This window comes from Pogoniulus pusillus, chromosome 22, assembly GCF_015220805.1.
Source record: "Pogoniulus pusillus isolate bPogPus1 chromosome 22, bPogPus1.pri, whole genome shotgun sequence".
Taxonomy (NCBI): Eukaryota; Metazoa; Chordata; class Aves; order Piciformes; family Lybiidae; genus Pogoniulus; species Pogoniulus pusillus.
Genome location: NC_087285.1, coordinates 21841501 through 21911167, shown reverse-complemented (window position 1 = coordinate 21911167; position 69667 = coordinate 21841501). Strand labels below are relative to the sequence as shown.

The 69667-nt window shown below is 48.2% G+C and overlaps 2 protein-coding genes across 2 annotated transcripts; one reads left to right on the top strand and one right to left on the bottom strand.

Annotated features, from left to right (window-relative positions):
• Nucleotides 1-28342: 28342 nt before the first annotated feature.
• Nucleotides 28343-49245, top strand: SMAD5 (SMAD family member 5). Its single transcript, XM_064162177.1, has 7 exons — nt 28343-28485; nt 38938-39532; nt 40647-40898; nt 42344-42463; nt 42915-43136; nt 46069-46325; nt 47229-49245. The coding sequence occupies exons 2-7, from the start codon at nt 39130-39132 to the stop codon at nt 47370-47372; spliced, it is 1398 nt and encodes a 465-aa protein (XP_064018247.1). The 5' UTR covers nt 28343-28485; nt 38938-39129; the 3' UTR covers nt 47373-49245.
• Nucleotides 49246-58727: 9482 nt separating this feature from the next.
• Nucleotides 58728-61009, bottom strand: SMIM32 (small integral membrane protein 32). Its single transcript, XM_064162168.1, has one exon. It carries the CDS (start codon nt 59647-59649, stop codon nt 59263-59265), a length of 387 nt encoding a protein of 128 aa, XP_064018238.1. The 5' UTR covers nt 59650-61009; the 3' UTR covers nt 58728-59262.
• Between the last annotated feature and the right edge of the window lie 8658 nt (nt 61010-69667).

Below are 69667 nucleotides of genomic sequence, written 5' to 3'. Positions count from 1 at the left end.
GTGCAGCTGCAGTGGGCAGTGATCCCTCCACGGGCGTGGGCTTGAGGAGGAACCGGAGGTTCTTGCAGGCTCCTGTGGCTGTGGCTTTGCTCCGTGCACAGCAGTAGGACGCTCAGGAATGAATGCAGGGCTCCTGTTTGCTTCAGGTGCTTCTGAAAGTTGTTCTTTGTGTGCTCATGCATTGCCCTTTCATTTCACTGTGCTTTGGGGGGGTTCTCTCTTGAGTCTCAACGTCTGAGCGTTTCTTTTTGCTCGTGTTTCTAATGCCAGCGTGGAGTTGAGACCCTGCTTGCGACTGCCAGCAGTGCTCCCTTCCACACGAGTTCTCCAGAGATCAGGTTCTAGGTGATGCCTTTTTTCACCGTGCTTAGATGGGCAGGCACAGACTCGGTCTGCTGAGGACACTGGGCTGGTTACAGGGAGCTGCTTTTGGGGAAGTGATGCCCCTCTCCTCCCACCCACCAGAGGATCTCCATCTCTGTCAGTGAGGCTGCATGAGAAAATCCCTGGCGGTCAGATGACAGAGATCTAGCTGATGGCAGCTGAGCTCTAGCAACAGGAGCCAGAAATGCTATCAGGCTACCAGAAATGCCGAGGTACTTGGCTAAAACCTTTGTCGGAGCCCGATAGGAATCTCCAGGGTGCTGTTCTCCGAGCAAACTGCTGCTTGGGGTGGCTGGAGGCAGCCCCCGGGCAACAGCTTCAATGCCGTTTGTGGAGACCTCCCCAGGTCCCACCTACCCCTTCCAATTCCTCTGCAGCTCTCCCAAAGCAGACTCTCGCCCCCAGCTCTCAGGGCTGCCTGAACTTTGTCGTGCTCTCTGACAACCTTCCTGTGTATCTCGGAGCCAAACACGCTGCGGAGTGCGAGTCTGTTCAGGAGTTAGCTCAAAGGGGCTGGAAGGAATTCCTGGTATTGCAAAACAGGCAGAGCTGGAGGCCAGCCCCCCCTGCCCCTGCCAGCCCCCCCTGCCCCTGCCAGCCCCCCCGTCCCTGCCAGCCCCCCCTGCCCTGCCAGTCCCCCTGCGCACGGTCCCGGCCAGAGCCCCGAGCTGGCAGAGGGGGGACTCAAAGCCCTGCCTTAGTCACTGCTTGACAGGCACTTCAGTAAGACGTCTTAGAGGGCTGTGCTGGATAGGATGTTCTCCAAAGATGGCAAGGAAAGAGCAGCCCAAACAACTGAGAATTCAATGCATGCCTTCATTGAGGCATGCCTTAATCTTCCTAGCAATGTATTGCCATGACAACCCCATCCCTATTTCGAGAGCAACCACTTCCAGCCATTAAACTCTCAACCATGCACTCAGCATAGCAAAATAATTCATAAACCAACGGCCTGAGTGCCAGGAAAAGATGTGAGCAGGCAGCCTGATGATACTCCAGAGAAACACTGCACTGCTCCAGCCTGAGCCCCGCTTTATTTCCTGTTAAAAATAGATGGGAGTCGAACATGAGCTGAGCACAGAGACTGCTCCAGAGGCCTTACAACAAATGCTGGGGGTGTCGAAAGTGCAGCACTGAAGGCAAAACATTGCAGCATCTCGGAGGGCTTGGTGATGAGATGCTCCTTGGCTCGGGCATTGCTGAGGTCATGCAGGTCAAACTCCAGTGTTACCTGCTGCCCCCAGCACAAGAAACCCACGGGGGCAGGCTGGGGGAGTTGGGGGTGTTCAGCCTGGAGAACAGGTAGGTCTGAGGGGACCTTACAGCAGTCTTCCAATACCTACAAGGAAACTGTGGAGGGACTTTCCAGAAGGGATTGAGGTGACAGGATGAAGGACAAAGGCCTTGAGGTGGGAGTGGGGCAGATTGAGATGAGATGAGGAAGAGATTCTTAACAGTGAGGGTAGTGAGACCCTGGCACAGGTGATCACATTGGCTGGTTCTGTGCTCCACAACCTCCCTGGAGATGTTCAAGGCCAGGCTGGATGAGACCTTGAGGAACCTGTGCTAGTGGGATGTGTCCCTGCCTATGGCAGGGGCTGGAACTGGATGACCTTTAAGGTCCCTTCCAGCCCAAGCCATTCTGTGATCCTAGGCCTTAGGAAAATGCAGGCTCCCTTGTCCATGTCAGTGGCTTGTGGCCAAAAGCTGACCCTGTGAGCTCTCCATCCCATTGCTCCCACGGGAGGACTCTGCCTGGGTTTGGTTCTTACTGGCAATGGTTTTGTGCCACTGGAGCGGATTAAAGCAGCAGGATCTGGAGGTGGTGAGGTGCAGCTGGCTCCTCAAGGACTATCTGGCAGGCCCTGCCTAGGAAGTCTGGAGCAAGAGGCAGAGGCCCTGTGATGTCTGTTTGTTGTGCTTTTACCATGACTAACCAGGATGAACCTGGATTCTTTTGGAAGGATGTAAAATGCATTCCATTGGTGTGCTCTACCCCAGCTTCATCCCCAAAACTTTTTCAGGCTGCATTTCTCTCCTTCTTGTTCATACCCTGGCATTTGGGCTGTGCAGAACAGCCCCACTCTGCACCCCAGAACAGAAGAGGTCTCCTTCAGATGGGAGGCATGCTGGGGCACCCCAAAGTCCTGTTGGCCATGATCAGCCTTGCTCCCATGGCCAGCAGAGCCCCACCTCTGTGCCTATGCATTCCTGCCTGTAATCCAGGGTGAGACTAACCAGCAGATGTCTGACCTCCTCACCCTGCTGGCAAGGTTAAATGTCCTTTCCTGTAAAGTTCTGTGGGGTTTTATTTTCCTTTCTTTTCCCCAGTCTCCAGCTGCTGGCTAGTATCATTCTGAAGCATAAATGGCCTCTTGCACACTCTGCAGGGTGAGTGTTGCCCTGCATGAAGCCTAGCCAGTGTGCAAGGGTCTGCAGGGGGACGCTGTAAGTGCTCCAGAGAGTGTCTTGTGACTCAGCTAGGCAGAGAAAAGCACATTATGAACCCACCTGGCTCTAGGCAAGGGGATATTTCCATCTGCTTGGGTCAAGAATCCTATCTCTTACCACAGGGTTGCCTGGAACATAAACCCTATGAGGAGAGGCTGAGGGAGCTGAGGTTGTTTAGCCTAGAGAAGAGGAGGCTCAGGGGTGACCTCATTGCTGTTTACAACTACCTGAAAGGACACTGTAGCCAGGTGGGAGCTGGCCTCTTCACCCAGACAACCAGCAATAGAACAAGGGGACACAGTCTCAAGTTGTGCCAAGGGAGGTCTAGGCTGGATGTTAGGAGGAAGTTGTTGGCAGAGAGAGTGATTGGCATTGGAATGGGCTGCCCAGGGAGGTGCTGGAGGCACCGTCCCTGGAGGTGCTGAAGCCAAGCCTGGCTAGGGCACTTAGTGCCATGGTCTGGTTGATTGGCCAGGGCTGGGGGATAGGTTGGACTGAATGATCTTGGAGGTCTCTTCCAACCTGGTTGATTCTATGATTCTTGGTTAGAAAAGACCTTGTAGATCACCCACTTGAACCTTTCTCTAACTCTACCAAGGCTGGGGCTAAACCATGGCCCTCAGCACTCTAAAGAGTGCCTCTTTAGACACTTCCAGGGATGGGGATTCAGCAACCTCCCTGGCCAGCCTGTGCCAAGCTTTGAGAACCCTTTCAGCAAAGAAGTTTCTTCTAATATACAACCTAAAAGTCCCCTGGTGGAACTGGAGGCCATTTCCTCTTGTCCTATCACTTGTTCCCTGGGAGAAAAGGACACGGGAAGAAAAGACTGAGAAGACCTTTCCCTGGGGCAAGGAAGCTATCAGAAGGACAGCTAGGAAGGAGATCTCCAGGCTTGAGCTGTGGGGAAGCATTAAGATCATTGTTTGGCTCAGTTCAAAGGAGCAGTTGTTTTTCCACTGGTAAGTGCAACTGCCTCAAACCTGCCAAAGAGCATCCACAGAACCCAGGGAGGGGAAAACCAACATCTACCTGAGGTGGAACAGATGGGTGCTGCCCTGACCCCCTGTCTGCATTTATCACCCAGCACATCTAGGCACTAAGGGCAATCTGAATGCAAATGTTGCTTCTGTTTGCATGAAGGGCTGAAAATAGCTGAATGCAGGTTCTGGTTACCGGCATGTAGACATCAAAAAGCCTCTGGCCTCATTCTCTTACCATTAATGGTCTGTGCTTGTGCCCTGAGTGCCCTCGAATATCACCGACTAAGCAGGGCTGATCAGGATCGTTAGGAGGAAAGCAGAGCTCTGAAGAACCCTCCTGTGTGGGCAGCACTGGTAGCTCTGAGCAAAACAGAAAATGCTCATCCTGAGCCTGAAATTCAGCACTCTGGGAGCAGGAGTTCTTAAAAATCATCATTCTTATTCTCATTATTTCTGAAGGGGGGAAAGGATTTTTGTCTATTGCCTTGAAGCTTGGGCAGCCAGTTCCTGCACCCCCTGAAGGCCAGGCTGATAGGTTGCTACACCAAAGTTGTGTGTTCCTGCTGAGGAAGAGCCAGCTGATGGCTGAAATACAACCACCTCTTTCTCCTGCAGAGAATCACAGAATGCTTTGGGTTGCTAAAGACCTCCAAGGTCATCAAGTCCAACCATTCTCTGACTCTGCCACGCCCGGTGCTAAAGCACATCCCTCAGCACCTCCTGAGGAAGTGGCTCCGTGGCACTCTGGGGTGAAGGGCACACACCATGGCAGAAGGGTGAGAGCAATGATGCCCAACCCTTTTTCCAAGAGGAACTGGGAGCAGAAGCCTGTTTCACAAACTGCATCTCACAGAAATGGCAAATCAAGCATTCGGTAACCGGCAAGAGGTTGAGCTCAGCCCAGCCTCGCAGATCTGTGACTGTGCAACATGCAGACCCCCAAAGGTAAGCAGTGTGCATGCCCCCAGCCTGGGCAGCTGTGTGCTGTGAACTGCAGTGATTTCCTTACCACAGTCCCAGCGTGGTGGGGTCGGAAGGGATCTCTGCAGATCACCTGGTCCAGCCCCTCTGCTAAAGCAGGGCACCCACAGCAGCTTGCCCGGGGTCACAATGGCCGGGGGGGTTTGAAAGCTCTCCAGAGAAGGAGACTCCAAACCTCTCCAGCACCCTCATACCCAAAGGCTTTCCCTTGAGTTGAAGGGTCCTAACTTGGACCTGCTGCCCCTTGTGCTGTTGCTGACTGCCATCAAGAAGAGCCCAGCCTCCCAACCCTAATCCTCATGGCCCTCACCCCTCAGCTCTTGCTGCCCATTGGTCTGATCTCTGGGGCTGCTCTTCTCCAGGCTGGGTAGCCCTGGGTCTCTCAGCCCTCCCTCCTCACTGAGATGCTCCAGGCCACTCACCATCCTCTCGGCCTTCTGTTGGACTCTTTCCAATAGTTTTCTGTCTCTCTTGTACTGGGGAGCCCAGAACTGGACTCAGTGCTCCAGATGTGGCCTCACCAGTGCAGCATAGAGCAGGAGAAGAACCTCCCTTGGCCTTATGGCTGCAAAAGCCTCAGTTTCCAAGTGTGTCTCTTCCCCAAAGCCATTTTGCAGAGGTATCAGGACCCCCCAACGCTTTGGAGTTAAAAAGAAGTGAGCATCGTGGTCATTTAGAAGGTTTCCCAACCCCCCTCCACCTTCCCCTTCCTTTTGTTGGGGCTGGATGGACTCTTGTTTACAGTCCCTTGCAGTGGGCTCTCCCTGCAGCTGCCACCAGTGATGTTATTTGTTTAGCGGGAGGCTGAGGGTTCCAAATGCAATTAGGATCTCTGTTCCCAACTGTGCTTCCCAAGCACTGCTGATGAGAAATGGCTCCTACCTTTTGAACTTTCAGGCTCGGGTGGCAGCCTTCCCCTCAAAAAGGGCTGTTGGCAAAGGTTTCCTCCCAGGGTGAGAAGAGATCTCACAGGGTTCGGAAGCTCATAAGCTTCCATCCAGGAGGTGGTGATGTCACCGAACACTGCTCCTCTCCCGGGTGACAAAACCCTATCGTTAACCCCTGGAGACTGCAAAGCCTGCTTCAGGTCCTTCAAGTCTGGGAGAAATGGGGCTGAGCCTGGCCAGATGCTGCCAGCTGGTTTGGAGCCAGCATACTGGGATCCTACTCCACCCATGACACTTAGAGAGAAACAAAGGGTGTAAAGGGTGTGTTAGGGACAGGAAGAGGCGTGATGCTTGTGACTGTACTCCAGCTATTCTCCACTGTCAGAAGCCCCCTGAGGGAGGAGGTGGGAGGAGGCGAGGGGAGGAAGGCCAGTAGCAGATGGCATTAATTTAGCACAGCCCAAGGCGGCTGCACAATATGCTGAGGCTTGGTCCTTGTTCAGAACCAGCCTTCAAGCTTGCACTCCTGTGCTTGCAGGCTGCCCTTTTGCCCATGGTATGAAGAGAGGCAACCTGGTCCCCCAGGCTGGTCCTGAAAGTGACCCAGTGGAGCTCCAGCTGCCAGCAGATGTAGTTAGCACGCAGCAAAGCTCTGGGGGCCCATCCCAGTGCCTGCTGACGTCAATGGAAACCTTTCTGTCAACTTCAATAGACTCTGGATCAGGCCCCTGGTTTATAATTGCAAGCATGCATGGTTTGATTCCTTCCTCCTTCTGACCAGGGGTGGCAAAAAAGTGTGTGAGACATCTGCTCTTCAGCACGAAGAACAGCATTCGTCATGGCAGCTGGCACTGCTGGGCACTCTGGTATCCACTCCTCCCCCCCTTCCTCCCCCCCTTCCTCCCCCCCTTCCTTCCTTCCTTCCTTCCTTCCTTCCTTCCTTCCTTCCTTCCTTCCTTCCTTCCTTCCTTCCTTCCTTCCTTTCCTTCCTTCCTTCCTTCCTTCGGGTCTTCTTCTCAACCTTCTGTTGCATTATCAGCTGTAAAACCCATGGCCAAGCAAACCCAAAGAGTGCCTTTTCTTTATCCTCAAGCCATCAGAACCATCACACATGAAACTCACAGGTCCTACCTGCTGTTCAGAAGGAAAAAAACCTCAACCACCAGAAAGCCCAGCCCATGCCCTGGCAGCTTTGCACTGATGTGAAGAACCATGGAGTGCCAGGTTGGAGGGGACCTTAAGGATATCTGGTCCAACCTTTCTAGGTAGCAGTAGATTTGAAATGAGCTGGCCCAGCACTCTGTTAGGCTGAGTCTTAAAACTGTCCAGTGGTGAGGAATCCACCACTTGCCCTGGGAGATGATTCTGGTGGCTGACTGCACTCACAGGGAAGCATTTTTGTCTGGAGAAGTTTAACCCTCCTGGTGTCTCTGATCCTTCAGTGCCAGATGTACCCTCCTCAGACACCTTCACCCTCCAGAGTCGTCTCACTGCCTCTTCCAAGGATTTTTGTGCAGGTTGGTTGAGGATACAGAGACCTGAGTGAAGATATGACGATGAAGCACCTGTGTGTGGCTGCACTCTCTTTTGCTGCTGCTTTCAATGCTCTGCACATTCCCAGGTGATTGCTTTTTCTCTGCTGCCTCTCATCCACAAAGCAGTGCTGGGATGTTATTAATTTGCTTCCAGCTGACAAATGCCTGTGGAGCAGGAGGGAGCACAAAATCTGGTCTGTGTCCTTTGAGCACAAGCTGCATGCAGACAGCAATTTGACCCTGCAGTTTGTGCTTGTTGCCATCAGAGGTGGAGCAGCAAAATAGTTGCTGATTTTATTTGCAAGAAGTGAAGGAAAACCAAAGAAAACTTTCTCAGAAGTCTCAGCAAACGGAAAGACAGGAGCTGGGTTTGTCCCCAGAGGCCCACAGAACTGATGAAAGGAGAGGCAACTGTTCCCTTCCTGCTGCTGTGGATTCACCGCCTGGCTTCTGCCAGCCCCTCCAGTCATGCCTTGGCATTCCTTAAAAGATCCACAGAGCTTCCCAAAAATTTGTCCTTCTTTTCTGTCAGTTTGCCACCACCTGTGTAGAAATCTTGTTGCTCACTGCAGGCTTTGAGGCTAAAGCTTCCTTTCTTCTCTTCCTCCATGTGCTAAGCAATCAAAGAGGAGTCAGCCTGAGGAGAGATCCCAAATGTTTTCCTGCCTTTTAAAGCTTCTGGGGTATGATTTTGATGCTAGCACTTCAGTTCGCACGACTATGCCACTGAATCCACCTCTTTTAATCAGCCCTGAACCTTTTGCTGCTGGCTCAATAGGAAAATATTGTCAGGACTGATTCCTAGCCAAGGCTGAAAGCAAATTTTCCCAGGTCATGCCATAAGGGGAATATTGTTAATGAACTCTGTCTTTAGGGCTGGCAAATCAGCAGAGAACTACAGAGAGCAGAGAGAGGGTTCTCATGTTCACTGCTAGTGTGCAGGCTGCCTATGTCCAGTTCACAGGCATCTGTTAGAAGAGCAGTGGGTCAGTTTTAACACTTGTCTGCTTTCTATTTCAGGGGCAGAAGCCAGAGTGTGAAGCTTGCCCTGGCAGGTAGGTACCGGGCAGCAGCAGCTGACAGCACTGGCTGGGAGCAGAGCATTGGGCTCAGCATGGGGGCATAAGCCCATTGATTTTTGGAGGTGCAGCGTGCCATGAGCACAGCCTGGGACCCCTGGCATGTTGATGGCATCTCTGTACTTCATGGTCTTGCTTTTTATGGCTGCTGCCTACCAGCATCTTGCTCCTGTGGATGCTGAGGGAAACGAGGGACCTTAGGCAGAGTCCTCCGGCTGGGGCACGTCTGAGTTTCCCAAACAGACCCCGGGCAGGCTCCACGGTCTGATCCTCTGAAAGCACTACCAGGAGAGGCATCAAAGCGAGTGGTCTCAGCAGGGCAGCTCTGTCCCTCCCCTGGATGTCAGCAGGAACTGACGGGGCTGTGTGCTCAGTGAACTCCTTTCCTTTGCAGGAGGTTTGCCCGAGATGCCGCGGTGGGGCCACCCTTTGTTCCAAGCAGAAGGCTGGTGCAGGACCCGCGTCCTGGAGGCAGAGAGGAAGGAAACCCTAAGGAAGGAAGATTAACAACACTGTGAGTCATGACCTAAGTCTCTGCCTGCCTCTGGGCAGCACGTGTGGCATGCTCACCAGGAGCGGGGCTTAGGGCAAGGCAACCACAGATGCTCCTGCTCCAAGTATTGTGGAGAAATTACTCCACAACAAAATAGGTTTTCAACTTCACATTCCAGGATTGAGTGTCCAGGCTGTTTCTAAGGGTGGACACCTGGAGGAGCATATCTTGTCCTGCTTTATTCCAGAACTGCCAATGATGAGGCAAGGTACTGAAGGCTGTGCTGCAGCTACTGCCTCATCCTGCTTGGATGCACCATCGGAGTGGGTGGCTTTGGCAAACCTCTGAGATTCCAAAAGCAAACCCAGAAGGAACTTGGGGTAAGTCAGAAGGACACTATCAGTCTGAGCTTTTGTCACTCTGAGTATCCAAAATCTTTCCATCACTGACATACTTGGTTTAAAGAGCTAGGGAAGAGTTACAGAATCATAGAATCAAGCAGACTGGAAGAAAGCTCCAAGCTCATCCAGTCCAACCCAGCACCCAGCCCTGGCCAATCAACCAGACCACGGCACTAAGTGCCCCAGCCAGGCTTGGCTTCAACACCTCCAGCCACAGCCACTCCACCACCTCCCTGGGCAGCCCATTCCAGTGCCAATCACTCTCTCTGACAACAACTTCCTTCTAACATCCAGCCTAGATCTCCCCTGGCACAGCTTCAGACTGTGTCCCCTCATTCTGTTGCTTCTTGCCTGAGAGAAGAGACCAACCCCATCTGGCTACAGCCTCCCTTCAGGTAGCTGCAGACAGCAATGAGCTCTGCCCTGAGCCTCCTCTGCTGCAGGCTGCACACTCCCAGCTCCCTCAGCCTTTCCTCACAGGGCTGTGCTCCAGGCCCCTCCCCAGCCTTGCTGCCCTTCTCTCGACACCTTCCAGCACCTCAACATTTCTCTTGAATTGATGGGCCCAGAACTGGACACAGCACTCAAGGTGTGGCCTGAGCAGTGCTGAGCAGAGGGGCAGAAGAACCTCCCTTGTCCTGCTGCCCACACTGCTCCTGATATTCAGGAACATTCTTTACTTGAAGTGAGGAGCTTTTGGAGGAGGAAAATGCCCTTTCCCCTTCTCCTTTGCTGATGCTCCATGCTTGACCCTTGTCACAGTCTCTTCCAGACAGGGCTACTCACTGAGGTTAAATGACCTTCATGTCTTTGCTACTGGAAGGGGAGGCTTGGCTGTTCATTAGGATGAACTTATCAGAGATGTTCATTAAGCAAAGGCTCAGTGTGCAGCTCAGCTGGATGTGGTAACGAGCTGAGGTCTAGGAGCACAGTAAAAATGATAAATCTGGCATTTTCTGGTGCTGGAAATGCAGGAGAAGTTGACAAGAGCTTGAAGATTATCAGCAAAGGGATGCCAAAGGGGAGCACTGACGCTGCGAGGTTTGACACTGTGCTGCCCTTTGCTCTGCCCATGTAAATTCTGACACATTTGGTCTTCAAAGAAATCACAGAAGACACAAAGTTGTCAAAGTTTGAGATTAGATCAGTGCCCGGGTGGAAAGAATGCAAATTTCTGCCCACAGAGGCAGCAAGACACTGAGCAAAGGTAAAAACTCTTTGCTAACGTTTGGCTCTCCAGCCTCCGAGCCCCAGAGAAGCTTGATAACTCCGCACAGAGATGCTCTTGTTTGTTGTTTCTCTCCGATCTTTCAGGGTCATTTGAAAGTTAAAACAGCTCTTCCTCCTCCAGACAGCCCTCTGCAGTGAAAGCAGCTCGTTATAGAACAGGGTTAAGCGTGTTCAGATGAAAATATGTAGGCTAAAGAGGGAACCATTTGTGATGCATCACTCCCCTGACAGGCTGCAGAGCTATTTCACCCTTCAACACAAGTGCTAGAACATAATGGAATCCCTACTGAGTGTTTTCATGCCTACCAGAACACAGAATAAAGGCCTCACAGAATGCCCAGTGTGCCCCTGCCTATGGGCTTGGCTGAGTAAGGAGGCCAAGAGCAAACAGGGGCACTGTGGGAATTATTTGTGGGGAGGGAAGGAAACAATCACAGAAAGTGATAAAAAAGGATGGCTCTGGTGCAGCCACACATCGATCAGGGCAGCTCTTCGTGCCCTTGGCAGCAGAGGACAGCCTGCAAGCACAGCAGCAGTGCGGACTGGTAGCTTTGTTCTCCTCTCTGCTACCAGCAGGGATTTGAAAAGACCTCTAGTGGGAAAGGAGACAAAAAGGGGCATTCAGCTTACCAGTAAGACTATGTCAGAGAGGCTTGGAATGCAGCAGTTCAATCTCCTGCTCCCTTTTTTTCTCACTTTTATTTTAAGTGGGAACATGAAATGGGCACAGATGTCGCGTGGCAGCCTGCAAAAGTGGGGCACTAAATGGAGCATTAGGAGAGAGCTGAATTCTGCTGGCATTAATCAGCCTCTATTCAGAAAGCAGTCAGCAAGGCTTTTGCCTGCAGAACCCCCCTCTATAACTTAACCTTTAATATACAATCACCCCATCTGAATTTTACTGCATTCTCTGAGCTTGATGAGCTCAGAGTGGTTGCTCAGGTCCCCATGAATGGGAGCTGGCTGGAAGTGATAATTTGCTCCAAAGAAGCTATTAACTCTTGCTGATTTCTCCCCCCCCCCCAACACTCATTTCCAGCTCAGACTGAAAGCACTTTTGAAGCCTTACCTTTTACTTGATGTTTAAATGCAAAGAACCTAGGCAGAAGTTATAACAAGGAAGTGAACTTTTATGGAGGTCCCAAGACCTTTCTGTACTCGGAAGCTGGAATGGTTTAACTTTGTCCTCCCTTCACAACAGGCAGTGATGGTTACACTGTTGTAAAGCTGGTGGAAATAACAGGATTATCTTTGACTAATCCCAAGTTTTTCCACATCAGGAATTTGAACAAGGTGAAATCATTCTGCCTCTGGATGTTTGTTTTTTTCTTTCTAGGAGACAGAAATATATTCAGGGCTTCTGCACAGCATTATGCCTGTCTTCAGGTGAAAAAGGGAAGCAGTCAGCCAGAGACAGACCTCTGCAAGCCAAAAAGGGTATTTCTCCAGGTGAGGAGAAAGGTATTTGTCAGTCAGGTAAGACCAGGGAAAAGTCACTCTACTCAGCATTTCCATTGTGCACTACCTGTGGAGCTAGCAGCAGCAGTATCAATGTGCTGTTCCCTGAGTACTCATCGTGAGCTTCTTACAGGCTCACTTCCCTGTCACTCATCTTCCTTTCCTGCTGCAGGCAACGTCCACTCTCTTCCCACTTCTCTGGGCTGGACCAGCTCCTAACGTGCGTGACAGTGCAAGCAATGGCTCTGAGGGATATCACAGGATGTCAGGGGTTGGAAGGGACCCAAAGAGATCATCCAGTCCAACCCCCCTGCCAGAGCAGGACCACACAGTCTAGCTCAGGTCACACAGAACACATCCAGACAGGCCTTGAAAGGCTCCAGAGGAGAAGACCCCACAGCCTCTCTGGGGAGCCTGTGCCAGGCTCTGGGACCCTCACAGTCAAGAAGTTCCCCCTTGTGTTGAGCTGAAACCTCCTGTGCTGCAGCTTCCATCCATTGCTCCTTGTTCTATCCCAGGGAGCAGAGTTCAGAGCCTGTCCCCCACCTCCTGACCCCCAGCCCTCAGAGGTTGATGCATTAATCTCCTCTCACTCTTCTCCAGACTAAGCAGCCCCAGGTCCCTCAACCTCTCCTCATCCAGCAGTGCTCCAGTCCCCTCATCATCCACCTAGCCCTCTGATGGACCTTCTCCCACAGATCCCTGTCCCTCTTCAACTGGGGAGCCCAAAACTGAAGGCAGTCCCCAAAGGTCTGTGTGGCAATCGAGGCACTGGCACTCACAGTGCCCTGACCCACAGTCACCTTCCAGGTCTGACAGAGATGAGCAGCTGGAGGCAGTGCCTGAGCTCTCCAAACTGGCTGTGAATCACTCGAAGCCCCCTCAGCACTCTAGGTTGGGAAGGCAGCAGGTTTCCTGGCTGAGGTGCTCCCAATATCCGCTCAGCACTGCTGCTCTTCCGCTAGCAATATTTTTTCCTGTGTATGAAAATAACTGCAGTAATGATCAGAAGATACAAGTGGAAGCCTCAGACGTGCAGGCAATGCATTGTTTTTTCCTCTTTAACACCATGTCTTCACAAACATCACTATTCCTAGAAGTAACAGTAAGGAAAGCAAACTCCACCTGGCTGCATTTGCTTTTGGTCTGGTTCCATAACCACCAGCGGTGTTAGAAAATCCGAAGCATCTTTGCCTTTTCGTTAATTAAGATAACTCAGAGAGCAGCAGGCAAGCTATTTCCCTTCAAACCTGCTGGTGCTAAAACTGGCAGGATCCTCCGCCTGCCCTCAGCAATACTGCAGCCCCTGGTGTGAGCTGCTTTGTGTCTCTCCAAGTCTTCTTTGCTCTCTTTTGGGAAATGGTCACTTCTCCGGTGAACAAACGGCTCAAGGCAGTGAGGGTCTGGGGGCTCAATCAGACCAGGCACTTTGTATTTTGTTGGGTTTGGGTTGTTTTTTTTTGGGGGGGGGGAAGCTGTTACTTAGGAGAACCACACTAAAGGAAACTGTGTTTTGGCTCTGCCTACCAACTGGGTTATTCCTCTGATAAACAACTGGCCGCACTTACTGCCCAGCCCGCGCCGCATTGGCTAGCTACCGGCAAGCGCCCCAGCCCTCGCTGCTGCTGCTGCCTCTGAAACGCTTGCTCACTGTGATCTCACCTCTCCATACAGAATCTCTCTAGTCAAGTTTCTACATGACATGGGAAGCCTCTGAGATGTACTCTGGGGTGTAAAATCGGTGTAATTCCCCTGGAATGAAAGCACCCTGCAATTTCTGCCAAGAGAGGCTATGGCCCACAACAGCCTCCGAGACATCTGCTTTTGTCTAGCAGAGAGCAGACAAACGCTCTTCATTTCAGTGGCAAGCAAAGCCCGTGTCTCCCCGGGCTCGGGTAGAGGAGGAGATCAAAGATGGCACAGTTTCTTGCAGGGCAGCAGACAATTAAGGTGATAGTATCAGGGAAATGAAAATCTGCTCCGTGCCTCGGTGTTTCCCCTGGTGGACTGGAGGCCGACTGGGGTTAGCATTCTCTGTCTTTGGGCAAAAAGGTAGCTCTGATTTGCATGTTTGTCACTCTGTGCTCCAGAGGGGGAGGTTCACTTAAAAACAAGCTCAGCCAGCTAAATGAAACGCCAACGGCCTGGTTATCCAGAGAGAGCAAAGCACTTAAGCCTGCGATTCAATGAAGTGAATTGGATTTGAGCTTGTGCTTAAAGTGAAGCACAGCCCTAAATACTTGGCTGTGTAGACAGTAGGCTACTCTGGTGCTCAGATGCGAGCACTAACCAGTGTTTTCCTAAAGCACAGCTTTTAGCTATCAGCAGCTCCAACTACCTTACTACTAAGTCAGCCTTCTCCTCGTACATTTGTTGAGTGAAGATCAAGGTGCTGCTTAGATAATAAATTGGCAGAGTAGGTCTGAAGCAAGAACACAAACAGCAAACTCTGGGTGTGACGTGTAAGAAAGGCAGGAAAAAAAGTTAATTTCAGGTTGAATTGTGAGGCTGTCTCAGAAACACATCCTTGGGCACCTAGAATGGCAACAGCACCTGGTTCTGTGAATCCCCAAAGGTCAGTGCCTGGGGGCAGGGGGAACTGCAGGGCAGCAGGTCCTCTCTATCAGGCTAGGCTTTGGAATGGAATCTTGAGGGCTGAACTAAACCTTTCAGCTCTGACATTGCCACTGATACCTGTCTGGTATCAGTCAGTTCAAGAGGGACAGGGATCTGCTGAAGAGGGTCCAATGGAGGGCTAAGAGGATGATTAGGGGACTGGAGTGCTGCCTGATGAGGAGAGGCTGAGGGACTTGGGGCTGCTAAGTCTGGAGAAGAGAAGAGTGAAAGAGTATTTGATAAATGTCTATAACTCTCTGAGAAATGGAGGTCAGGAGGGGGGGGCAGGCTCTGCTCACTGCTTCCTGGGATAGGACAAGGAGCAGTGGATGGAAGCTGCAGCACAGGAGGTTCCAGCTCAACATAAGGGGAGACTTCTTTCCTGTAAGGGTCTCAGAGCACTGGCACAGGCTGCCCAGAGAGGCTGTGGAGTCTCCTTCTGTGGAGCCTTTCAAGGCCCATCTGGATGTCTTCCTGTGTGACCTAAGCTGGATTGTGTAGTCCTGCTCTGGCAGGGGGGTTGGACTGGATGATCGTTTTGGATCCTTTCCAACCCCTGACATCCTGTGATCTTGTGATATCACCCACAGCAGCTTTCCCAGGAGCACAATGTCCAGGTGCATTTGAAATCTCTGCAGAGATGGAGACTCCACAATCTCTCTGGACAGCCTGCTCCAGGGCTCCAGCACCCTCACACTAAAGAAGCTTTGCTTTGTGTGTAGGTGGAAGTTGCTCTGTCCTAGTTAATGCCAGTTGTCCCTTGTCCCATTGATGGGCACCACTGGGGAGAGTCTGGCCTCATCCTTTTGACACCCACCCTTTGGGTATTTCCAGGCATTGAACATCCTAAAGCTTCACTAAATTGAAGCCTCTGTTTTAGTGGCCTGTAATGTGGAGTCATTAATGAGAGTTCCTTAATGTAGATAAGAATAATGAATGGATTTTTGAGTTCCACACTGTAAACTTCTTACTGACTTCTCTTCTGAACACACTGAGAAAGCCAGAGTGGTGCACTAAAGACAACTGACTTCAGTTTCTGACCAGAGGAGTTTTGTTCCTATTGACAGTTGCATTTATAGGCACAGTCTGTAAGTATGTAGTGATAGTTACACAGTGGTGGAGAGGCAGAACCAAGGTATCACACAGCCTGGGGAAAAATGTGGTGTTCTAGACAACAAAATCTGACTGCATTGAGAGATGAGCTTCAGGACAAAAGGCAGTTCTCCTTGCAGCCTGTGATGAACGTGGGTATGACCTTGCTGGGTGGGACCAAAGGTCTGCCTAGCTCAGTGTCCTGTCCAAGAGCCGGCAGAAGAGGAAGGATGTAAGTAAAGGGCACAGAATTTTCACCCAGCCAGGGAATTCCAGAGGCAGAGGTTGGTGGCTTCACATTTAGTGCCCCTTATTGTGTTTTTCTCTTGTAGGTTTGCTCCTTCACCAGTTTTGGGGTTTGAACTCATGTAAACTTTTAGTGCCTGGGTGTAGGAGACTTAAACCCCTCTGTGTGAAGAATCATCTTTTGCTTCTCAAAAGCCTGCAGCTCAGCTTCCTTTTGCCTCCTTCGGGACTGGAAGACAAAGTTGTCCTTCACCTTCCCTGTTCCTCGTGAGCTTTTGGCAGCTGTCTTTCAGCTGTTTCTTTTCCAGATGGAAGAGGCTATTTAGATATTCCCTGCATGGGATCCATCTGATGCTTCAGATCACCCTTTTTGGCCTTGTCTGTACCTCTGCCAGCTGCAGCATTTCTTTTTCAGACAGAGAACCAGCCCTCTGCGTGGACCCCAAGATGCAGATGCAGCAGCAACTCCCAGCGTCAGAGCCATCTGCTTTGCTTTGTTTTTCCTCTCTTTTGTAACACTTCCTGGCATTCAGAGCACTTCTTGGTGATCAAAAAATGCATTCAACACCTGCATCAAGCAGTTATAAAATATTGTTCCTGCGAAATGCTGCCTAATCTACTTTGAAAAAGTCCTTGCTCTCTGCAGGGGGGTTGGACTAGGTGATCTTTAAAGGTCCTTTCCAACTGGAAGCATTCCCTGATCCTGTTAGACTTCTCTCCCACATGTGCACATTTATATCTATACCAGCTCTCATCTGCCCTTTGTTTCCCACTTGGTATGGCCAACTCCTTCCTTGGCTTTTCACACTGAGTCCCCAGCATCACTTTTCCAGACAGTTTAGTTATCCACAGATCACCTTCTTGCCTCCTCCAGCTCACTCTGCAACAGCTTGGGCAGCATCAACAGGCACATATTTCCCTCTGCTGCAAAAGCAACCAGGCATTGCTCCCCTGTGCTGCCTTTCTTCTGGGCAGTTCGCCTTAGGAGACCATCACTCCTTTTCCCCTGGCAAAGCATCTTCCCTCAGACAGCTGGGGGGCATTGCCTACAGTCTTTTAGAAAGTCAGGCAGAATGTTACCTTCCTCACTGCCTGGATCCTTCAAAGAAATGCAGTAGTGATCTGCAAAGTCTGACTCTCCTCTGAGTGTTCTCAGCACGTCCCTTACGGGGATGTCTGAACCTTCCTGCCTACTCTTGGCTGATATCTCCTCACATAATTTGAGCTCTAGCAAGGGAACTCAGGCTTGCAGTGTGAAGGAGACTCAGCCTCTCTCACAAACCAGGGCTTGAAGACATTGAGCTGATCGTTTAGACACAACTCCAGGCTTCTTCATGACGACCAATGGCTAATGACCAGACACATCACAGCAACCTCACCATTTCAGTGAGAAATGCATCTAATAGGATGAATTTTAGGTTTTATGGCTTAAGTGGTTCTTCCAGGGTGTGCAGCTGCCAGAGTGCTCCTATGAACTGGACTTGGAAACCTCTCTGAGCTCTGCTGTCAAGAAGACTTAGCCTTTATTGTGCTTAGCTCAGTACCCAGAGACCAATCATTTGCAGACTTACACTCTTACTTCTAAATGTTAGTCTCTATTTCTGTAGCTCTGGATATAGGTAGACTGCAGGTGCAGAAGGCCTGGTATGAAGATCATTTATACATGATCATTATGTTTTTAACCTGAAAAGTACCATTATCCTCAGGAAACTGGCCCAGTTTGAGGGGTATGTGCGCATGAGTGCACAGAATCAGCACCATCTGAGTGCTTGCATGTCTATATGTGTACCTATACATGTTTCTGTGTGTATAGCTGCCTCTCTCTCTGTTTCAGCACCATTTATCTCCACTGGTGCATACTATACAGGTATATACACTTTTTTATCCATTAAATACATCCAGATTGTGACAGATCTTAGGAGACTCAATGCAAAGAGCCCGTACCCTGTGACTGCAGTTGTTCTCCGGTTTGCAAAGCAGATCAATGATCCCCCAGATGGATCAGCCAGCCCTGGCAAACACCACCCAAGCACTTTCTGATCTCTGGCTTGCAGGAAAGAGACAGCACAAAAGATGGCTGCGTTGCATCGGACCCAAGAGCATTATTACAGGATGAAGGAAGGAAGCAAAAATAGACTTGACACGCAAGTATTGCAGAAAGTTTCTAAAGTGGGCATTTGAATTCTCCGCAGGCAGCGCTGGGTGCGCTGCGGCTGTGCTACCCGATCCGCTCCCCGCGCCCCGCAGCGCTGCGGACGCTCCGCAGGGCTCCCCCCGGCTGCCCTCCCAGCATGCGAGACAGCGAGAGAGAGCGAGAAACGCCTGGGCAGCGAGCTAGTGAGGAGGGCAAGGGTCGGCAAATGGAGCTGCAGGAGTTTGCCGGCAGGTAACGCTGGGTCCGGTGGCTCTCGGGTGTTGCTGTGCGTTGCGGCGAGCCTGCCTGCTGCCGAGCTGGCTCCGCTCTGCAGCAGCAGCAGCAGCAGCAGCAGCAAGGAGCCGGCTGGCGATGGCGTCACTTCAGAAAAGTTTCCAGCTTCTGCTGAGCTGCTTGTTTGTTTTCTGTTTCCTTCTCAGGGTGGCGGTGGTGGGGGGGTTGTACTATTTGTCATGCAAGTGGGTGAGATCTAAATATACCCCTGTGAAAAAAGCACCCCCGAGATAGTGCCACCGATAGCAGAGCCTATTGTTAACTTTCGGGATTCCAATTAGATCCTGCGGCGTTACATATTTAGTTAATTGCTGGGCAGAGAGCAGGAATTCTCTCTGGCTACGTTAATGGAGTCAGAATAATGCAGTTAGGGAGAGGGTTTTCCCCCCCAACCTCCCTGCTGCTCCCAAATCTATGTAGCTATAGGCAAGCATGGGGTGGAATATGAGCATTAAAGGACAAAGCATTGCAGCTTTGTTTTGGGAGTTGTATTTCAGTTGGTAAGCAAACTCTGCTGCATTTATATTTGGGGTTGGGTTTTGGGGTTTGGTTTTGTATCTTCTGCTCAATCCAGACACAACATTCCAAAAGGATAAAATCCGTTGCAAAATAAACCCGGCTTTGTGACAGCTGAACTTCTGCGCCGGGTCTAAACATGCTCTGAAAGCACCTCGAGAATCCCGAGTGTCATTCCCAAGATGTGGTCAATTGTAATTGGGCTTGCAAACTATTTTGGTGACAGAGCCTTAGATGGGGCCCATGGAGGCAGCTGCAGTGTTTGGGAACTTTGCTTTTTCCCCTCTTTGCTGTGTGGCATAGGAAGGTGTTCAGACAGTAACAGTAATCCTTGCTTATTTCAGATGGCACAAATGTAACCCAGACTGAAAATCTGCTGTTTGCATTTTGATTGTCCTTCCTGTTGCTTCCTTTCAAAACCTGTGTGGCAGGGCAGGGCTTAAAGAGGGGGGAGGAAAATTCGTCAATCATAAAATGGTGATTTTAAAATAATGGTTTTATTGTGGAAGGGGAAATCCTCCTTTGTGCATGGATCACTTTACTGGCTTCTCCCCCCGGACTTTCATTTTTGATTTTGAAGATGATTCTGTTCTCTGTTCTAACAAAAAGCAAGGAAAGGGAAATAGACTTTCTGTGGCAAGATCGTGAGGAGCAGCAGCTTGCACCGTGCGGTTGTGAGGAGCAGCAGACAGCTTGCACCGTGCAGGTTGTGAGGAGCAGCAGACAGCTTGCACCGTGCAGGTTGTGAGGAGCAGCAGCCAGCTTGCACCGTGCAGGTTGTGAGGAGCAGCAGACAGCTTGCACCGTGCAGGTTGTGAGGAGCAGCAGCCAGCTTGCACCGTGCAGGTTGTGAGGAGCAGCGAACAGCTTGCACCATGCTGGCCAAAAGCTGCACTAACTATGCTATGCCCCAGAGCGCTTCCATTTTAAAGCAGACATCATTGTGCTTCTTTATGCAGATCTTGATAACGTAGAGGAAATTATTAAACCCAACTATTTGGTCATGAGGGTGGAAAAAAAAAGTTGTGTCCCTAAGTGTGCCGTGAGATTTAAATACAAGTTGCAAAGGCAACCTGGTGCCCTGGTGGCTCCGTCAGGTACACAGCCAGGGGGAGAAGGTCAGGTTCTGTCGGTTCCTACCCGAGAAAGTTGAAATCCTCTGCACTGCCACCACTAATTATTTGGTGTTGGGAAATCCTGAGGCCATCAAGCTGCTGTTAGAAAGTTAGCTTGTGAGTAATTAAGTAGGTCTAGCAATTGCAACCTAGTCTGTTACTCACAGGCTACACTCATCTGCTGTGCCTTCTCTCAAGACTCAGATAAACTCGGGGTCCTTTGCTCTGGTCTAAGACAAAAGGATCTGGGTAATAGATGGAGAGAGATTTTAGCTGTAGGTATTGTTCAGACATACTGAGTGGGATCAGTTATCTTTATTGTAATAGATTCTTTGATTTCAGACTCTTCCTTTTCCCTTGTTTTTCTTCTCAGAGGAGATGCTGGAGGCTGTGTACCCTGCTCCATCTAACCTTTGAAATATTGCCTTTCCTCACAGGCAAAACGTTTCCCTTTTGCTTCATTATTTTTTTGCCTTTTAAATTTCATTTTCAGAGTGTTTATTATATTCCAGCTTCTCCATAGAGTGGGTGTAGCCAGGAGAAGAATTTGGCTCATGAGGCAAGCTAAATTTTCAGTGCTTCTACTATTTAGAGCTCCCTCGTGCTAAAAATAGTTTTCCTGTGGTTTTGGCCCTGGAGCCACAAATACAAGTTTTCAGTGAGCAGTTATTGTGGATGCTGGTCCCAACTGTTGCTACAAGAAATGGAATTCCAGCTCATGACTGTCAGCAGATGATTCTGTGGAGTGTGAGGCTGCATTTTAGCTTTCCTTGCTGTCCCAAAGCAGGGAGATGTCCCACCCATAAGCCAGTCGCTTCCAGAAGGGACCATGATCAGAAGGCAGCTCCTGGGCTGGGGTTGGAGAAGAGCTCTAGGAACTTTGGGTCTGAGCAGGTGAAGGATACACTGTGATGGTTTGGGTGTTCCCTGCCCCCCCCCCCCCCACACACACACCTTGGAAATCACCCAGACTAGACTCAGCAGCTCGGGAAATTGAATGAAGCTTTTACATTTACAGCTCAGCACAACAGACAAGCAGATATGCACAGGGTATGCAGTTATGTACAGAAGTAGACAAGGTAAAAGGTAATACAGAAACACAGCAGCCCTCCCAGAAACCTCAGTTCCCAGGAGGAGCTCCCAACTGCCCTTCCACCTTCTCTCACCCCTCTCCCTTACCCCAGATGTTGCCTTGTGCCCAAGGAAGATTGTAGTGTCGGCCAGGGGTGTTAGGAAGGAGGTGGATTAATCAGAGAGACAGCAGGTTAGGTTAGAGAGAGAAATGCAGCCCACAGCCTGGACAGAGAGCACCTGCCTTATCTATATTTACACTCTAGTTCTCATACATCTCAGCAAGCCTATGAGTGCAGTAGACATCACCATTGTTTCCCTTCCACAGCCTGTAATCTAGTTCTTCTGAGCAAAGCATTCCAGCTAGCTTCAAACTAGCACATACACCCAAGAGATCTGCCCTTGGCTAATGGTGTGGGATGTAAGATAAGTGGTAGGAAAGGAGCAAATCCCTAAGGAAATAAGACAGAATTTTGTGCCTTTCAGCAGTTTCCATGAAACAGCTGATGGCACTCGTGGAGGCAGTATGGGCCAGGAAATTAACTCTGGTGTTAGATTCATTCTCCTTCTCTAGTACCTTTTCTGTCCCACTCCTGTGGTCCACAGGTGTGGTTGTTGCAGACAGTTTCTAGAAGGCAGGGGCTGCCTTTCTTCTGAGCCTACTAGTGGGTGTTGGACTCCAGAAAGTGTCCTTACAAAGTGAGGTCATGCTCTGGGAATAGTTGAAAATCATGGATTTAGAAGAATGAGAGTGCTGCATGTTTCTCTGCTGCTGGTGCAAGGGTGAGGGCAAGCTGGGGGAGAGCCCAGAAAAGCAGCAGCACTGAAGGAATACTCAAAGGAATTGTGCCATTTAAAATTCCTTCCTTTATCATTTCCTCTGTGAGAGCAGCCCATGACTTTGTGTTAATCAGCTGGGACATTTTTTCCATTCCTTCAGGAAGGTTTCCACTCCTGGTTCCAAGAAGCAGCTCCAATTTAGTCTGCCTTGGCCAGACTCTGTCCACAGGTGTCACTGGAAGAGGGCTTGCACTGACATGGACTTTGTGACAGTCACAGGCAAAGGCTTCTCTTACTGCTTACTTCTGATACCTCTTATGCTTCCTGCGGTGACCTCTTTTCCTTCTTGGAATTTTGCCTTTTGTATCTGTTTCTCAGACATTTATTTGTTGAATTGCATGCTCAGTTTTGCACTCTTAGTTGACTCTCAGATCTATCCAGCTGGAATATTCCATCCCCAAAAGACTTGGAATTTTATTCTGGAGAAAGTCCAGTGGAGGCTGCAAAGATGCTGAGGGGCCTGGAGCATCTCTGAGGTCGAAAGGCTGAGACCTGAGGCTATTTAGCCTGGAGAAAAGCAGCCTGATGTGGGATACGATCGATGCTGATCAATAACTAAAAGGAGGCAGACGGGAGGATGGGGCCAGACTCTTTCCAGTGGTGCCAGGATGAGGGGCAGTGGGCACAATCTGGAACCCAGGAGGTACCATTTGAACGTGAGGGAAAACTTCTCTGTGACCATGCCAGGTTTCTGATCCAGGCTGTCCGGAGAAGTTGTGAAGTCTCCCCCTCTGGTGACACTGTGATCCTGAGCAAGCTGCTGTGGGTACCTCTGCTTTAGCAGGAGGTTGGGCTGGGTGGTCTCCAGAGGTGCCCTCCAGCCCCCACCACTCTGTGATTCTGTAGCACACGAAAGGATGCTGTTGAGCTGAACTTACAAGGCCTTTACACAGTATCTTTGTTTCTGACACCTCCACAGCTGTAGCAGCATTCAGTCACACCTATCATCTCACTTATTCTTTCAGTCTAGGATTAAAAGTTTGCAGCTTTCTATTTGCTGGGAATTACACCTTAGACTTGCCTTTCTCTCCCCTGGTCTACAATTTCATGTTGATGGCTTCTATGTGTAGCCTCAGGAAACAGGACTCATTCCTCTTTCCCTTTCTCTGCACTGCTGTGTGAGCCAGGTCATACAAGGTAGCCAGAAGTGTGGCTGTGACAATAACAGGGCACATAATTTACTCTAGAATTCAAAGCCTCTGAGTCAGGGAGTGTAACTTCACAGGAGCCCACAGCACCAAGGGCCTTGGAGATAAAACACAGACAATAAAATAGTCCATTTTCTTACATCTGTGATGTAAGGTTTTCTTGCATGTGGGATGCAAGATCTGTGTGCACACAACATTTGTATCACCTTCCTGGTGCAAGGCAGCACTCACCTCTGCTGCCCTTGCTCTCAGTGTGCTGTCAGCTGTGGGGCTGGTTGTTGAGTAGGGCCAAAGGGCCAGAGCAGAGGCAGCCTCCCTTTCCACTTGCTGAACTCTGCTCAGACCTATTGCTCCTTCTCTTGCCTCAAAACCATAAGTAAAGGTATGTGTAGTATGTTAGCCCCTCCTCAGCCTTTCCCACCCTGAAACTTCTCAAACAGGGATGGCATGTTCCTCTTCCCGCTGCCAAACACAAAATACAAATTCCTTTCTCAGCACTTCTCCCTTCCCCCACTTCTCCTCAGCTAACAGCTGTGAGAGTGGAACTTTCTTGAGCTGTCCTATCCATTTTCCCCTGTTCTGCTTTTAAGTTAGATTTGGGTCAAACATCCAAGCCGGCTTTCACACCACAACAATCATTTAACAGCTGTAAAGGGGCTTTGTAAATGCTTAATGTGGGTAGAGTGATGGTTACTGTTTTAATGCATATATATATCATCTCTGGAGGTGTGTAAAAGACAGAGAGATGTAGTGCTGAGGGACATGGTTTACCAACAGACTTGACTGAGTTGTGTCATGGTTGGACTGATTCTGTGATTCTATGACTTGATGATCCCACCCAAAAAGGTTTTGTGATTCTTCATTTATATATACATATTTTATTTCAAACATTGCCCTTTGCCCCCAAGCAGCTGAGCAAGTTGATAGGGCACTGAGTGGAACAATGCAGTCATTTTAGCAGCTACAGGAAGGCCAAAGTTTCATAATAAAGCAGCTTTTTTTTTGAAGGGCTGTTTCCTTCTAACTCAGAACAGTGTGCTTGGTTTTCAAACTATTCAGTTCTAACCAAACAGAACTCTTGCTAACAAATACAGGGATCAGATTTGGAATCTGGAGAGAAAAATCCAAATACTGTAATCTAAGATACTTGTTGATCACTTCATGGCTGCATCTCAACCATGCAAGGCCTGATAGAACCCAGTGGCAGTCTTTCTGGTGGCTGTTTTGTACTTTGACCAGGCTGAGAGGTTGCAGCCAGCTGTAGCACAAACATCTAGAGGAGCAGAGGTTCACGAGGAGGCAGTTTGCTGTCGTCAGGGCCATGAGGCTGTGTCCAAAGGAATGCCAGACAGGTACTTGTGCCATAGTTGACTTTACAAGGCAGGACCCAAAGCATAAACACGTGCAGTTGTGCCTGCAGAATCTGAGCACACAAGCACACTTTAAGTGTTCAGGTGGGTTGAAGGTCAGCTTGCAGTCCTTCCTCAGGTGATCTGTGTGCCTGTCTGCTGGGTCAGCTGAGTTGCCAGTGCTAGAAGAGGACTGATGGTTCCAGGAGCTGGCACATCCAGGGCTTTGTGAAATCCCATGAGCAATGTGCCCGGGTGGGCAGCAGAGCCAATGGCATCCTGGGCTGGCTCAGGAGCAGTGTGGGCAGCAGGACAAGGGAGTTTCTTCTGCCCCTGTGCTCAGCACTGCTCAGGCCACACCTGGAGTGCTGTGTCGAGTTCTAGGCCCCTCAGTTCAAGAGATGCTGGAAGGTGTCCAGAGAAGGGCAGCAAGGCTGGGGAGGGGCCTGGAGCACAGCCCTGTGAGGAGAGGCTGAGGGAGCTGGGGGTGTGCAGCCTGCAGCAGAGGAGGCTCAGGGCAGAGCTCACTGCTGTCTGCAGCTCCCTAAAGGGAGGCTGTAGCCAGGTGGGGTTGGGCTCTGCTGCCAGGCAAGAAGCAACAGAAGAAGGGGACACAGTCTGAAGCTGTGCCAGGGGAGGTCTAGGCTGGATGTTAGGAGGAAGTTGTTGCCAGAGAGAGTGATTGGCATTGGAATGGGCTGCCCAGGGAGGTGGTGGAGTGGCTGTGCCTGGAGGTGTTGAAGTCAAGCCTGGCTGGGGCACTTAGTGCCATGGCCTGGGTGACTGGCCAGGGCTGGGTGCTAGGTTGGGCTGGGTGAGCTTGGAGGTCTCTTGCAACCTGGTTGATTCTATGATTCTGGAAGCTGTGCACAGGATTCCTCCAGTCTCCCTGTTTTTAGCCTTTTACTGAACTTGAGATGTTATCAGAGTGGACTCACTGCAGTGTGGTGCTGGACAGCTGTCCAGTGACAGAAACCATGTATGAAGTACAGTGGTGAAACTGGTGTAAACTAAGGGTATAAAACCTGACATCATTCTAGCATTCTGCACTGCATTCTATGGTCCTGCTTTGGCAGGGAGTTTGGACTCAAAGATCTCCAGAGGTCCCTTCCAACCCCTAAAATCCTGTGATCCTATAGCTAACATCATTTACTTTCTCCTTTTACTCTGGTCCACTGATTGGAAGGAGATAGCTCGACTTCAGGCACATGGGTTTAGCCCATTTAACATCAGTCTCTGACAGAAGGGCAAGAAAAAACGAGGCAAACATTTTTTTCAGCCAGTAGATGATGTTCATTACTACCACAGTCCAAAAAAGTCTACGTGCTCAAGAATCCCTGGCTCCTGAGGATGGGTGTGCTGCAAGCAGACACAGCCAGCTTGCTTGTAGTTTTGAACTGAGAAGAGTTTTGAGAGCTCAGCTTCGCACAAACATCAGTTTGTCTTCTTGTCCCCTCCTGTTCACTTACATGCACACCTTCAGCTTTTCTCATCACCGGAGCTCCGAAGCCTCCTCCGCAGGAGGAAGCGCATCAGAGTCCTGCGTTGTAGCTTCATCTGACAGCATCCAACTGTTTCATAACTTACCAAAAACAAAGTGAAAAGAGAACATTTTGTTTCGTAGGGACACGGTGGCTGGCACACGAACAACACCTAAAATGCCTGCTGCCAATTTGTTGTTTGCTACTTGGTTTATTAATTAAGTTACACAAAAGATTTGGAAATGGCCCAACAAGTTTGGGCTGGTGTTTTTTTTCTGTCCTGTGTCTTGGAGCGCCTGGCCAAAGCAGAACAATCGCTGGTGCACAGATACAGAGCACTCCCCAAAGGTTAGCTCTGTTCCATGACTAAATCACACCCAAGGCCCTGCTCCCTCACCGCTGTCATGAACTTTAGTAGAGATACCCTGTGGGGCCAATGAATTGACCCCTGTGTAGAGCTGATGGGAGTGTGCTGGGGCTGAAAGCTGCTGTTTGCACCCAGAACAAGCAGGAGCCAGAAGGCACAGGTCTCCTTGAAATACAGGCAGCTTCTTAAAAGGTAGGTAGAGTTGAAGGTGAAACTTTTGGCTCACTGCATGTTTTTCTACAAACCACATTGCTTTCTTTTTTCTCTTTTTCTTTCTCCTTTTTCTCTTCTTTCTCTTTTTTTTTCCTTCTTTTTCTCTCTCTTTTTTTTCTTTATTCTTTTTCTCTTTTCCTTTCTTTTTCTCTTTATCTTCTTCATCTTTTTCTCTTTCCTCTTTCTTCTCTTTATTATCTTCTTTCTTTCCCCCTCCTTTTTCTTCCCCCCTCCTTTTTCTTCCTTTTCCCTTTTCTTTTTTATTTTTTCCTCTTTTTCTTTTTTCTTTTCATCTTTTCCTTCTTTTTTTTTTAAATTTTTATTCTTTACTCTTTTCCTCTTATCCTATTTTCTTATTTCTCTTTTTCTTTCTATTTCTCTTTTTCTCTTTCTTCTTCTCTTTTTCCTCTTTTCTCTCTTTCTTCTATTTATTGTCTTCTTTCTTTTTCTTTTTTCCTTTTTCATTTTCTCTTTTCTTTTTCCTTTTTCTTTTGTTTTTATTTTCCTATTTTTCTTTCTCTTATCTTTCTTTTTTTCCTTCTCTTTTTCCTTTTATCTTTCCTCTTTCTTCTATCTTCTTTTTTTCTTTTCTTTCCTTCCCTTCCCCTCTTCCCCCTCACTTTCTCTTCCCCCCCACTTTGCCCCTCTTTTTCTTTCTCCTTTTTCCTTCTCCTTTCCCGATGCTCTGCCTTTAATCTACACGAAGCGAGCCTGGGTTCGCTGTGGCCAGTTTTCAGCTGACTTGCCCATGTACTTGGCTGTAGGTACCCATGTAAAGCAATCACTCTTCGTTACAGCTGCTTGTCTGTAGTAGGTTTTTGCTTGTTTGGTAGCAAGATTGAGCTGGCATGCCAGGTGCAGTTGGCATGCCAGACCTTCAGCTGCTGCAGCAGCGAGGTGTAGCTGCAGGACCTGCAACAGAGATACACTGGGATGGGCTGCCCAGAGTGGTAGTGGAGTCTCCTTCTCTGGAGACATTCCAGACTCGCCTGGACATGTTCCTGTGACCTACTCTAGGTGAGTCCTGCTCTGACAGGGGCTTGGACTGGATGACCTTTCGAGGTCCTTTCCCTGGCCAATCAACCAGACCATGGCACTAAGTGCCCCAGCCAGGCTTGGCTTCAACACCTCCAGGCACAGCCACTCCACCACCTCCCTGGGCAGCCCATTGCAATGCCAATCACTCTCTCTGACAACAACTTCCTCCTCACACCCAGCCTAGACCTCCCCTGGCACAGCTTGAGACTGTGTCCCCTTGTTCTGTTGCTGGGTGCCTGGCAGCAGAGCCCAACCCCACCTGGCTACAGCCTCCCTGCAGGCAGCTGCAGGCAGCAATGAGCTCTGCCCTGAGCCTCCTCTGCTGCAGGCTGCACCCCCCCAGCTCCCTCAGCCTCTCCTCACAGGGCTGTGCTCCAGGCCCCTCCCCAGCCTTGCTGCCCTTCTCCAAACACCTTCCAGCACCTCAACATCTCTCTGCAATGGAGGAGCCCAGAACTGGACACAGCACTCAAGGTGTGTCCTGAGCAGTGCTGAGCACAGGGGCAGAAGAACCTCCCTTGTCCTGCTGCCCACACTGCTCCTGAGCCAGCCCAGGATGCCATTGGCTCTGCTGCCCACCCAGGCACACTGCTGGCTCCTCTTCAGCCTCCTCTCTACCAGCACCTCTCAGCCATTTGCAAATGGCTTAGCCTAAGCTGGCTGCGTTGCTTCAATCCTGGCTGCACTGATTTCATTACAGCGGGTTGGTGTGTGATCTGCTTGGAGTGATGCTGCTCTGGCAGGGGCATGGCCTGGAGGAGCTTTGCAGGTCCTTTGCAGCCCCTGACAGTCTGCAGTGCCCCCAGGGCCGCTCCTGCCGCAGCCCTCGGCCGGGCCCTTCCCGCCGCGTCCGCTTCCTGCGGGCGGCAGCGCATGCGCAGTGTGCAGGCTCCCGCCCGCGCCGCGCTCCCCCCGCGCCGCGCACACATCCGGGTCCCGGCGCTGGCCCCGCCGGCGCCGCTGCGCCGCTCTCCCCTCCGCGGGCTCCCCATAAAGTTTGCTGCGAGCGGGCGGCCGCGGCCCAGCCGGCGCTTCCAGCCCTCGGACGGAGAGCCGCGGTGGGGAGGCCGTCTCGCTCCGTGCCGGGTGGGTTTGGGGCGTCCCGGAGCGCCTTATGGCCGGGTGGAGGGGGGATGGGGGAGAGGTACGGGGGAGCGACGCTTCCTCGGCGGAGAGCTCGCCGGGGGCGAGAGGGGGCAGGAACGGGCCCTTGCGGTAACTTGGAGGGGCCGAGGCCTCCGCCGAGCGGCGCGGGCCTGGCGGTGAGGGGGTTTGGGGAGTCCCGAGGCCGGAGCGGGGGCTGCGGGGGGGAGGGGGAGCGGCGTGTGGAGGAAGGAGCGCCCGGGGAGGGACAGGGGCGCAGGAACCGCGCTGGCGGGCTGCTGCAACGCGCTCCGCCTCGGTGAAGCCTCCTGCTCGTACCTGTGGGAGCAGACTGTTGCAGTGGTAGTAGGAGGCTCTGTGGCTTTTATTTTTCTTTTCTTTTTTTCTTTTTTTGGTGGTTGTTTTTTCAAGCCGAGAAACTCTGCTCCTAGCTGGAGTCAGGCCCGGCCAAGCCGAAGGGGGGAGTTAACAAACCCTCAGGTTTCAAACCCGTGGGTGAAGAGGCGATGTTGGGCCACACACACGCCTGTCCACCTTGGCCTTTCGTGCCCGCGTCCAGTACTGACAGCTGCCTGCCAACGATGGGCTGCTGAAGTGATTTAGAAAGGCAATTTCTGCCTTCTGCGGGTTGTAAACTTAATAGAGGAAATAGGGCTTGCGGTTAGAAGCACAAGACTGGAAATCAAGTGATCTGTGCTCTGTTCCAGTGGTGTGTGTAGTTCCTGATGTGACTTCAAGCTAATTAAATGAAGGTATTTCTCAGTAGAATGAGGTAGGAAAGAGTCGATTCAGCGGCAGTTGTTAAATGTAATATCGCTGAGCAGAGTCAGTTGTTGAATATGTTGCCGAATGGATTCGGCTGTTGAAGGGCAGCAAAGCTGGTGAGGAGTCCTCTTGTGAGGAGTGGCAAAGGGAACTGAAGATTGTTTAGTCTGGAGAAGAGGAGGCTGAGGGGAGACTTTATTGCTTTCTACAACTACCCGAAAGGAGGCTGGAGTGAGGTAGGAGTTGTTTACCTTTTCCTAGTATCAGATGGTAGAATGAGAGGAAATGGCCTGAAATTGTGCCAGGGGAGGGTTAGGTTGGAGATGAGAAAAAATTTCTTCATTGAAAGAGTGGTCAGGGAGTGGAACAGACTGCCCAGGGAGGTGGTGGAGTCACCGTCCCTGGAGGAATTCAAGATGTGTGTGGCCATGGCACTTGGGGATGTGGTTTAATGGCCATGGTGGTCTTTGGCTGACAGTTTGACACAATGATCTTACAGGTCTTTTCCAGCTGAAAGACTTGTATGATTGTAGGAGTATATTCCTGAGTAGATTCAGTAATAGTTGTTGAATTTTTTTGGTGAAACCTGTGGGGATTTAGATATTTTACTCAGTGAATGCCGTGGGCTCTCTGCTCTAACGCAACCACCGAGGAATAGCTGTCAAACTTTACATCAGCTTGTAAGTTGTGTCTTGTCGTGGGAAATGAGGTTGACAGCATGTGATGGTTTAGATGAAATCTCCTGCTGCTTTTCCTTCCTTTGGTAATTTCAGATAATTTACCTTCCGTGGGTGGCTTTAAAATGCTGAAAACTGAAATGAGAGTTTTGGTTTTTTTTCATTGCATATCTCAGTTATGAAGTTCTTCACCGAAGGTCCTTCTGATAGTCTGAGGAGTCACAGAATCTGACTGAAGAGGAAGGAGGGGAGGGGAAAAAAAGGTGCAAACACACCGTTTGCAGTCATGTGCCCATGCTCATCTAAGGCTGTAACACTTTATGAAGTTGGCAGCTGGTGGTAGTGGAAGTTAATAGAAGCAGCAAATAACTTAATTGAAGATGTTTCATAATTGGTGTGTTGTAACTTTTGAGAGTGCCCTGTCTGTGTTGGGTGTTGTTGGATTAATGTCTTAATCCCTGACGTTTGATAGTGGTTTACTTTCACCTCTGATATTAAAATTTTGTTCACTTAGCCTTGAAATTGCTTCTAAGTGCTTAATGGCAGCTATGTCTTGGGAAAACAAAAACAACCACCAAAAAAAACGAACCAAGAAACCATGTCCTTATTGGAGTACCTTTGGCAAGCCTTTCCTTTTGTACGTGGACAAAATACACTTGAAGGAGGAATTTCTTTTCTGGAGACAGCTTTCCTAGTGGAAGCCCAAGCTGGCCAGTCGTGATGGGGGTGAGAAATGAGAAAGGAGGAAGAGAGGCTTCCTCTGCATTTCATTCTCTTGATGACAAAAGGTCACAACAAAAGGGCGTGCAGCTGGGATCTGATGCTGCTTACAGCTGTGGTGGGTGTTTTTTTTGTTTGAGCTTTGGAGTTTTAACCTCTGATGGAAGCTGATGGAACTGGAACTGTGGATCCTGGCTATGAGGTCAGATTTTTAATCTTGCACCTCGAGTAGGTGGGTGATCTGCTGAGCAGCTTTCACGAGGGCAGAACATTATCTGAGCTGGAAGAAATTCTGTCTCAAGATGGAATGCTCATGCTCTGTTAAGCAACTTTTTGGGTTTATTCAAATAGTCTTTGCAAATTATCTTGTGATCTTTAACATTCCAGAGGACGTTTTTCGATTTCAGAAAAATATCCTCTGTATTTTCTTTTTAGTTTCTAAAGAAAACTCTGAAAACTCTGTTGTTGCTCTTGGCTGAGTTTACCTATCTGCAGAAATAGTACTGTGCCAGTTCAGGGCAAGTCCCTTGATCTTTCTCCCCTGCCAGTTAAGTTTGTTTTTTTTTTTTTTTTAATTTTAGTTGTTAAAATGCAGTTAGGTTTGCTGAAATTAATTCCAGTGTGTCCATGTTTTTACTTTAAAGATCTTTAAATGGGTTTTTAACAACAACAGGTAAAGAGCTTGTGCTCAGCGTTAAAAGATTTGTTCTTGTGTGAGCTGGGATATTTCAAGGCTAATGTTGATTAACAGCTCATTAGAAGCAAGCTGAACAGTAGTTCAGCACTTTCTGCAGTTATCAGTTGGTGTGCTAGTTCCTGCACTGTTTTCTGGGAGCCTTTCTAGCTGTGTTCCTGTGACCACGTAGAAAAGTTTGGCTGGCACTTCAGCGTGCTTGACCAGTGCGGGTTGGCAAGGTGCAGAACTCCGCCTGCCAAGTCTGTATCCCTACTGACCTACCACCAAGGTTGAGCCTGCCAGGACTGTCATCCTTGACAGAGGATCTTTGTCAGAACCCCTGCTACTGATCCACCAACTATGAGGTAGTGTCTCTGAATTCTGGGTCAGTGGATGTCACAAACTGACAAATTTAGAATACTTTGCCATTCATTCATTCTGTGGAAGGGGGAGGAAAAAAACCCGCTTACTGAATTACTATTGTCAGGACTCCCTCCAGATCCTCCAGCTTTTGTAAACTTGTCACAGTCTTAATGCAGTTCAGTTGGAGTGGAAGTGTGTACACACACATACGTATGCATCTTTTTTTCCTTCCCCTCTTTTTAAAGCTTTATGGCAATCCTTTTTTTCAGGTCGTGCTTGTTGCTGCCAATTCACATTGTTAATGGCAGCGTTGAGGCACTTGTTCTTTAATGAAGGTCTTGCTTCTAAGTAGTTATATCTGTAGAAGCTTACGATTTTTTTAACATAATTCAGTGTTTGAATAGTGAAAGATGTCATATTCCAGGTGTAGTGCTGTGGTCATTCCTCATCACCCCCTTGCATGTCCTTCTGCATGGACACTTGGGCTTTTGTTTTCATATTTACTGAAATTTAGTGAAACTCTTGTATGTAATTTTAATTAAGAAATAGCTGTTAGCTTGTAGTTATCTGCTGTGGTTAGAGTAGATCTTAAATAACCTCAAGACCGTGAGGCAGCTTCAGGGCTGACTTTCAGCTGTGCTGACTACTGTTGATGATGGCATTTCGCAGCATAATGCTTCTGTTGGAAAGTGCCAATTAGCTGGAATAGAAGTGTGAGAAAATGCACAGTTCTGACAAAACACTTAAGAGGCAGAGATTTTAGTCCTAAACCGGGATTTGTTGGTTTCGAGAACTTCTACAAAAGCTAATTACTCGGTAATTAGAGTAGTTGCAGAGAACAGGGCCATGTGAGGGTTTGGTTTTGTGTGTGTGGGGGTGTGTGTTCTAAGTGGGTGCCTTAAGAAATAGATACTGGTTTTAAGTTTGGGTTTTCTCCCTCCTCCTCCACTCCCCCATGTCACAGTGAAACGTTTTGCTATGATGCAGAACAAATTCAAAACTTTCTGTGCTTTGGTTATGCTTTTCCTGAGATTTTCTCAGCATCGGTTGGCAGTGAGGGCGCTTTTGAGATGCAGTGCAGCTTTGTTAGTGAACTCTTCCTGCCTGAACTTCTTTTGTCATAGAACTCATTATCACTTGTATTTTTATTTTTGAGAAGACTAAGAAAAAACAAAAGCTTCACTTTTGCCTTCTGAGCTCTGTGGCTTTTATGATTCCACTGTTGCCGTGTAAAATGTATTGCTTGTGCTTGGCCCTGTATTTTGTGCCTCTTTTAGGAGAGCGTTAGTTAAATACTTCTCAGCTGACAGAGTTAAATGCTTCAGGGTTTGTTTTTTTTTAAAGCTGTGTTAGATGATGTACAGATGTGGCAAGGAAAAGAACAAGTATTGTGTGAGAAAGCTAGGTCTGCAGTTGCCAATGCATTTTTTTGTTCGGAGAGCAGTAAGATTCTTTGAAGATACCACAGAATTCTTTTCAGTCCTTCTCTATGCGTATTATTAGTTAAAATATGTTGCCTTACAAGGCAGGTTTGAAGCAAAGAAATCCAATGTTGATGTAAAAGCATTCACTGTAGGTTTTGGTCAACTGGATGTGCATTTGGATGTGCAAGCCCAGGTCTGCTGAAAATACCACACGTTCCTTTTTGATATCGTTTATGAAATCTCCTTTCATCTTTTACTTACCCTTAAGGGGAGGAGGTGGGGGGAGTTACATTATTGATGGTGCTCCTCATGGCTAAGATGTTGCATAGGATAATGGAAGAATTTTTTCTGTTGAGAGGCTGTGAGAATACTCCAGGTTGTGTGCCCTATGAATGTATTCCCCAAGTTCTATAAACACTGTGTGTAACCTTAAGATTTGCTTTGTCCTTGCTGAGCGTGGAAAAAAGCTGTGGAGTTAGCATTTCTTCTCTATTTGTCCTCAAGCAAAGGCTGTAATGCATGACATTGCATGAAACTGTGAGCTGGACTGCAGAGGAACATGTAGATTTGGGAAAATGGTAGTGAAATCCAAGCACAGTGTATAAGGAAAACAGGACCTTAATGAAAGCAGGTGAAACTGACGTTTGAGGCTGTAATCTAGTGGAAAATATTGATGGCTGTATCATAATAGGCTGTGATGCAGTGCATTGGAGACTCTGGGCTGTTAGTGTGTGCATGGAGTCAAAACACTCCAGCGTTTCTAAGTTTGAGGGGGCAATAAAGTTGAATCCAAGAGCTGACACAGTTTTAACTGCAAGTCTGCAGCAGCTCTAATGAGCCACCAGTTGTGGAGCTGGTTAGAAGTGGGAGTTGTTTGTGGTGAAATTGAGTCTCAAAATAGCTTCTAATCACGAGCAGTGAAGTTCAAAGAAGCATCACAGAAACATTCAGGTTGGAAAAGACCCTCAGTTCCTGGTTCCACTTTGGGTGTGATGCTACAGGAAGCTTTCTTGATTTGCAAACAAGTGAATTAAGCAGGTTAGTGATATTTCTCACCTGCAAAATCTAAAGTGTGTTTGCAATCGATGGCAGAACATGGCACACAAAAAAATACATCTACTTAAAATAAGTACACTCTAATTTTGTATTGATCTGCTCTCAGTCTTCCTCAGACCCTTTTATTCAGAACGTCTATTAGTAGTGGGTGAAATTAGTCTGCTGAACTGACCAGTTTAATGTAGGAGACTAAGAAAATCTCAGAAGAGGAACCAAAAGCTCGTGTTGCTACTTGGTATTTGTGATGGTAGGTGAAAGGGGGTCCCTCTCCTGTCTTCACAAGTGAAACACAATTTCTGAGTTCTGCTGTTAGCCAATTTTATATCTGCTGTCTTGCTGAAGTACCAAGAAGGGGTTCAAACAATGGCCCTGTTCACACAACTAATTTCCTTCCCTTGGCTGTAGCTGTTAACAAGAACTTTAAATGTATAAATAATGCTGCCCCGAAGTCTGGTTTGGATACAGCCATTACTTCCTTTCATACTGACCCACTAAAGCCCCCTTGTGCTGCTCCATGCAAGGCATTGCGCTGGCTCTTTAAAGAGTGCTTGTAACTGTTTTTTAAATGTAGGGCCATGTTTTTCAGCTGGTGTCCTCTTGTAGCTCAGCTGAAAGGTTCTTTAAGAAACGAAGGCGGCGCATAATGCACCCTCTGCCTCTTAAGGAAATTTAAGAAAGGGCTTTTTTCCCCCCGTGGAAGTTGTTACCAGCTGTGTCTGGAAGTGCAACAATCAGAGTAATTTGTGCAACACTGTGGATGAAAATGTGACTCTTTAAAGCGTTTGTTTCTGTGCCGAGATCTTCAAGCTCTGCGCTGTTGTGCTGCAATCACGGCTTGTAACCAATGCTTCTAAAGCCTTGGGAGAAATTGATGGTGAATATGGATGGTCTCGTGAGGCTGATGCTAGCAGATGTCGTGATTACTTAGAAACCTTTCAAAGATTAGATGCTGGAATTACATCAATTGCAAGTAAATGTTCTAAATGTGGTTTATGCCACTTGTTCAGAAATGTTAAAACCCCACAAGAACTGCAGTTTCTCCACAAAAAAGTTCAGTTTCTGCCTGAACCTTTGTAACCTTAAATAGTGCCAAAGAAGGAAGCGCTTTCAGTCTACAAATAATTAATGAAGGTTTTTTATTCTGCTTTGTTTTCTTAGGGAAAAGTAAAAGCTGTAAGCCTTTGATATTTTTCCTTCCAAAATGAATTTCTGAAAGGCTTAAGCTAAGGTAAATTGTGTTGTTTGTATATCTCAAAGTCTGTTAGTAGCTTGCTGTAGGGTTTCTTTTTTTTTTTTGCCTTGGCTTTTCTTGAGCAGATAAAATGTGATTCAGCAGAAGAGCCTTGAAAGCTTCATGAGTGACCAGAATGGATTTAAAGTCAATGCTGTTAAAATCTTTCAACAGTCTCATATTTTTAGTGGTTGTAGTACAAGCCTACAGGTGGAAAATTTGTTGGTTTGTTTTACTGAAGAAGCTGCAACAATTTTGATCAAATCTTTTGTGCTTCTGGAACAATTGCTCTACTAGGTTATGCTTTTGTTGGTAGGTATTAAGACTTATGTACAGTTTTTAACGTTGTGTTACTTTAGTCCAAGCAGATTCTCTCTAAAATCATAGAATGGTTTGGGTTAGAAGGGACCTTAAAGACCCTTTAGTTCCACACCCCTGCCTTGGACAGGGATACCTCATACTAGACCAGACTGCTCAAGGCTTTGAATATTTACAGGGTTGGAGCCTCCACAGCTTTTCTGGGCAACCTGTTCCAGTGCCTTGCCAGCCTCATGGGGAAGATTTTCTTTCTAATGTCTGACCTAAATCAAGATTCTTCCACTTGAAAGCCATTACCCCTCATCCTGTCACTCCATGCCTTTGTAAAAAGTCCCTCTCTAGTTCTCCTGTGGCCCTTTTCAAATGGCAGATGGCTGCTCTAAGGTCTCCCCAGAGCATTCTCTTTTCCAGGCTGTACAACTCCAGTCTCAGACTGTCTTTACAGGAGATGCTCTAGCCCTCTGATGATATTTGTGGCCCTCATAAAAAGCAACCAATCGTAGTTCATGGGACAGTCATTGATCAAAATTTTCTTGATGTTTGCCCTACAGATGCTCGTTACTGCAGAGCATCATTTTAGAGCTGTTCCAAGTTCCTTTCCTTTCAATGACCTTTATTATTCTATAGAACCATAGCATTGTTAAGGCACCAAAAGACTTCCAGAATCCAGTCTTGGTCTGGTAGGAGGTGTCTCTGCCCATGGCAGGGGATTGTAACTAAGTGACCTTTTAATGTCCCTTCCAACCCAAAGCATTCTATGATATTCAGGTTCAAGTGATTGTGGGTAAATAATGTTGAAATGCTGCACAACCAGCAAAATGTCATTGCTAGTTGCTGCTACGTGTTACTGTTGTGTTCAAAATACTAAGGAAGGAAAAAAAGAGCAGTTATATATGGCTGTGGAATCATAGAATCATAAACTTTATTGCATCCCATAGCTGGGGCAGCTGTAATGGCACCGATCAGGGTGGCAGCGTTCAAGAGGTGTGTGTGAAAATCTGGTTTGAGCTTAGCTATAGAAATTTCTAGCGTGTCTTCTGCCTTGCTGATGCTATGGTTCTTTGAAAGCAGAGCCGAGGAACAGAAATAGAACATCTCGATTCTTCCCGATCTGAGCTTCTAGGTGGCTTCATTTCCTTTTTCAGGGGTGTGAGCAATTGCTGCTATCTCACAGCTATTGAATGTAGACAAGGCTTGGAAGTCAAGTTAATTGTGACTATAAACAGCTTTTACTTTTCAGAACACAGAACTTTTATCCTCAGTATAAGAATAAATTTAGGCTGTGCTCTTGGCCAAGTGTATCTCCCTTTATGTATTTCCTGTTACTTTGAAGGGTGCAAAGGTTCTTGTGTGTAATAGTTCTAAGTAGCTAAGTCTGTAAGCTTTGAAGTGCAGACATGTCCTTGTTTCTGAAGAAATAAGGTGATAGTTTTTTTTGTGGTTGTTTTGTTTATTTGGTGTGTTTTTCTTTGCAGTACCCTCTTCTAAGTAGTGACTGAAGCATCAGGAGGTGGTTTCCTTATATATATTTTAAAATCCATTGTAATTTTTATGTGAGAGCTTAGAAAGAAAAATCTTCAATTTGTCTGGTTTGCTTTTTCTCTTTTCTCCACCCCCTCTATTAATGAAACTAAGCTGAATATTCAAGAAAGTACCAACGGGATTAAGCTGCTATGTGAAATAAATGGATTGTTCCCTGTAAAGGGTGTTTGTAAGGTATTAAACTTGTTGTCATAATCAAGTGTCTTTGGGTTTGTTCGCTGCTTTCCTCACCTCTAGTAGAAAAAGCAGACTGATTACATGTGAGACACAGCTGCTTTGTCTTGAGATGTTTGCTGTCTCTCTTTTGGGTGGCAGTGTTGAGTACCTGGTTCTGTTAGAGGAAAGTCCTTGTATCTAGGAGAGCTTGCAAATGTGCCTAGACACTTGGAAAAGCCTTATCAGATGACTTGTAATTAATCAAAGTAAGGTGGAAAAAAGAGCCTCTTGATTAAAGGTAGCAACCTAAGAGAACCAGCACAGACACTTAAAAATCTTGTCCCTCCGTGTCCCGCCTCCCCCTGTCCTTGCACACACCCCTTTTTCTGTTATGCGCAGATCTGGTGTCTCAGGGTATGTTAGGTGTTCTAATTCACCAGGGTTTATCAAAAGTTGAGAGACAATGTTGTTTGGCAGTCTCTGTAGCAAGAAAGGAAGCATCTTTTGTTATTGACATCCTTTCTCTTAGCTCTGCTCTTGCTTTTTGCCAGCTGCTCATTGTCTATACTTGCTTATTTAGTATTCACAGGGGATTTTACAAGTTCTTATCAGCTGGTTGCCACAGCACATCATTTCCTCTTGTCATCGTTACTCCTTCAGTTGGTGGGGGGAGGACTTGCAGTATTGCTGGTGAGTGGTGGCAGACACCACCATTCATGAGCCTTGTGCTGCTCCTCTTCTCGCTCAGGCAGCTCCTGGTAAAGGTCACATTTCTGGTATTGCTCTGCCATGCCTTTTCCCCCCTTCTTTTTTTTTTTTATGGGGAGAAGAAAACATTTTTTTTCCCAAAGGCTAAAAATATCTGAGGCTGAAATATTCTGAAAAGATAATAAGGAAGTGCAGCATAAAAATAGCCACAGCTGAAAAGGTTGAGCACCTTTTGGAGTGCCTGGGGAAGGGATGGGTCGGGAGGGGTTTACTAGGGGTTTGTTTTGGTTATCTGTGGAGGGAGTGTGTTAATGTTCAATTTTTAGCACACTTCATCATGTATCAGATACTTAGAGCTTGTGCTTGGGCAGTAAAATTCTGAGAAGCTGAGTGCTTCAGTGCAATCTTGGCTGTGGAACTGCTGGTTCCACTGTGCCTCTTCCCTGTTGGTTCAGAGTGAATTTCAGTCTTCTGGTGAAGCACCATGATGGGAATGTAATACTCATTTTAAAGCATGCTCCTCAAGCCTGTTTTGTAAAGGGAATTGTGGGTTTAATGAGGATTGTTAACAGAAACCATGTTGTCCCTTTGGTCCCCTGCCTGTCCTTTTACCTACTGCATAGCAGTGCAGGAATCTGCTCGCATTTTACTGTATTCAGCTCTGGATTGAGGTCCCTTCTGGGATCAAGTGCAATGGCTAGAGTTGAAAGAGAGGTTGTTTCTTGTAGTATCTGCCTGTTTGCTGTCCCACGTTGTTTAGTCGTTTACTAATTACTTGTTAACTTCTCTTTTTAACAGAATTGGAGGAACTGCTGGTTGGATTTGATGTGGAGACTTCATCACTGACACCTGTATGTGCCTTTGTCAGCCTCCAAGAGTTAACACAGCTCAGCAGCAGCAGTAACTGCTTCTGGTGTACCTTTGTCTGAAAAACAAAAAACAACTAACCAAACCAAATAACCCAACAACCCTTCTGAAGACTTGTGTCAAATGACGTCAATGGCCAGTCTGTTCTCCTTTACTAGCCCAGCTGTAAAGCGTCTGTTGGGCTGGAAACAAGGAGATGAGGAGGAAAAATGGGCAGAGAAAGCTGTCGATGCTTTGGTTAAAAAACTGAAAAAGAAAAAGGGTGCTATGGAAGAACTGGAGAAAGCCTTGAGCAGTCCAGGGCAGCCCAGCAAGTGTGTTACTATCCCTCGTTCTCTGGATGGCCGACTGCAGGTGTCCCACAGGAAAGGCCTTCCCCACGTCATTTACTGTCGCGTTTGGCGCTGGCCTGATCTGCAAAGCCATCACGAGCTGAAGCCATTGGATATTTGTGAATTTCCTTTTGGATCTAAACAGAAGGAAGTCTGCATCAATCCATACCACTACAAGAGGGTGGAGAGCCCAGGTATGTTTGAACAGGAGCTACTTCATTTTTCCTCTTCCTCCACTACTGTATAACAAATTATGTCTGCTGTATGAGGAAATTTGGAAGAGGAATGTTCAAAGTGTTCTTTTGTGGTGGAGTTGTGGGGAGGTGTGCTGCCCAGCCTGTACCAGCTGTTTTCCTTTGTGGTAAATCACACTTTTCCCATAAGTCTGCTACCATTAGAGTCAGTGGTAAAGTCCTCATTTCTGATCAAGTAGAGAGCATTGCTAAAAAGACTTCAGTTTCCTTGGGAAACTCATTTACAAACCTCAGTACTTGCACCTTCTTTAAGGTGCTTGCTGTTTCTTAAGTGAGTGACTTGAGTTGAGGTAAAGAAATAAATTCTAGGATGCAGTGTTCCCCAGTTCACCTCCCATTAGCAGGCACCAGAGCTGTGTAGACCCAAGAGTGAACAGTCAGAGCAAGGCACACATGAGTTTTCTGTCAGGGAGAAGTCTTGTCTTAAGGCCTGTTGCCATGGCAAAAGGTGAGTGGGGTTGTGGTTATGAGTGGGAGAGATGAAGTATGTAGCTCTGGGAAGTACAGTGAACAGTTGTTTCACAAAATGGTTCTGACTGCTGCAACCAGCCAGAGTGCTCAGGAGCTCGAACTCCAGACTCCAGCACTCTGGAACTGCAGAGTTAAATCTCCAGCTTAGCAGTGGTTGTATAATGGATTTTGGTTGTCTTCAGTGAAGAGACCTCTATGTAAATACATAATTTGACTGTGTTTCTATTTTTACTGCTTTGCTGGTGTACACATAGAGTAAAAGTTGTACTTTTGGAGTCTGCCACATGGGCTGTCCTTGCTTTTTTCTTTTGCTAAAAAAATCTGCTTCCAGTTGCATGAAATAAGAGTGATTTTCACTCAGAGTTTTGCCAGGGTAAAATTTGAGTCTTCCATGAAGCAAAGTGCAAAAATAATTCAGAAGAAAGAATGGGGTAAAGATGTGACAGACAAATCCCCTGCTCCTCTGTCTGGCCCAGTCAGTGGTGAACCTTCCAGGATGAGCGGAGTAGCACATTGTTTGTATCTCTTTCCTTCTCTCTCAATTTTTCATCTATGTTTATCTTTTTTGTTGTTTCTTTTCCAGTTCTACCTCCAGTGTTAGTGCCTAGACATAGTGAATTCAATCCACAGCACAGCCTGCTAGTTCAGTTCAGGAACCTAAGCCACAATGAACCACACATGCCACACAATGCCACGTTTCCAGACTCGTTCCAGCAGCCCAACAGCACTCCATTTTCCATTTCACCAAACAGTCCCTACCCACCATCTCCAGCCAGCAGCACTTACCCAAGCTCCCCAGCCAGCTCTGGACCATCCAGTCCATTTCAGCTACCAGGTAAGTACAGTCTAAATGTCAGCTTGTGAAAAGAACTGAAATGTCAGATGTTGTGACTTAGTATCTGAGGAATCTGTGATGGTTGCAGTAAGCTGCTTTGTCACTTATGCATTAGGAGAATTTCTTCCTAGCTTTGGCACTAGTCTGAATTGTTACAGTTTTGTTTCTCCACCTGTTTTTTTATCACGAATGAATATAGAATGGCTTGAGTTGGAAGGCATCTTAAAGAGCATCTAGTTCCAACTCCCCTGCCATGGGCAGGCATGCCTCCCACTAGACCAGGTTGCTCAGCGCCTCGTTCAGCCTGGTCTTAAACACTTCCAGGGGTGATAAATGTGCAGATTCTCTGGGCAACCTGTTCCAATGTCTTGCCACCCTCATGGTAAAGAACTTTCTTCTGATATCAAATTTAAATCTACTCTGCTCTGGTTTAAAGCCATTACCTCTTCTGTTGCTGCATGTCCTTAGATGTGGTCTCTCCTCAGCTTTCCTGCAGGCCCATGGTGAGTTTCTCTGCACAGCTTCAATGTAGAGTAGCTGGTACATTAGAAGAACACCTAGCAGTGAAAAGAAAGCAGATGAAGGAGCTGAGCAAGAAGTTTTTTGATGTCTTTCTCTGAATTAAGACACTCAGATGTGGTATTTAATTGGGGAAAAAATAGCAAGATTTTGGTAGGAACTTAATTTGAAAATAAGGGAAACAAACAACTGATAGGGTTAAAGAAGAGAAGCTGTGTTGAAACTGTCTGGATATCACTGTGGCTTATAAAGCCAAAAAGTTAGTAGTTTTAGAAATTTAGTTTTCTGGTAGTGCAGTGGTTGCGTCTTTGCTCTTCCTTGTGGCCTCGTGCCACAATCAGGAGTCTCCATTCACTTAGCCCTCTTGGATAAATGCTGTGGTCACTGGGGTGGGTGCGTTAATGATATCTGACTGGCAGAACAGAGAAATCCACTCAAGGTATGGAATTAGCAAAATCCCCCACTGGTTTAGACCTTTGTTATGCTATGGCAAATAAAATTTAAGCAAATAAATTGATTTGGTGGGTTTTTTTACTACTACTTTCTTTGGGAGCACAGAGAAGAGGGTAGGCAAGAAAGCTGATGTTTGTGTGGCGGTGGGAGCTAGAGTCATCTTGCCCAGCTGCAGAAGTGCAGCTGTTAAAGGGGGGGGAGTGAGGCAAAAAGAGAAAAGCACATCTGAGTTCTGCTCAAGTGCCCAATCTTGTAATTAGTTCCATAGGTAAGAATCCAGCTCTTGAAGGAGCTTACTGTAAAGACAGCTGGGCTGTCTTTAGGTTCCTTTGAAAAGGGATCCAAATGTTTTAATACTCTAATTCAGGAGTATTTTTGGTGTGTTTATAGCTGTAGAATGCATAAATAAATACTCTAAATTATTGAGGCTTATTCTGGTTCTTTCTTTTTTTTCTTCTTTTTCATGTTTGCAGCTGATACTCCACCTCCTGCGTATATGCCCCCTGATGATCAAATGGGGCAGGATAATTCTCAATCAATGGACACAAGCAATACGATGATCCCTCAAATCATGCCAAATATATCTACCAGAGGTAAGTGCTGTAGTGTGGTGTGAAATCAGCATCATTTGGCTTCCTAAAGCTCATGGCCAAGCAGCAGATAACCATTTGCCTGCTGTTGGGATTATATATGCATCCAGACTCTGAAAATTAAGTCCTAAAATAGCCTTTATAAGAGACTGCTAAAAAGTGGACAGAAGAATTGTGCTCCAGCTGGCATCAGAGAGCCATACAGATTCTTGTATAGCTTTGGGGTTTATTTAATAGCAGACTGGAACTAGGAAAAGTGTTACCAAATCAGTTAACAGCTAAAATATGTGAAAGTCAAAATCATCAGGACGTTAATCAGGGCAGTTCTTGCCCATCACAACTGGTGACTAAGCTTTTGGCTCTCTGTAGGTATTTTGGGAGGCTGCTTAACAATTGCAGGTTTTGTATTCTTAACGCCTTTGTAAACTGCTGCTTCTGTTCTGCTCCTTTCCAGATGTCCAACCTGTTGCCTATGAAGAGCCCAAACACTGGTGTTCAATTGTGTATTATGAATTAAACAATCGTGTTGGGGAAGCTTTTCATGCATCTTCTACAAGTGTCTTAGTAGATGGGTTTACAGACCCCTCCAATAACAAGAACAGGTTCTGCTTAGGTTTGCTCTCCAACGTGAACCGCAACTCGACGATCGAGAACACGAGGCGGCACATTGGGAAAGGTGAGACCTGGCTGTGCTGCGGGTGACTGAGGAGCTCAGGGTTCTGTTTCAGCTTCTCTGCTGCGGCTATGATTTTTCTTGCATAAGAACGGATGCAGTATTGGAAGGCAGCTTAGCCATAGGATCATTGGTTTGGTTGGAAAAGACCTTTAAGATCACCACTCTCTAACTCTGCCAAGTCTACTGCTGAACCATGTTCCTCAAACCACATCTTTGTGTCTTTGAAACAGCTCCAGGGATGAGAATTCAGTGGCCTCCCTGGGGAGCCTCTTCCAGTCTTTGACAACCCTTTCAGTGAAGAATTTTTTTCTAATGTCCAACCTAAACTTCCCCTGATGCACCTTGAGGCCATTTCCTCTTGTCCTGTCACTTGTTCTTGGGAGAAGAGACCAGCTCCAGCCTTGCTCCAACCTTTCTGGGAGTTGTAGAGAGAGAGGAGGTCTCCCCTCAGCCTCTTTCTCCAGGCTGGAGAAGTAACCCCAGTTCCCTCAGCTGCTCCTTACAAGACCCTTCACCAGCTTGGCTGCTCTTCTCTGGACACACTGCAACACCTCAATGTTGCGAGGACCCAAAAGTGAACCCAGTACTCAAGATGCAGCTTCACCAGTGCTGAGTACAGGGAGAATACAGAGGTCCTGCTTGTCACATCTCCTGATGCAGGCCACAGACATGGTTTGATTCATTTAGGAATTGCATCCAGTTTTCTTTGGCACTATTTTAAGATGAAATATTACCTTGTCCTTACCAAGCTATATTGTTAGGGGTGCTTGTTATGTTCAGTGATAGTCTGTAGGTAGAATATTTTGTTCCACCCCTCAAAAAAACTATCACATAACTTCTGATATTTTATATCTACTCTTTGCATCAAATTCTTTGTACCACTTTACAGTATATCAAAGATGTGTTTTTTGAACTCTGTTGTTTGTGCAAGGTATTAAGCTGCTGTCTACAGCATGTTCACATCTCTTGCATGAGCTGGCAGCAGGACTTTGAAGTGCTAATGCAAAACTGCAAGGGCTCATTTGTCTGAGTGAATCCATGGGTGTGTAGGTGTGTGGGAGGGATTCCTGGAGACAGCAGGTTTTGCAAGATCTTCTAGTTTTCCTGAGCTGTTTGGCTGATAGCACATACAGAGGTTTTCATCTTCTCTGGAATGTGCTTGGATTATCTTAAAATGTAGTGCTTCTTCTCAGAGTACTAAGTTAGTCCTGAGAGGGGAATTTTGTCTCTTGCACATTTCTAGAAGCCTTTTTAACACCTGGATTCATTTGTTATAGTTGATCTTGGGTTTTGCATTAAGGGCTGTTGCTTGTAATGTCTTCAAGACCCATCCCATCTGGCAGTTACACTGCTAGAAAGACAGCAAAATTTGGCAGATAGTTTGGAGTCCCAAAGTTGTCTTAGTATATCTGTTGGAAATTTGGCTCTGCAGTGCTGCTGTCCAAGAAGGTTTAATGTTATAAAGGGGAAACTGATTTCTGGAGTGTGGGGAATGTGTGTCAGGTTCTTCTGTTTTGCCTCAGCCTGTCCCATAGTACTGGCAGAGAAATAATGTTGTCTGCCTAAGCTCAGAACGGTAACAGAGCTCCAGCATCACGGTGTAGAATTTGTGTTGTATTGGCTGCAATGGGCTTTAGGATGGCTACATCCCTAATATTAAACTAAAACTTTATGGCAACCATTCTGAGAACACTTAAGATATTTTTAAGATAAAATGCCTTTAATGGAAATTCTTGGTAGTTTTAAGGAGGCAAAAGAACCCCTAGTCCTATTTGCTAAGCTTTTTCTGTAGAAGGATGACATTGCAGGTGTGACTTCTCTTTGTGCATTGGATTACTTTTGAAGTATCTGTGTTGTTTTCAGACTGTTGTGCTATTCAGCTCTCCATCTCAGGCATGTCTTGGAAGGTCTTGACCCCAAAGATGTCAACTAACAAGTAGTGGTCCTTGTCTTTTTAAATAGGGTTGTGTGGTGGAAATGCATTCTTGCCTGCCCCAGATTTGACAGCTGCTTGTAGTCCATGAACCAAATGGTTCTTCTGTGTGACCTTCATCCTGCCTTAGTCCCAAGTGGATCTAGCAGTGTTCACAACAGTTGCTGCTGTCTGAAAGATTAACTTGCATCCGCTGACTTGCTGCAGCCTCATCTGGCAAACCAAGGGATAGTCTGCAGTGGATTCTCAGAGTATTGCAAGGAAGGCTTAAACTGAACCTTCTCTCAGCCATGGAACAGTGGTGGGTAGGGGAAAGGGACAAGATGTGGGGAAAGGAAGCATAACAGTGAGAATCTGTTTGATGCTCAAAGGATCAGCAGCTTTTGTATGTTAATTTGTAGTCTGTAACAGGGTTAAAGACTTCAGAAGACAGAGGTAAGCATCTGTGTATGGAGCTGAGTCCAGACAGATGTGATAAATCTAGGAGCTTTGTTGATTCTACGATCTGCAAAGACTGATGGCTTGTCAAATTGTGCAGCTGATCAGCCTTGCTTCTCCTTTTGCTTGATAAAGTACATGGAAAAGCAGAGCAGACTGGGGATGCACTTTCTCAGGCATGTCTGTCATCTCTTCTCTCGGGATACTTCTGCTGGGACTGCCATAGGCAGAAGCTACTGGTTTCATAAAGCTGGAGTTTTAAAATCCACCTCATTGTCTCGAAGAGTAACTTGAAGTAACTTGTGACATGTGGAAGTAGTGTTGATGCTCTGATTCTGTGCTGTAATTGATGGGGGAGGGACATCTAGTGGCTGATATATAATGAAGCCTCTGCTGTGTTTTGAAGGGGCAAAGTCACAGTGTGGGCAAAAGCTTCCATGAGAAGCTCCTCAGGCAGAACATTTACTGTCTCTGATTTCAAGGAGATTTTATTGAACACTGTATTTTTTTGGTGGGGGGACACAAAAAGTAACTTGAGATGTTTTTATCTTTGTTTTCAAGGAGTTCATCTCTACTACGTTGGTGGGGAAGTCTATGCTGAGTGTTTAAGTGACAGCAGCATATTTGTACAGAGCAGGAACTGCAACTACCACCACGGCTTTCATCCCACAACTGTGTGCAAGATTCCTAGTGGATGCAGTCTGAAAATCTTCAACAATCAGGAGTTTGCTCAGCTCTTAGCCCAGTCTGTCAACCATGGATTTGAAGCAGTGTATGAGCTCACCAAAATGTGCACCATTCGAATGAGCTTTGTCAAGGTAAAACAAATCATTTTGAGGGCATTTACATTTCTTGTGGGTTTGGGCATTCAGCAGTAACAGGGTAGCAAAAGTTTCTTTCTGTGGTTCTTTCCGCCAAGTATGTCATGAAGAGTCCATGTGGGGAGAAGTTCAGTACAGCAGCCTATGCTCTTCCTTCCGTTGCCTATGCCTTTAGCTCCTTCAATACTCGGGACAGGGATCCGATACGATCATTGTAGTGCTATAATTTCATTAAAGGAGGTTTGAACTCACACTCCCAAATGTGAAGGAATGAGGTGAGCTACAAGACCACTAAGAGAGTGAGTAGAGAGGAGTAGAAGTGATTGCAGAGTAAAAATTGCAGCTCCTTCCACTCTTTTTTTTTTAATTGACTATGTTAAAGACATGATTTCAGTGTCTGAAGCTGAGCTGTACTGGTGTAGTCATTGAGTTTTTTTCAGGGCTGCTTAATCCAGATGCTGTTCCTTTCAGATTTAGCATTAAGTCTAGACTGGGGCCTTCCAGGGCTGCTTTTGCATCTTGGCCAATACTTCTCTTGTTTCTGTAAGTTATGATAAATACTGTTCTCTTTGAGAGGATAGAGGACAGGGAGCAGGAGGGAGAAATAGGAGAAAGATGTAGCCGCAGCCAGGAGCTTGAATCAGCAGCGTGCTCCGCAGAGGAGCTCCTGGTGTTGCTCCAGGTCTGTAGCAGGCAAGGCTTGACTGAGGCTCACAGATGCAGCTTCCCTTCCACTCCTTCCTGGCCTCAAGTGTTTTTCCTTTTAGATGTTGCAATATTGTAAATTCTCTGCAGATCAGTATCTGAGGTGGTGATTCCTTGGTGGTTGTTAGCAGAGTTACTTGGAAAGGCAAGGTCATGTCCTCACCTCCACTGACCACATCTTGTTCATCTCCACAGGGCTGGGGAGCTGAGTATCACCGACAGGACGTCACGAGCACCCCGTGCTGGATAGAAATTCATCTTCATGGCCCCCTTCAGTGGCTGGATAAAGTACTCACACAGATGGGTTCTCCTCTGAATCCCATCTCCTCTGTTTCCTAGTGCTGACATTCAACCTCCAGCCTTGTTTTTAGCGAACTGATTCTAATTCTAGAGAAAACTTCCAGTGTGGATATACTGTGAGCTATATGGAGAATGGATCTTACAGTTCAACTTCTATGTTTTTGGTTTTTAAATCCCTTTGTGACCAATGCCATTGTGTATAGCTAATCAGTTTTTACATTTCAATTTGTTCTTGTGATGCTGAAGTGACAGCTGAGCCCTAAGGGAGAAAAAGTCTATTGAAAAATTCAAAACACTTTTCCCCTCGTTCCCTTAGAACTTAACCAGGCATATGTCTTAACTGGAAAATAGGTTTTAATTTTTTTGGTCCTGTAGGGACAAGAATGATGAAGACTGCCTTCAGAAAACAAATACATATCATAGTTTGGAATTTCTTTTGGATTTTAATTAATGTCAGTGAAACTGAAGATGTGCAGCTCCAGCTTGCAGGCCTTATTTTTGGCATTAGCTGTTGAACATCTTAAGGGTGACGTCTGTCATAAGCAAAATTCGACTTTATGAAGGCTAATTTGCCTGGGATTGAACAATGTGATTTTTTTACTCTGTTGTGTTTTTCCTTGTTTAAATGTACACGTGAAATATGCTTTTTACAAGTACTGGAGTGGTGTTAAAAAACGAACCCCACACTTGTATTGTCTGTTGGAAAACGCTGTCATGAACACACTGTATAGGAATGCAGAATAGCAGTTGTTAGCCTTTTCCCGCCTCAGTTTTGTATTCTCTCTTTTCCCCACCCTTTTTATTCATCCAAGGGAAACATCTTGCACGTTTCTGGAGTAGTAATTCCTGATTTGCTTTTGATTTACACCCGTGCCCTTTGGATTTGGTTGCCAAGGCTCGCTCTTTATAGGTACCCTTCTCTCTTTTAACATGAACACTACTATTTGTAAATGGCAGTGCTTACTACTTTTTGGAAGGAGTAAGGTTTGGGGTTTTATTTGTTGTTTGTTTGGGGTTTTTTTTTGGGTGTTCTAGCTGTTTATTTTATCTGTCTGGAATTGCTCTGCCTTAGCCCTACCTAATCTCTCAGTAGCCATTAGACAGTATTAGTGATCACAACACTCTGTTTCATGCTCTTTCAGTATGAGTTTCTTTGAAGGCTGTTGAGTGGCTTAGCAAATTAGTAACTGAATGCAGAAGCTTTTACTTCCAGAACATGTAATTTAATACAGACCTGTTGGTAATGACCAAAAGTAATCACTTCTTTGTAGTCTACGTGAAACAGTGGTCTTGAGCCTGTCACTGAGGGCAGGTGTTCAGTCTGAAGACTCCATAGTTGGCAGCTTTGTGGAATTGAAGGACTGCTTTAATATGATGGTGAAATTTCCCTCTCACCTAAAGAATCCTGTTGCCTGTGCTGTTGTATTACTCAGTAGAGAATTTAAACACTAAAGGAAATCAGTTCAATAACCTAAGCATATTTTTTGCCCTCTAAATGATAAAAAAGGAGGCTGAAAAGTATTCCAAGTGAATTAGAAATTAATTATATACAAAATTTCTTTGCATGCAGACAGACCTGTTGTATATTTCAACTTCTCGCCCTCCTTTTTGTCCTTCCTGAACCTCTCTTTAGAGAAGGCTTCAGCGTTTGAGAGAGAGGCTGAAAACTCTCAAATGCAAATACTTAACTCAGAGAAGCACTGCAGCTAATCACTGCAGTCCTGAGACACTGAGTGCTTTACACAAGTTCCTGTGTCTTCTATTGAATGACAGTTTCTGCTCCGGTGTGGAAATCCTGCATCATATGGTACCTAAGTAGCAAAACATCTTAAAGGAATCAAACTGTTTACGTGTCGTTAAAATGTTTCTTACGCAATGCCTTAAAGGAATAAACTGTAACACTTCTGCAGAACCCTGCTGTGCTCTTGTAGAGGAGTCACTGGGTGGTTTGGGTTTTGGGGGTTGTGTGTGTGTGGCTTTGTTTGAAGCAGTGTTCTCAAGAGCATCTTCAGGAGAAGGGGAATTGCATTCTTTGCCCCCTCACTTTTTGGGGGCTTCTTTCATTTGTTGGAACTACAACCCACAGGCGGTTCTTCTGATGGCATAAAAGTCAGTTGGCCACAGGACCAGGCAGCTGCTATTGTATTCTCCCCAGACCTGACTCTTCTCCAGCTGCTGCATGTGTGTGTTTGACACTACAGGAGTCTTTCTTTTCTTGCCTAGCCTTTTTCATAATTGCCGTGGCACACTGGATTAAGAGAAGAGCTCAGTTGTAGGTACAAGGCTTTATCCAAAGCATTTTCCACCTGCCTGCTTCTCCTGTGCGTTTAGATGTCGGCAGCTCAATGACTCAAGAGTGGGTGCTGAAGTGAGTGAGCCACGGCTGGTGCTTAGTGCTAGCATTGTGGTTAGGTTGGCTGCCCATGCACTGAACCATGATTTCTGCAATGATATTCCCCAGTTAACTCCATTCTGATGCTGTCATTAAATACTAAAATACTTTGGCACTCTTCTGCTTGTGTCCATGGTCCTGACCTCTCATAAAAACAGTGCTGGGGATCTCCTTGTTGGCTGCTGGTTCTGCCAGGGCAGGCTTGCAGGAGCAGACCCAGTAAGATTTGTTGGTTGATCTACTGTGCTGTTCCTGTGGTTTGGGTTTTTTTTCAGTATGCCTTTTGGAGAGCTTTCTAGTTAGCAAATTTTGCCTGCTGCTGGTTCACGGTGCTCCTCATTATGCGTAGTTCATCTGTGCTGCTGATGTGTAAGTCAGATGCTGGTGTATGGATGGAGAACTGTTTGACCTTGGAGATATTTTAAGTGTGGTCATAGCAGAGTGCCATTTCTGTGGCAGCTGATGTGTGTATGAGACACTTGATCTAGATGGAGGAATTGAATGAGACAGTAGTGTGGTAGATGGAAGGTGGAGCTTTTCCAGTGTAGCCCAGCTGAGGCTGGCTGTGACTTTTCAGTGTAAACTTCTTGTTTTTTTAGTGTGGTTTCTTCATTTGGAGGCATCTGCCTGGTTTGCACCAACCCCAGGACTGATTAACAGCAAAGAACCTAGAACAGGCATGTGCTGAAGTTCTTTCTGGGTTTGCTTTTGTAGTCAGAGATGAGATCACAGCTTAGAAGTTCCTCCTTGGAGGGCTTCAGCCTTGCCGGCAGTCAGTCAGTCCAGTGCCTTGCCCTGAGCATTATGTTTGCTTAATTGCATTAGGGATGAAGTAGTTGGACCCCAAGAGATGACGCTGGGTGGTAGCATCTCTGTGACCAAAATGAAACTTCTAGTGACTGAGCTGTGAGAGACAAACCCATCAAGTCAAAGAAGTGATGAATCAGCTCACCTGTTGTGATTTGGTGTAGAATTGCTTCACATATTGGAATTCCTCTGGGTTTAGCTTGAAGCTGTAATTGTTTTCTTTCCCCAGCAGTGTTGCAGTATGTAAGTTGTCAACTCTTGCACAGTTTCTCTTACAGTGTAAGCCTAGAGAACATGGAAATGTGTCAGGCTGCTCTCCCTGGTTTGAAATCCTCTTTATTTATTTCAAGATAATTTAGTTACCCAAAGTGTTGCTAGCAGTGTCTTCCCTAAAGGTAAAGAACACAAAACCCCAAACCAAAACACTTTCTGAATGTTTTGCTTCAGAGGGGAAAGGTGACTTAACTTTGTGTGTGTGTAGTTGAGGCAGGTAACCCCTTCTGAGCTGAGCTCAATAGACCAAGCCCTCAGATGATGACACAGTTGCTTCCTTGTGCTGCTCCATAGACCTGCTTCTGTCTTTGTCGCGGGCATAACCCTTATGCTTCTGTTTACACTGTAGGAAACACACTTCTGTAGCAATGAGGTTTGGTTTTGGTTTTGTTCCATTTAACTCTGAACACCTTCTTATTTTGGTTAATTTTTGAACTTGGTTAGGTTTTGCTATGTTATGTTTTTAAAGATACTATTTTTTTTTTGCGTACTGCTGCTCATATTTCAATAAACAAAACAAACCCAAACCCCGCGGGTTTTTCTCATTTCCTTTGTCTCTAACTCAAATATTTTGTTTACAAGGGGTGGTTTAGGAGTTCTTGCAGCTCTGGCTGCTGCTGCCTTCCTATGTGCATGTTCTTCATACAAATGCTTTGTTAAAAATGCGTTTCTGTGTCATTGGAGGGGTGCAAAAGCTGCAGTGCTCCTGAGAGCAGAGGCTGAATTGCTGCAGTTGAAGAATGCAATATTAAAAAAAGGCTTTTCTGTGTCTCTCGAGGGCTGCAAAGGCTGCAGTGCTCCTGGAAGCAGAGGCGAAATTGCTGCACTTTTAAGAGTTCGTCTTTCTTGTAGAATGCAGCCAGACAAAGCTTTGCTAATTTGTCGGTATCTATAAAAGGATTTAGTAGCACAAAACCCCTCTGCATCTCCGTGACTTGAGCAGCACTCCCATGGTTTTATTGGGGGTGATTGGGCTTTTCTTTTACTGGGATGGTTTTGAACAGCCGTCAGCAGTGTATGAAGGTGTAGAGCTTGGAAGTGCCGACCGTGGTCTTGTCATGGAAATGAAGGCTGTTGAGTAGCCCTTGAAACTCAAGTGCTGCTCCAATAAAACGAAGACTAGGGGACGTTTAGGGAGCTGCCTTCTGCTGACTGTTAGACTTCAATTTTAAGAGTATGGGGAAGAAAATTTCTTCACCAAGATACTACAGAAATAGAGGTCAAAACAGTAATTGACAGTATGCATAAATGAACTCTGGGTTTGGCAGGCTGAGAACACAAACGCTGAACCTCAGTCCCACAGGAACGTCCTTATAAGAACTACAGAAAGGAGAAATGGTTTTGTATTCATCAGACTGAAGAGTGGTGACACTGCTTGGTCTTGTCTGCTTTTCCTACTTTGGCATTCAATATCACAGAATGTCAGGGGCTGGAAGTGACCTCCAGAGCTCATCCAGACCAGCCTCCCTGCCAGATCAGGATCACCTAGAGCAGGTCACACAGGAGCACATCCAGATGGGTTTGAAGTATCTCCAGGTTCTCAAACATTCAGGTATTTGCAGTGCCACTGGTAAGGTTCTGTCAGCTGGGGAAGGTTGTGTTTTCCTCTGTGCATCTGCACTGTGCTAAGGAGGAACCCATCCCTCGGGTAGTGTTTTTATTATATATATATATATTTGTCTCTTGAAATATGATGGGTTTGCTTCCAAAGTAAAGAGTGGTGTGTGAAGCTCCCAGGAGGTTTGTGATGCTGCCATTACCTAGATGATACAGTCTAATTTGCAAGTGAGTAATATCTCAAATTAAGTGTTGCCACAGCTCGTGGTTATTAAAAGCTTTAAAATGTTTTACAGAAGGAAGAGGTTTTGTTCATCTTCCCTAGGTTTTCTCCTTGGGGAATTAGGGGGATTATAAGAGCTGATAGTTGAGTAGCTGTGAGTAGCTCACCAGTGTAAACTTGGCAGTTGTTCCTTTATGGTCTGTGTCTCTGAAGAAAAGCTTTGGGCAAACCCTACCTCTTCCAGCCCCACTCCAACTTGCGTTCTGTAGTTCATCAGTCACAGGCTGCTCCTCTTCACTGCTGTGTGAAAAGCAAATATCTAACTGGCATATAAAGCAATTAAATGTTGGGTGTCCTGCAGCCTGTGCCAAGAGAGATCTGCCTGCCTTTGGCCTGGGTGCTCCTTGTGCTGCTGTAGCCAAGGACCATTCCTGCTCTGACACCACAAAGAAACAAGGACTAATGGGCAGAAGCTAGAACACAGAGCCCCAAGAGCAGGCTACCCCAGAGGTGGTGGAGTCTCCTCTGGAGCCTTCCAAAGCCAATCCTGTTGTGGCAGGGGGGTTGGACTGGATGATCTCTGGGGCTCCTTTCCAACCCGTGGTGTTCTGTGAGTGTGATCACCAAAGGCACTGAAAGCACAGCAGGCTTGAGGCCCCAGTGTCTTGCTGCTTCTCCACAACTTTGCAAGTGCTCTGAGTTGCATCGTTTTGAAATGTGTTCCTTCACCTCTCCCATGGGCGTTGTCCCCTAGCCAAGAGAGGATGAGCCTGTGCCCAGCTTTCCAGCCCTGCTGGGGGAGGTGGCCTGCTTGGCAGGAATGGGAACTGCTCTACCTTGCAGGTAGCTTTTGCTGTGCTAGCCACAGCTTCCCCTTGAGTGTCTGGCCGGAGAAACTCCTAACAAGGCAGAGCAGCTGGAGCTGCAAAGCAGGTCTGTGCCAGGTCAGGCATCTCTGCGTTCAGTTGCTTTGCTGTCTGGGTTGTTGGGATGGTGCTTATTGGTGCTGCACCGGAGGGAAGAGAAGCGGAACAAAGGCAGGAAGACATCACAGCCAGAGGGGTGGTCCTGGGCAGCTGTGCGGCCAGATGCCACCAGAGCCCAGCAGCCTCTTGCTCGAGGCGTGGGCTTGTTTTGTCATGGGACAGAGCTGTCCTCAGAGGGGTGCTCTGAGCTAGCAGGGGTTTGGCTGCTCCAGGGCAGGGAGGTGGCTGCAGAAATGCTGGGAGTGCTGTGGAAATGCTTCAGACGCCCACAGTCTGCCCTTGCCTTAGCCGTCCTATAGCAAAGGCAAAACGAGAGGTGGGGTTTGTACACCTCAGCAGATCAATGGGAAATCTCAGGGTGGTGTTTTCCAGTCTTGAACCCTGTAAAAGAAATGAAAAACCAAGTTAGTGTTCAGAAAGAAGCTCACTTAGTTATCAACTGCCCCCTCCCCAAGTACAAACCCTCACTACCTTGGAAAGGCGAGGTGAAAGCTTTGAATGTTGCAGTCCTGGGCAGTGGAAGCTGTTTGGTTGTCTGCAGCTGTTTGGTGTTCATCCTCCTTGCAGAACTCCTCCTTTATTCTCTTAAGACGTTTAGCAGCAACAAAAGTCTTCCAAAATGAGCAGCTTCTGTATTCTATGCCAGTTAGGTTTTGTTCTGGCCCATTCTCTTCTGCAAGCTGAGCATCTCCTGTTGCAAACAGCATGGCTATGGCCAGGGCTAGCTCATTAGTGCTGTGCAATCCAGCTGCTCTTGCAGAACCCTGCTTCTTGAGGTCTCTCAGGTACAGAAACTCCTGTCAGAGAGCCCAAGAGCTTTGAGACATGTGGGTGGCATCAGCTCTAGAGCTGGACTGGAGGGATTTGAGAGACAAGGCAAAATAGACAAAAGAGGCTCTTTGCAGCCTCTCTTCTGCAGAAGCCAAATGGAGACTTGTTTTCCTAAGATCTGTCTTGTCTGAAAGACCTTTATAGAAGGAATTCACCTTTCCTGTGAGAAATCAGAGGTAAACACAGTTTGTCAGCCCTGGCAGTGGTTGTGCCCACAGAAGTGATTCACCAGTGCCACTGTGGGCACTGCTGGGTGGGCAAAAATCAGGGAGAGAGGTAAGAGGCTTGCAAAGACAGGGTGGTGTGTTGGGGGGCTCCTGTCTGGGAAGACTTTCTATAGGGATGAATGGCTTAAACCTGACTTCTGTGCTTATGCCTGTAGTCTCTACCTGCCTGCAGTCCTGTGAGTTAAGGCTTGAAAGAAGCAATCTCCTCTATCAGACTGCTGTGGACACAGCCCAGCTGGATCTGCTTTCAACTCAGTCCGGCGTCTGCCAGTGTTTAAAGTGTTCCAAATCCCAGGTAGGTAAAGCTCTTGAGAGGTTAAGGAGAAGGAGGACCATGGTGAGAGCAGTGTTCAGAAGGCACACTGTGCCTTGCCATAGCAGAACAAAGCCTCTTCCCTAACATTCAGCTGGGATCAGGCCTGCATAGGATCTGGGGCTGCTGCTTGTCACTCACTGAGACTGGGACCTATTTAGTCTCTTCAGCCTCCCTGAAAATCACTCTTAGATTTGAAGGACAGAAAAGACTCAGGATGAGTGTAAGGGAAGCCCTCACTCTTGTTAGCACTTGCTAAGGGCTCTGTGTAAGTCCCCAGTTTCTCTTCCTTTCCTTGCTGGAAGCAGAGCTGTGAAGCAGCTTGCTTTCATCTTGGCAATTCCTGTTTTGAAGTGGTGTCCTGGGATAAGGGCTTTTCATTTCTTTTGAAGATGCTCCTGGAAAAAAACCTCATTAGAGGAAGTGCAGTTACAAATTGCTGGGGCTCTTGTGATTTCACACTGCCTTGCAGGCCATCCTCCTGCATCACAGCTTTGCTCTCTGCCTTGCTGTGCAGTGCCAGGGTATTTGCCAGCCTGAGGCAGCCCAAACAGACATGAAATATTTAATGGGGAGGGGATTTAGTCTTTGCCTTTTCCCTTGCTGTGTAGTTTGACAAGCTTGTGAGTCCTACAGATGAGTCCTTTCCAGGTGCTGGCTGTGCTGGCTGTGTGGCATGGGCTGTAGGAGTCTTCATCGGGGTCAGTGCTGGGCCCAGTGCTGTTGAACGAACATCTTTGTCAGTGACAAAATCTGCAGATAGCACCAACCTCTGTGGCACAGTTGACTTGCTAGAGGGCAGAGATCCCTCCAGAGGGACCTGGACAGGCTGTAGTTGTGTGCCCAGGCCAACCTCATGACATCGAACAAGGCTAAGTGTAAGGTCCTGCACCTGTGTGGGCACAATCCCAAGCATAACTCCAGGCTGGGTGGGGAATGGCTGAGAGCAGCCCTGAGGAACAGGACCTGGGGGCCTGGGCTGATGAAAAGCTCCACAGGAGCCTGCAGTGAGAGTGCAGCCCAGACACAACCCTGTGCAAGGGAGGGGGTTCTGCCCCTTTGCTCAGCTCTCTTGAGACCTCACTTGGAGTCATGTGTGCAGTTCTGGAGCCCCCAGCACAAGGACATGGAACTGTTGGAGCCAGTGCAGAGGAGGCCACCAAGATGCTCAGAGGGCTGCAGCAGCTCTGCTCTGAGGACAGGCTGAGAGAGTTGGGGCTGTGCAGCCTGGAGAAGAAAAGGCTTGGAGGAGACCTTGGAGTGGCCTTCCAGTATCTGAAGGGGGCTGCAGAAAGGCTGGAGAGGGACTATTGACAAGGTCTTGTGGTGACAGGAGGAGGAGGAATGGGTTTGAACTGGCAGAGGGGAGATTGGACCTGGATGTTAGGAAAGGGTTCTTGACAGTGAGGGTGGTGAGACACTGGCACAGGTTGCTCAGAGAGGTTGTGGAGCACAGAATCACCCAGTGTGATCTTTGATCATATTGTGTGATTCTGTGCTCCACAACCTTCCTAGAGGTGTTCAAGGCCAGGTTGGATGAGGCCTTGAGCAACCTGTTCTGGTGGGAGGTGTCCCTGCCTATGGCAGGGGGTTGGAACTGGCTGAGCTTTGGGGTCCCTTCCAACCTAAACCATTCCATGATTTGTCTGCTCTTTCTGTGAAGGCAGGGGAAATGCAGGAGGGGGAATGCCTTATTTAGCACTCAGATCCTGCTTGAGCAGAGCCCTGAGCTGTGGATCTGAAGCACACAGATGCTCTCCAGAGCCTTACAGGAGCTACTCATCGTTTGAAAGCAAAGAACACAATGAAAAGCTCTGAGCTGAGCCACGCTGCTTCTCACCTCACGGTGACCCACGTCTCTGGTGCTTCCCCTCATTGCTCATCTTACAGTGTATTGCTCTCCAGCCTGCCTTGAAGAGCAGCCCTTGGGCAGGAAGCTGATGTGAGAGGTGGGAGGCTGTTTTAAAAGGCACTGTGAGACTGGGGTTGGCCCTGAAGGCACAGCAAGAGGCAGGAGTGTGGCTGGCAGGAGGGGAGAGGCTGGACTCATGGGTAGGTTTGGAGCTCTCTGCGTGTGATGCACCGAAATGAAGCAGTGCCAAGGGAATCAGTGCTCGTCAGTCCCTCTCTGCCTGCCTGTGCTTGAGAAGTGGATTTTGTGGTCAGCTTAAATTCTGAGCCTGATGAAAGAGAACCTATCAGGTGGTCTCTGTAGCTGTGGTTCATACATCAGTTAAAATGTCAGTAAGAGAAAAGAATCATTTCTTCAACAGAAGTGATTCTGGCTTTGGGTGAGAGCAACTCAGGGCATGCATGAAAGCTTTGCTGGTCACCCAGGCAGTGCTCTGAGCTTGAGAGGTTCTTCAGGGGCATTGCTCCCTACTCTCAGGCTGTGGAGGAAGAGAGGATTATTCTGGGCGTGTTCTTGAGCATTTCAAGTACAGCAGGGTGCAAGGCAACGTGGCTTTGATCAGCAGAAGTTGTTAGCCCGAACTCATTGTGACTGAGAGCTGGAAAGAAGCTGTTGTGACTTCAAAAAGGAGTAAGAAATGTCTGATTTGATAAAACTTGGTTTATTCCAAAAGGGCTGAGATAAACACACTGGAATTTATTCCCTCTACATGAAAGTAATTAGCTGGAATTACACCATTTGAAATTTGGTCCAGAGGAGATAAAAAATTGGCCACCTCTTAGGGAAGAGAATGTTTAAGCCTGTTGTAGTTTAACTTGAGCATAATAAAACATAATGAGACAATGGCATGGAGATGGGGTATTAAAAAATGAAATGAAGCCCCCAGCTTGCAAACAGGCTCCTCTCTAGACACATTTTGTGTGTGTGATTGCACTGCAAGGTCTTCTCATTTGGGTTAAATGAGGTCTGTACATTCATACACACAGCAGCTCTGCTCAGTAAGGATGGGTTCATGGCCACAGCGTCTGACACATCTACCATCCCCTGTCTGCTGACAGCAAAAGTGGGAGCAAAAAGAGGGTTTAGGACTCTCTGGGTAGCTGCAGTTCAGTTCTGTGTTGAGCTGTTAGGGTCAAAATGACAGGGGGGGAAAAAAAAAAAAGCCCTTTGCCCACTGTCTGTGGGAAGCACAGAAGGGTCTGGGTTGGAAGACACCTCCAAAGGTCATGCAGTCCAACCCCCTCTGCAGTCAGCAGGAGCATCCTCACCCTGGATCAGGTTTCCCAGAGCATACTGCTCATGGGTTTGAGCACTGGAACTGGCCTGTGAGTTTGTTAGAAAGCAGCATCTGCACAGCAGCAGGGCAGCTAGCAAGGCTAAGCAGAAGCTTTGAGAGCAAAACTGGACAGATAATAATCTCAAGTGATGGCTTTGCTGGTGAACCAAGCTGTTGCCAGAGCGGTGAGCATGCTTCTGGTTGTGCCAGGTGTACAGAAGGAGCAAAGAGTGAGAACACTGTGCCTGAAAGCAACTCTTCCTCTAGATCTGTGATTTCTGCCTTTCTGAAGTTCCCTCCTTTGTGTCCTGAGCTCGGAGCACTGTGCTCTCCCCTTTTGTTAGTTTGCATGCTGCTAATGAGATTTATTTTCTCTCCTTCCTTCTCCCCATCCTGATTATTTTGGTTTCATGCTGTGGCAAATAAATTTTCCTTTGTAGCTTAAGAAAGTTGAAAACAAATTCCAACAGTATTTAGTATTTCACAGCTCTGGTAACTCGAAACCTGCTCGACCATGCAGTAAAACAGCAAAGCCACCCTTAGAATGACAATGAAAAGGCTAAAGAAGCATTATTATGTTCCCCCCCCCCCCCCCCCCCTCCTCCCCCTTCCTTTTCTCCTCTTGCCTGGCAGGACTCCCACTGCATAACCACGCAGTTCCAGCAGCAGTTGAGAGAAATGGGTCTGGAAAGTAAACTCATCCCCTCAGCGTGGAGCTGCGAGGTTAACACCCTGGGGTTTTTCTTCACATTTGATGTTCTGGTTTCCTAAACGTGGGCACCAGGCTCCACCAGCTGCCCAAATCAGAGCCTGTTGTTAATGCAAATACCCTTGTATGGACACTGAATAGGTGGATGATGACATTTGCATACATGGAGAGCTTCATGTGCAACCACGGGGCAGGGTTTTTGCCGAGCTGCGTGAGTTTGCCAATCCATCCTCCCTTTGCTTCAGAGCAGAGCTTTTTCTTTACAGCCATTCCCCTTTGCACACAGCAGATTCTTTCCAGCAGTCTCTTCCTGCCACGCAGCCTAAAGAGGGTCCCATCCGCTCAGTGACCCACAGCAGCGACACTTTATTGCACAGGAGGTTTCTGGTGCCGGCTGCTGCTGGCCATAGTTTCCCTCCAGGGTCAGACCGCTTGTGTCCTCCACGGGCTCCTGGCCTCTCGGAGCGATCTGTCGTAGGGGAGAGTGGCGAAAAAAGAGTTCTTCAGCTGGCAGTTGATGAAGAGCACAATGAGTGTCACGGTCAGGAGCAGAAAGAAAAACATGATGATGTAAGTCACCAGGTCTGGCTTATTTATCTCCCCTTCTTTTAGCACCCTGGCCGTGGACATGTAAAAAGCAGAGGAGCTCACGGGTCTCGGAGTGCCGCTCAGGTAGGGCGTGTTGGTCTGAATGATCAGGTGAGCTTCAGTGGCACTGGTTGAATTTAGCAGTTCACTGTACATGGTCTTGCTTAAATATCCTCCACGGGGCAAGCCAAGCAGGAGCGAAATGCAGTCAGTGTCTGGCATGGGAAAGAAGTAATGTTTCTGCTTGTAAGAGGCTGGAAACCAGCCGCATGTTGTCTACGAGCAAATGAATTCCCTCCCGCGGCTCACTGACTTTCTTTGCTCTCTTCTCGGCTGCTATTCACAACGTTCATCCATAAAGAGTAAGCAAAAATGAAACGGGTACCTTATCTCCTGGCCCTGCTTCCCCCAGCACACCTCCTTTGGGGCGATGCTCTGGATCATCTGCTGCTCAGCCGGCACGGGCTGGGAGCTCCGGGAGTCGGCTGGGAGCCCTGTTCCACCCGCATGGATAAAGGTTCTGCCTGCCCCGGCTCCGGAGCTGGGGGAGAGGAGAGAGGGCTCTGGCTGGCAGAGCTCACTGGCCCTGAAGGGAAGGCACGATGGGCTTCCAGCCGGCTTTCGGGAGCAGGATGCACACAAATCCAGGGTTAAATGGCATCCGCGGGGAGAGGCGGCTGCTGCTTCCAGATCCAACTGGGTTTGTCGATGCGGGGCTCTTCCTCGGCAGGCTCCGTGCTGTTGAAATCCTGAGGCTCTGAAGCATCAGTTGACTTTCTTAATCCTAGTTAGCAGCAGCCTCCGAAGCTAGTGTTAAGAGGCTGAGCTTTCTGCTCGCGTTCCCAGGCACTCCTTTGGATTGCTCGGAGGGGATAAAAGGAAATTAAAAAGATCAATCAGAATTGGCCAAGTCCCTTTGGTGGTTAAAGAAGAAACACCGAACAAAAGAAAAGCCTCCCTAGGAGTGGGAGAGTGCTCAGATCTTTGGACACCTCCCCTCTGCCCCGGGCTCAGCTGAGCCGTGAGGTGGGACTGTGCAGGATTCTCTCAAACATGACTTTCCTCCCCTCCGACAGCAGCTCCAGCGCAGCGTCACTGGGTACCGTGGGAAGCGGAGAACTGCGCGCTGCTGCCGACCAGCTCCGCAGCCCGCGGTGCGTCTGCCAGGGACACGATGCTCAATGGGAAGAGATCGGCTGATAAATCCCCGTGAGTGCCTGAGCCTCCGGCTAGAGGTTCTGAGCTGGGGAGGGTAGCAGAGAATGGGACAAAAAGAAGCAAATTACATCAAACCCTTTCTTTCCTCCTCAAGCCCTTTATTGTTAAAATCAAGTGTAATTAGAAATGTCTTCCTCCTTTTCTTTTCGCTCTGTCTGCTCCCCAGCACCCTTTCCAGCCTGACAATTAGCATGTTAATTTATTTTTCTCATCAAACCTCTTTTATGCTGCTATTAGCTGCTGGCTGCTCGCCAGCCCTCTCTCCCAGCCCTCTCTCCCATGCGTCAGATGAGCTCCGCCGCTGCTTTTCTTCTCCTGCTCTGCAACTTGGCGAAGGGGCGAGGGGCAGCGCTGGGGGTTAGATGGGCGAGGAAGTGAGGAGCAGTGGGTAACTGGGCAGGGGAAGGGGTGAGACACTTCCCCCGGCCCCGAGGTGCTGATCCAAGCGAGTGCTAAAGCTGCTTACGCTGAGATACTGCAGCCCACGGTCCCCAGTGGCTAAACGTTTCGCTTAGCATGGTAAATGTTTCTGCTGGGAGAGCGGGAACGAGGAGAGGAGAAATCCTCTGGCCATAGAGGTTTCATTCATTGCGAATCAAGTCCCTGCTGCGTGGCAGCCCCCTCTGAGGCGCTGGGCGGGATGCTCCTCATCTGCCGCGCTCCACTTAAACCCCTTCGCCTCCAGCAGCCCTGCTGGGGCAAGGGAAGGTTAGAATCGTAGGATCGTTTAGGGTCAAAAAGACCTTTAAGATCATCAGCTCCATCTGTGAACCCGGCACTGCCAGGTCACCACCAAACCGTGTCCCACAGCACCACATCCACAGGGGTTTCCAGCTGTGACATCCCTGATGGCTTCCTTCTGCAGCTGTCCTCAGGAAGTCACTACTTGCCCGTTTACCTCCAAGTCTGGGGGACCTTCCAAATTCACAGGGACAGCTGCCTCTAAGGCCTTCCTGAGTTTCACTTCTTTCTCTCTCTTTTAAAAGCTATTTTTACCCCACTTTCCAGGTCAAGCTGATTCTCCCAGAGACATCTCTCCAGGATGGCTGGGAGGGCTTTCCCTGCCTCTACTTAATGCTTCTCCTGGGGCCAGGCCTCCTGCCCGCAGAGCCCCAGGACCTGCACCTATTTACTCTGTGTGGGTTCAAAGAACAGGCCACCGAGGCAGGCAGCCAGCACGGGGGTTGGAAAAGTCAACAGAGCCATAAAAAAAAGCTAATACAGTTTGCAACTGTTTTACCTCCCCTGTCTCCTTGAAACCAGAGAGTCTGGGAGCAGCAGCACAGCATGGGTGTCTGGAGGGATGGATGTCTTCCCAGGACCATCCCCTCTTCAGCTCATCACTCCCTGAACTGGTTTTGAGTTTAACCAAATTCTGCATCCTTGTTTTTGCTTTCTTGTTTTTGCTTTCTTGCTTTGATTAGCCTGTAGGAAAGGCAGGAAGGCATCTGGGGGCTGAATGCTATAAATCACAGGGAGAGCTTCACATCCTTGGGTTAAAAGTTGGTTATAAGCAGCTCCTCTGCAAACCTTTCCCAGCTCTGCAGGAGCAGGTGAGCTACCACAAAGGATGCATGTGTGTGCTGTGCTTGTGGGAGCCTTTTGTCCCTTCTCCCAAAGGTATTTTTGGAAGCCCTGCTTGATGGCTTGAAGCCAAACTGGACAGGGATGAGGAAGGGTGAGCTTTGCCAAGGTGGCTCTTTGGGCTGAGAAACCTGAGGCTCTTTAACCTGGAAGAGGGCAGGCTGAGAAGGGATCCTATAAATGCATATAGAATCATAGAATGCTTTAGGTTGGAAGGGACCTCAAAGCTCAGCCAGTTCCAACCCTCCTGCCATAGGCAGGGAAACCTCCCACTAGAACAGGTCACCCAAGGCCTCATCCAACCTGGCCTTCAACACCTCCCTGGGCAACCTGTGCCAGTGTCTCACCACCCTCACAGGAAAGAGCTTCTCCCTAAAATCCAATTTAAATCTCCCCTCTGCCAGTTCAAACCCATTCCTCCTCATCCTGTCATTACCAGACCTTGTCAATAGGTCCCTCCCCAGCCCTCTCCAGATGGTGGAAGGCCACTCCAAGGTCTCCCTGAAGCCTCCTCTTCTCCAGGCTGCAGAGCCCCAACTCTCCCAGCCTGTCCTCATGTATGTAAATATCTAAGAGTGGAGGTCTGAGCATGGGGCTGGGCTCTTGACTGTGGGGGGCAGCGAGAGGACAAAGAGCAATGGGAATGAACTAGAGCTCAGGAGAAACTTCTTTCCTGTGAGGGTGACTGAGCACTGGCACAGGCTGCCTGTGGAGATTGTGGAGTGTCCTTCTCTGGAGACCTTCATAACCCTCCTGGCCACGTTCCTGTGCAGCCTGCTCTAGGAGACCCTGCTTTAGCAGGGCAGTTGAACTGGGTGGTCTCCAGAGGTCCCTTGCAGCCTCTAGCATTCTGTGATTCTCCACCTCCTTCTGCCTCTCAAGCCTGTGGGGGAGCATTCCTCTGAGCCATCAAGGTGGAGGGGACAGTGACAGCGATGGGACAGTCCTGACGCCAGGAAGGGGGCAAAGGGGCTGTTTGCTCTGCCAGGTCAGTGCTCCCATACGACCTCATGTGTCTGAGGGTCTGCTCCCTGCAACCCTTCTGGGCCTCCTCTCTTCACCTTTCTCCATATAGAGGCTACACAAAGCCAGAAGCTTTATTTTTTCCCTTTTGCTGCTGCCAAACGTGCAGCAGCAACTTTCATTCCTGGAAAATCTGTTCTCTGCCCTGGAGGTGCAGTGGGTCAGCTCCAGCACCAGCCTTTGGGTTGAGGATCGTTGTTATCAGTCATGGTCCAACAGCTCTGTGGTGGGATAAATCCCGGGGGTGCTTTATAAGCTGCCTGTGTGTGCACAGGCTCAGGAGCTCAGAACCCCTCCTGCTTGCTGACTGAGGCTGATAGAGAAGCTGATGAGAAGCCTTGGGAGTAGTCAGCTGTGTTTTCTGCAGCAGTCTGTGCAGGCTTAATCTTAGATAAGCCAAACTCCTCTGAGTAGTTGCAGAAATAAGAGCTGATCCTTTGCTTTTCCTGCATTTGGAAAAGCATTTAAAATCCTGCCTTCCTTGGAATCTTTCCTCACTACCTGCTTCCCCCTCCCTTATTTAGTGGCTTTGTTGTTATTGTTCCCTGGTTTTCCTTTTTCCCCTCAGTGTTTCCATCCTTTAATGACTTTTTCCCCATGAAGTTTTTTCACGTGCACTGTCGCTGGTCCTGCAAGGACAGACACAGAGCCTCTGCCTCTGCCTCTGGCTGGGGTTTAACAGTGATTAACCTTGGAGTGTTGTAACTTCCTGCTGCCTTTGGAAGCCAGGTCACCGTTGCTGCCCCTGGTGCTGTCATGGGGACAGTCTCAGGGCTGAAAAGCCTCTCTGCCTACTTCCATCTCACCCTCCCCTATGGGGCACATCTTCCTCCTGCAGCTCCAGCTGGCCCCAGGGGTTTTAGTGATGTTCGTGGTGACTTGGTGGCAATTCTGGCCTGAGCTTGGTCCAGTCTTGCCACAGTGGTCTGAGTATGCAGCCTCCTGGGGTTCCCTGGCCACCTCCCATGGAAGCTGTCAAATGCCCTCAGCTGTGAAACTTGTGCTTATTGATTGCACTTAGAAAATCTGTCAGTGTGTGACAAGGGTTATTGTAGTCATCTAAAATCTTATTGCTTCTGGAACAGCTGCTCTTGCTTGGAACAGACAAATGGGGTTAACATCAGTGCCATGACTTTGTGGAAACAGACTGGCAGAGCTGGAAAGCCAGCATCAGTCAGGGGGACAACAGCCTCCTTGTCACAGCTACAGCAGTACTCATGGAACGAAAGCAAACAGCAACCCCTCAGATCTCAGCCCCTTGAGATAATTGCAGTTCCCCTCAGTAAAGTCAATCTTCACTTGGTCTTTAACCTGGCCAAAGAAAGTGGCATTCCCAAGGACTGTTTGTTGTTGAGGTGGTGCAGGAGGATGTTACTCAGTCATGTCCCTTGCTTAGACAGAGGCAAACACATTCCTGCTGTATTTGAGTTAGTTCTGAATTGGGGTACAGTGGTGGGATCAGAATTCCTGCCCTCTCCTCAGCAGTTGGAGCTCTGAGAACAGCCAGCTAAAGGGCTTCTAACTTTGGTTAACAGCGCAGGTCTCTGACTTGCTATCACTTAACTCATTGCTGAACGTTTGGGTAGAGAGAAAGTTTGTGAGCAGAGAGAAATTGCTATGCTGGGATCTGAAAGAGGAAGGTTGTGAAGCTTCTGAAAGGCTGCATCAGTCCAGCCATTAATTATGGCTGCTCATTAATTACAGCAGATGCTCTGCCATTGAATCTCAATAACCCATCCTCTGAACTGAGCTCCAGCAGGGCAACAGTGACGTGAGGGGACTGTCCCTTTGAGAACGCTGAGGTTTTATCTCTCATGCACCCATATCTTAAGTAAGGGAAACAGCTGATGAAGAAACTCCTCCTTTAGGAGATCAAAGCCATCAAATGCTGTTCACTCCCTTTCCAGGTTTATAGCTACAGGATTCCCTCCCTCTAACTGTCTACAGCAGTTTAGAGCTCTAACTGTTCCCCAGGACAGCCTGCCCTTGTGGTTGGCTGCAGACTCATGTGCTGCTGTGTCAGCAACCTACAAGAGAGAAATCCCTAGAACAAAACCTGGCATTTCTCCTGCACCCTGTTCAGCCTCACCTTCAGTATCTCCAGGGATGAGGCCTCAGCTCTCTCCATGGGCAACCTGTTGCAGTGTTCCACCACCCTCAAGGTGCAGGACCTGTTCCTAGCATCCAATCTCAATCTGCTCTGCTCTAGTTTGAAGCCACTGCTCCTTGTCCTGTCCCTGCAGGCTCTCTGCAGCCTTCTTACAGCCCCTTCAGGTACTGGCAGGCTACTGTTAGGTCTCCCTGGAGCCTTCTCTTCTCCAGGCTGCACACCCCCAGCTCCCTCAGCCTGTCCTCATAGCAGAGCTGCTCCAACCTTCTGAGCATTTTCCTGTCCTCCTCTGGACTGGCTCCATCAGGTCCATGTCCTTCCTGTGCTGCGGGCTCCAGAGCTGGACACAGCCCTGCAGGTGAGGTCTGTTTGTTGATCCAACTTGCATATTGATACAAAATATTTGGCTGTGGTTTTTGCCAGCTTTCACTGGAGTCTGTGACTCTTCCACTGCCACCTTATTCCTGGAGCTCTTGTCATTGTTTTGGCCTGCCTGGTGTATCACAGGTCAGGGTGGTACCCCCACCCCTGCAGCCTGACCCTGCACATCTTTTCAGCTGCTGACAGATTTCCATGGAGGTCCTTCTCCTTTTGACATTTTAGAAAGCTCTGACAGGCTGCAAACATCCACCAATATTTGTAATGGTTATTTAGAGAGTCAAGTGTTTGGGCATGCTTGCAAATACCACTGGGCAGCTCTCTGCGTGTGTAGGTGCCTAAATTGCTGAGAAAAAGGAACCATCTGGTGTCTCTGGACTTGGATCCAGAGAAAATATGCATGCTAGGGAAACGAAGAGCATTCAGGCACGTACTTGATGGTTCGTTCAGCTCTTATTGTCTCTCTCTATTGTGAGGAGGAAGAACTTACAAAAGGCTCTGAGAGGCTCCGATACCTCTGTGCTGTCTGCAAGTGTTTTACAGCTGAAGTCACAGCAGATCGGCTGGAAAAATCCATGTATTTTGTATTCTGCCTTCCACTTCTAACGTCCTCTGGAGTTCTGCTTTACAGCATAAGTGATGGCTTACCTAGAGCCCAAAGAGCAGTGCAGATTGCTTCCAAGTTAAGTTCTGGAATCGCTTCTGAGCTGGTCAGGCTGCTTCCCTGCCTTGAAGGTTTGGGTTTCTTCCACCTTCTTCTAACAGGATTTCAGATTTGGCCTTTTAATTGATATGAAATTCCTGGGTTGACTCTAAGAGAGGGCCTGGCCTCAGCCTGCTGGAGTACAAACCATTCTGATGGCAGAAATCAGCCCTGCTCTGTGCATGCCTTTGCTCAGCATGGCAGAGAGAAGCCTGAGTACCTGAATGCAGAATCCCTCCTGGTTTGTGGGCGGTGTGAGGGCTGCAGAGCAACACAGAATCCTCCCACCCACAGCAGAGCACCATCTCCTGCCCCATTTGGGAGGATCTGGGTAGCTCCCACTGGGAGGCTGCCAGTGTTTTGAGGGGGTTATCTTTGGCTAAGTGAACCCTGAGAAAGACTGGACAAAAGCCAGTTCTAAATGGAGTTGTTCCAGCTTCAGCCTGGGATGGGATTAGTAAAATCAACACCAGTTTCATAGGCTCAGTGACACAGAATGCTTTGGGTCAGAAGGGACCTTTAAATGTGAGGTAGCCCAACCCCCATGCAGAGCCATCTGCAGCTAGAGCAGGTCACTCAGAGCCCAAACAGCCTGACCTGGAATGGTTCTGGGGCTGGGACATCTCCCACCTCTCCGGACAGCCTGGGCCAGGGTCTCATCAACTTTGGCATAAAAAATGTATTCCTTCTCTCCAGTCTGAGCCTCCCTCTTAGTTTCAAACCATCACCTCTTGTCCTGTCACAACAGGCTCTGCTTAAAGCTCTACCCCCAGCTTCCTGGTTGGCCTCTTAAGGTACTGAAAGGCCACCAGGTGGTCTCCCTGGTGACTTCTGTTCTTCAGGCTGAACACCTCCAGTGCTTCAAGCTTGGCCTCGCAGCAGAGCCCTTCCAGCCTTTGCATCAGTGATGTGTACTCTGCTCCTGCTCCAACAGGTCTGTGCTGTGCTTGAGGATTCCAGGGCTGGAGAAGCCCCTCCCTGCCCCTGGGATCAGCGCAGGGCACAGATGGCTCTGGGCTGGCAGTGCCCAGTGCCAGCTGCTGTCCAGCTTTTCACCCACCAGCACCCCAAGTCCTTCTGCTCCCCAGCGCTTCACCTCCAGCCTGTGCTGATACTGAGAGTTGCCCTGACCCAGGTGCAGGACCCTGCACTTGTCTCTGATGAAGCCCACGAGGTTGGCACCATTTGGGCAGTGACTCTGACCACAGGACAGTGCATTGCTGCCGAACCTGTTCCCTGCCCACCCTCCCGTGGTGCTTCCTGCCAGAGGCGATGAGATCCTGACGGATGCTGGGCCAGTTCCCCGACTTGCACACTGTCAGTCAGGGAGAGAGCCAAGTGCTCGCCCACTCTCTGAGCCGTTTGGTTCCTGGCTGACACCCGCAGGAGCACATCACATGTCTGGTGGAGCAGAATCAGAGCTGCTCTCCTCTTCACTCCAGGGAAGAAAAAGCCCCAAGGACTCTCAACTCTATAATCGCTTCCTATAAACTAAATTACTTTGTCTGTCTTAATACTGTCACACTTCTGTTCTGCAGCGAGCTGCTCCTTCCATCTGTGTGCATAACTCTCATCTTCTCTACACCTACTCTATGTACTCTCAGGTGTCAAAATCCAGCCTCAATCATTCCTGTCATTCCTCTCTTGTTCCTGCCAGGAGAGCAGGCAAACCACCAGCGCTCCTCAGACCTCCTTGGAGCCTTGCTGGGCTCTCCTCGCAGAGCTTACACAAAACAGGACGTGGCTGAGGCTTGGGTTGTGGCTTTGTCACCCCCAATTTTCTGCTTCTCCCTCTGGTTTTGTTGCTGTGTGAGCCTTGCTTCCATCATGACTGCTGCTGCAACAAAGCAGAGCTTCAGGAGATCTCCACCTTCCCCAGCCCCTCTGGAACGTGCCTTGCTGTTTCTCCTCGAGTAATTCAGTGTGACTCATGCTTTGTTCCCTGACACAATTCCTTTGCACCCATTTGCAGAGTACTGCTCAGACAATGGAGCTTGCTTACTCCAGCCACTGTCTCCTGGAGTGAGGCAGTGCAATTGCTGTTCTCTTCCATAAAGCAGCTGCAGAACGCTGTGGTGACCCACCAAGGAGGACCACATCCCATTTCATGTCATCACATCTCAGGGGGATAAAAAACCCAGAAAGCCTCTTGGCAGCTGTGCATCCTCAGAGTTTGGTGTGACTGTGCCTCTGCTGCCCAGCCTTGATTTGCTGCTCTCAAAATGAGGCTGTGGAGCCTTCAGGAATTCTTCCTCTTGCTGTCATAGAATCAAGCAGGTTAGAAGAGGCTTCCAAGCTCACCCAGTCCAACCTAGCACCCAGCCCTGGCCGAGCAACCAGAACATGGTACTAAGTGCCCCAGCCAGGCTTGGCTTCAGCACCTCCAGGGATGGTGACTTCACCACCTCCCTGGGCAGCCCATTCCAATGCCAATCACTCTCTCTGGCAGGAACTTCCTCCTAACATCCAGCCTAGATCTCCCCTGGCACAGCTTGAGACTGTGTCCCCTTGTTCTGTTGCTGGATGCCTGGCAGCAGAGCCCAACCCCACCTGGCTACAGCCTCCCTGCAGGCAGCTGCAGACAGCAATGAGCTCTGCCCTGAGCCTCCTCTGCTGCAGGCTGCACACCCCCAGCTCCCTCAGCCTCTCCTCACAGGGCTGTGCTCCAGGCCCCTCTCTGAAGTCAGTCTCTTACTGATGGTGCTGCAGAGGTTTGTGTCAGGGGCTGCATTGCTTATTGTGTCTTGTATAGATTCCTCCTCCTCTCCCACAGCTACTCTCTGTAGAATTTCTTGTCTCTGCTCCAGATTCCAGCCTGTCCATCCATCCTGGGCAACCTGATCTAGCTGAGGATGCCCCTGCCTACAGCTGAGAGGGTTGGGCTAAACGACCTTTGGAGATCTCTTCCAACCCAGACCATTCTGTGGTTCTAAATTCAGAGCTGGATGAATGTTGCTGTCTGCAGCTACCTGAAGGGGCATTGTGGAGAGGCTGCTGCTGGGCTCTTCTCACAGGGAACTGGAGGCAGAACAAGGGGGAATGGCCTCAGGCCGAGCCTGGGGAGGTTTAGATTGGACATGAGGAAAAAGTTTTTCATGGAGAGAGTGGTCAGGGCCTGGAATGAGCTGCCCAGGGAGGTGCTGGAGTCACCCAGCCTGGATGTCTTTAAGAGTGGTTTGGATGTGGTGCTTGGGGCTATGGTTGAAGGTGAATCTTGTAGAGCA

Coding starts and splice junctions, on each gene's coding strand:
- SMAD5 (XM_064162177.1), top strand. CDS start 39,130: ATGACGTCAATGGCCAGTCTGTTCTCCTTTACTAGCCCAGCTGTAAAG. Junction 39,533..40,646: donor CAAGAGGGTGGAGAGCCCAG/GTATGTTTGAAC, acceptor TTTCTTTTCCAG/TTCTACCTCCAGTGTTAGTG. Junction 46,326..47,228: donor TTCGAATGAGCTTTGTCAAG/GTAAAACAAATC, acceptor TCATCTCCACAG/GGCTGGGGAGCTGAGTATCA.
- SMIM32 (XM_064162168.1), bottom strand. CDS start 59,649: ATGCCAGACACTGACTGCATTTCGCTCCTGCTTGGCTTGCCCCGTGGA.